The sequence below is a fragment of the Coloeus monedula genome (genome assembly GCF_965178545.1).
Source record: "Coloeus monedula genome assembly, chromosome: 3".
Classification (NCBI taxonomy): Eukaryota; Metazoa; Chordata; class Aves; order Passeriformes; family Corvidae; genus Coloeus; species Coloeus monedula.
In genome coordinates this window covers 54718805-54790893 of record NC_138783.1, presented here as the reverse complement: position 1 = coordinate 54790893, position 72089 = coordinate 54718805, and the positions used below count along the sequence as shown (strand labels likewise).

The 72089-nt window shown below is 37.1% G+C and overlaps 1 long non-coding RNA gene across 1 annotated transcript; it reads left to right on the top strand.

Annotated features, from left to right (window-relative positions):
* Positions 1–26674: 26674 nt before the first annotated feature.
* LOC309570581 lies at positions 26675–50560 on the top strand. Its single transcript, XR_014226254.1, has 7 exons — positions 26675–26809; positions 29975–30265; positions 31514–31588; positions 34159–34229; positions 36935–37161; positions 37276–37357; positions 50390–50560. It is a non-coding gene; the product is annotated as an uncharacterized lncRNA (long non-coding RNA).
* The last annotated feature ends 21529 nt before the right edge of the window (positions 50561–72089 follow it).

The window sequence follows — 72089 nt, the reverse complement described above, 5'->3', positions numbered from 1 at the left end:
GCTTGAGTTTGTGTGATATCAGCAATGTTTCTCAATGTCTGCTGGTGGGGGTACAGGAGAGTAAAGAAGATGTAGCCAGGCTCTTCTCAGTTGTGTCCAGAGACAGGACAAGAGGCAACAGGTAAGAAATGAACTGCACGAAATTCTAGCTGAACAGGACAGGCTGCAGAGTCTCCATCCTTGAGTATATTCAAAATTGACAGGACACAGCCCTAAAGAAACAGCTTTGCCTGACCCTGTTTGAACTAGAGATCTCCCTTATGACATCAGCTACTCTTACTTTGGGATTGCTTTTCAGGACCAAAATCCATGAAGTAGCTAAGGGTACTAATAGGCTTGCCCTCTTCTCTGTGGAATATGATGAGATGATTTCCTGTATGACAGCAAAAGCTACTACTTAACAGTCTGCATTCCCTTCTGGATCTGAAGTGCAGAGCACTCCAATGAATGTTAGGAATGATCTGAGGAGTGCAAGCCCCTTTCCCCAAGCCTGACTCATTCTCTTTGCCTCAAGCCAGATCCCCTCTGTCACGCTGCTGCTTCTTCCAATTTCAATAAACAAACAAACACCCAAATCTTTGCCCAATGTATTTCAATCCTTCTCATTTTCCAGTTCATCAGATCTGTCCTTTCCGTATCTCTTCTCAGCTCCAACCTTTTAACATCACATTTTTAGACATGCTCTTCACACTTGAGTTGTCTTCACTCATATACAGCTATTAGCCTCAGCTTATTTTCAAGCAGGCCTATCTTTTCTTTCCCTTTTATGTGAATTCAGCATCTTTTTCCCATACAGTTCCTATGCCGAGCAGAAAACAAGCACCTGAACCGAAAACAGTGAGCCTTCCTTTCTTACATCAGGCACAGTCCTTTAGGACCCCAGAGCTGCAACACCGAGTTTGATCCAGCCACAGCCTATGGCACCACCCATTACAAGCAAACCTCTGGAAAATATAACTGATAATATTAAGCCACCTGTGAACTGTGCGAGAAATGTAACATCCTTTTCAAAGGTTTAGGAACTGAATCATTTGAGTAGGCTTTCATAAGCACTTGAAGTAGTTTTCTTAATTCAGACAGGAACTTTGGTTCCTCAGTTGAACTCTGGTTCTGCAAATGCTCAAACTGTGTTTTCACCATGTCACTGAACTATTCTAAGCCGCTAGGGCCACCAAACAAGGCGGTCCAACCTTTGCCCTTCTGCTTCTTCCTGCTCCCTGCTATTTCCTGCCCTTGTGCCAGTGATCGGAGTTTGCATGGTGAACCAGAAGGAAGCACAGTCTGTTTCACTCTTCGCACAAAGGCCAACACGAGCACAATGAAGTAGTCGGGAACAAACGGTTTGGCCACTGGACTTTGACAAAGACATGCAAACAGGCTTACTTGTATGTTCTCAAGTCTCTGATCAGCTTTTTAGATTCACATCTACTCATAGAAGTCCCTGGGAAAAATCCTGGGTACATTAAAATACTAGCTCTACAAGAGCAACTGGATGCTGCAGGCACCAGTCTGCAGCATGCTGAAAAAAAATCAGTGACCTTTAAGGGAAGTGGCATAATGGAAGAATAACACCTTTTTCTTTTATAATTCCCAGATTTTGATTTTTCCATGCATTTCTAAGTCTTCAAATGGCTGAAATGTATGTGCGGGTCTTTAATATTAGGCAGTCACAAACACGCAAATACAACACAGTGCTACTTGAAGAAACTCAATTAGAAAGCTAGCCAACTTTGAACCAAATAGGATATTTTTTCTAAGTAGTCAGCCTCATCTTGATCATGTATCTTAAGAGACCTGTAGTAGGTAAATGTGCACACAGAAGTCTTCTTTAAGAAAAGCTGTAGGCTGTCTAATTCTGCACAGCTTTGCTACTGAGAACTGCTCAGGACTCAACTAAATCAGAAATTTTAGCCATTAGTTACTTTACCAGTTCAAATCCATAGTAGTAGTTGACAAAGAGAGTGTGATTTTTACCAGTCTGAAATATGATCAAATAATGCAAACTTATGAATTATAACAACTTGGATTAATATTCACCTATATCATGTTTGTACCTATGCAACTGCACCAGTAGCAGGCCTGTGAATGCTAAAATCAAAACAAAATCTCCAGTGCAGATAAGCTTTTCTCCTCCTTTTAAAACATCTATATGACATATTAACTTGACTCTGTGAAAGCTTATTTGAATAAGGTATGTGTCTTTTAAATGGTAAAATACAACAGGGCTAATAAAATTAGATTAGCAAGTGATACTGAGTCATGATAGTGAAGAAAATAAAATCTTAAAAGGAAACACACTTTCATATCTGTATCTAAAATTAGTGACATTTACATAACCATTAGTCTACATTTGACTCACCACACAGTTCTTGCATGCAGCTTTTAAAAGGAAAGGAGCCCAAGTAATTTCCATTCTCACTGCAGCAATTTAAATCATCTCAATGAAAGATTCTCCTGCAAGAGAAAGATCTAAGTGGAAGATGAGAAAAATATTAGTAAATTCATAGTCAGATACACAGTTTAAACTTCTAACCATAAAACTGTTACCTGTCTGTAGCCCAGTGGTTTAAGAAATGAAGTGTTTAATAAGTTTTGTTACGAAAATTGGAAGGCACTTTTTCTTTATGAGTTCTCTTTGCTAAAAGCATGACCAAAACTTCCCAGTTCCACTAACTTAAAAAAGGTAGTAAAAATGAACACAGTTTTAAGAGCTTTAATAAAGACATACTGACAATTAAAGTAACATAATTTTTATAGTTTTTAAATATATAAACAAACACACTTACCAAAGCATTGTTACAGGTGTAGCTTGAGATGGCTCCTTTAAAAAGTTCAGTTTTCACATAAACCAAAGCAAAATTTCTATATATATGTCTATTCTATATTTACTATGAAGTTCTAAATATAGTTTCTGAATAAATGAAAATACAATGAAGTTCTAAATATAGTTTCTGAATAAATGAAAATACAAAAAAAAGCTAAGAAAGTCTTCATATACAAACAATATACAAATTTATAGCAACAAAAAGGCATAGGAAATACATGCAACGTCCTGTTCCACGACTCACGTGCAGAAGTGGCTAGCCTTACTTCAGCAGCACAGTTAATACTGGAGATATTTACAGTCTTAACACCAATATTTACGTGCTGCTAAAGTATGACAGACATCAGCATCACAAGATTGGCTAATTCGTAAGTGGTATGTCTCTTCAGGGTGATGAAATCCTTGTATTTTTGAGGCAGCACAATATGGCCTGCACCTTTTCAAAACCCACAAACCATTATGTGCTGCTACGTTATGCCAAGGTGTCTACCGTGCTTCAAGGAAACAGAAACATACACTGAGACCTGAATGCAGAATTTTCTTATTGAACTTTAGCTTTCATGTAGTAACATCAGTTGTATTAATGAACCACAGAAAGTTTATAAAACATCTGTCTATTGCCAGGCCGACTGTTTATTTACCGTGAAGCTCTAGACTTTATTGTCACCTGTGCATAATACCTTAATGGGACATGAACCACAAACTGGACAACTGTGTGTCTGATTAGAGGAGCTAAAGATTATGCAGATGTTTACTTCAAAAGGAAACAAAGTTCTAACCTAACTTTTGGTCATCTGGAAACTTGGATGTGAAAAAAAAAAACCCCAGCAATTTTCACATGTAAGAGAATAAGAGCTAATTTCAAAATAAGCTTCTGTCTACTACTTTATCAGTTCTCAAGCCATTTATTAGCTCTGCAGCTTACCCCACTGCAATTTTTGGGCAGACAGATTCAAAAGAGTCTTAATTAATTTCAGGGAAAAAAAATATTTTAAAAAAACCACAACAGATTGTTAGCAAGAATAGTAACTTACCTGTTATTATGAGCAGGAGTTCATCTGCCCCCAGCCTAGAATGACCATGCTATTTTACTTGAAGTAGCCAAGAGATCTGGAGTTCACATCCCTGCTAGGTATCATTTTCTTAGACTAAAGAATGCCAGAGATTTAACTGCATGCAGTCCTTTTACTGGTTCCCTAGATAACATGAATTACGGTTTCTTTAAGGTTTTTATACTAAACTATTAAAACAAAGCTACTTATATAGCACGGACCCAAGCACTCCACTCCATTGCAATAAGCCTTCTAGTCACGTCATGATAGACAACTGGAAATTAACAGGGCTATCTGGAAGCACAAAAAGAGATTTGGCAGGCCATGTGGGGGGAAGATTGGGAAGTGTTTCTTTTCTCCCTTCCTATTTTTGTTCCTACAGTAATACAGCAGGACAGTATCTACTAGAAGAGTCCATTGCCACAAGTGTGCCAATTAAAGTGAGATTGCCAGGTAAATGCAGCAACACTTTTTATATAATTTATCCAGGTAGGAATGCTAACTTCAGGAACTGCATTAAAGAGCCATTTCCAGTCTATTTTATACATGCACAGCTATATTTACACTTATCCCCCCACCCCACCTCTTACTACCTATGTTGGTTTTTTAAAATCAGACAGCTAAAATAGGCAATCTAGATTAAATAGGCACAATTTACCCAACTTACCATGGTGAATTAAAGCAGGAGTGCAATGTCAAAATAAACCTAAACTGTAAAGGTATGCTCTGACAGTTGGTCTCCCCTCTGAAGAAGCCAAGAGAGGAAAAAGTAAAGACGAAATCTCCACCATACATATATATATATATATATAAAATGTGGAAGGCAAAGATAAAGACAGATGTGAGCAAAAAGGCTACCCGGCAGTAAGAGATTTACTTCAACTTTTCTGGAAAAAGAATATGAAAATTGTTCTCTATCAAGAGAAAATACTAATTTGTACTTGTAAACTTACCTTAAAAGACTGACAGAAAATTATTAAAATAAGACAGCTGCAACATTTAATATCTTTGGAAGTGCATTTCTCATTTTTACAGTCAGGCCAAATTCTTCATTTGAAACTTCATGTGTTTAACTGATATTATTCTTTCAATTGCCTGGTTCCTTTCAGGTTCTAGCTTAAGTATGGAAGGGTTTTTTCCTGTTGCATAACTAAACCCCTCTAAAATTAAATTATACACACCATGAAATGAAAACTTAGAAGAACTATTTTCTACAGTAAATACATTAGTAAGAAAACTTGCAGGTAATTCCACCCGCCCATACAAAACATGAACACAAAACCTTACATGAATTACAGGATTCTGGGCTGTTTGTTTGTTTGAGTTCTTCCTCTTTTTTTTTTTTTTTTTAATGATTTTGGAGGGTGTTTTGTTGGTTTTTTTTTTTTAAACTTTACTACCAAACGCTCCAAAAGAAGCAAACCACCCCAAAATTCAACACGGGATTATGTTTTCTACTTTGCTATTAAAATAGATTTCATCTGCAAGGAGAATAAGCAAATTATCACATAAAATTGAAGGCAGTGTATGTGAGCAAAGGGGTTGTGGAACAGGAAAAGGATGAAAGGAGGAAGTTCAAGATAAGAACTGTACTGATAGCTAAGCCAGGAATCTACTGAAATCCAGGAGTGTCTGCACAAAGCTGTGTACCATTATGTTTTGGTAATAAAGTCAATGCAGTTGTTACCAAGAGTGCTCCTCCTACCTCCATCCTTGTGTCTTAAGCCTGTGGATGAGAGACAGACAAAGGAGACATCAATAAAAGCTGGGAATCACGTCTGCAGGCAGCTCTATTACATTTCCCAAGTCCCTAAAAGCAAGGGCTCTGCTGAGGAAGAAGGATTCTGAAGATGCAAAACTGAAATTCCACAGAAGCAGGCTCACATACACAAGTCAGGAATGCTCTTTGAAAAAAACTACTGGAACTGTAAAAAAAAAAAAAAAGAGAGAAAGAAAAAGAGAGCATGTGTGCGTGTGTGTATATGTATTTGTGCTTGTTTTAGCAATTGGAGTGTTCCCAAGCAATGAAGGAGCCCTTCCTTGATTTCAGTATTTCTTAGTTGATTTATCAAAGACCAAGGCCAATATAAAATAACATTTTTGGTTTTTATTGTTTATGGTTAAGGGTTTATGGCAACACCAAGCCAAACTCCATCTTTTCTGACCCCATGAAAACCAGGTACAAGTCAATTTCTGGCTACTATGCATACTAATAACCTCCTTAAATGCTACTATAACTCCTAATAAGCTCCTTAAACCTCTGTGTAACATATTATATCCAGAAGGTACCACTAGGCCTACAATCTGACTGACAGGTCAGTGACTTGGAGTAAAACATAGCAAGGCCTTTGTATTAAAGTACTGTATGTTGTCTCTAATACCCAAGAACACAATGTAAAATTAAACATTTACCTTGTGCCTTTTGCTCATACAATAAAAGCACTCTCTTGATACTTCTTGGCCAAAACCTCTTCCTCATCAATAATGTTATACACCATTGCACACAACCATATTCCATTGCTTTTGTTACTTAGTCATTAATGCAAAACACAGATGCAATATGAAAGCAAAGCTATTGCTTCATTGTTCATTGTGACCCTTTCCCAACCTTAAATCACATTAAAATTAGAAAACTGAACGTGAACCTGAAAGACTTAAGTGTTCCACAGTCTAAAGCATTACATTTGTACATACTACTCTCCTCCATAGCCCTGACACCAGCAATTACATGTCCGTATCTCAGTTTTCCCAGGCTAGCTTAGTTTAACTGGAAATGAGACAGGGTTTGCACTGAGGTAGCACAGCGTGAAGTGGGGCATCTTTGACAAGTGTGTCCTGCTCTGTCTAAGTTACTCCTATGTTAGGACATTTTGCAGTGTAGCTTTTTGGACAACTGCTGGTGAATTTGCCAAGCTCTCCTCTCACAGCTCAGTGCCACTAACACACCACTAAATTTGAATAAACACACTGACACAGTTCAACACTTGCTGGAAACACTTTTGGGGTTTTATTGAATTAATCTGGGAAAAAGACAGAATTAATCTTACTGTTCACTACCAAGAAATCTGAACACTTCCATTCTCTAAGATTCTAAGATCTAGAAGTGTATGTAGCTGTATCTTTCTCATGCACTGTTTACACCCCTCCCTCCTAAGTTAAAACAATAGTTTCATTTTATTTTTGTCACATGCTTACTCAACACTGCAGTATTCATACTGCAAACATACTAGATTTTATAACTCTTGTTCATTCTTAAATCTTAGATTTAGAAGTGTATTTTTTTATTCCTGCCTTCTTGTTTCTTTGTTAAGGAACCATCTTTCCATCTAATTCGTGGTGTCAGCAGCCTTGCAAGTGATATGCATGTATTTCTTAAAAGAAGAAAAGATTCCACTGAAATATTTCAGAACATTAACTTTAAAGGTATCAGTGTACTTTCAGCTACTATTCCATTATTATTTGGTTCAGGCATAACCTATGACACTCAGTTAATTCACCCAATTTGAGGTTACTTTCTGGTCAGAGGAAAAAGAATTAAGAGAATAAACTATATGCTTTGATTGCTTTTCTCCCAAAGTAACAGATTTTGAATTCACTTTCAAGACTGCAGTTTTAAAATGAAAAAATAAAATTAAATAAAAGAAAAAAAACCCCTGTCTCTAACCCAGCAATTTTGTGCTAGGGTTGCATGTGTGGTTTTTTTTTTGTTGTTTTTTTTTTTTAAATTAAATGACTCTAACACAGCAATAAATTCACCTCACTTCTCCTCAAAGAGGTGCAGTAATTCAGGACCAAGCTTATACACACTCTCCGTGTGTAATAGGTCCTCCCATACCTTCTAGCAAGCAGATGAATATTTCCAAGACTATTATAAAGTTGTGTAAAAAAAAAAATCACAAATAATGCTTTAAGTAATTCTCTGAACAAATACTGAAGATTTGAACAGAGATATCTAGCACCAATTCAGAGTTTTGATAGCATGAACTTCAACAAAAAAAAAAAAGTGTGTTAACTATTTCCTGCTTATGTCAAGAATACTTCCCATATAACCATGGCAAAAGACTGAGAGAACTTCATTTTTTGCAATGTAAAGTATTAATAACTAAAGTGAAGCAGATGACTGCTGATTACTGAAACTTACTGCTACTAAATTTGGAGAATCTATATCATGTGTCCAGCCATCTCTCTAAGGATCATGAACAAACAGATTTAGACTAGCTGGAGAACTACTGCATAAGATAAACATGAAATAACAAAGCCAGCTAAAAATAAAAACCAGGAAGTAAAACCATTGAGAAATTTGTAAGTATAAAAATACCTGGAAATTTAGAAGTGCAGTTCAGGACTCTGAGCATCAAACTCTGTTTTACACCCTTTTAACCTAATCTAAGACTCCAACTATTGCTTATATTAGCTTGACTCATATATTAATTTGTATGAGGCACACCCCCCCGCCAATTGCACTCAGAAAGACAAACCGAAGTGAAGACAGTTACTTGGTTCTGCAATATTGATGCTTCTATTGGAGTGATGAATAGCAAACAGAATGCAGTGGATTTCCGTGAAAGGCAAGAAACTAAAGGTAGTCAGTTCTGACTTGAGCAAGTACAGTATGTCAATTTTTATAAGCTTGCTAGCTAAAAAAAGCATAACAACGGGAAGTTGACATAGCACACAAAAAATTTATCAATGTATACGTTGGTGTATTATCAGTGTATTTTAGAATCAACTGTAGCTTAAAAATAAAACTGAATAAGACTAACCCCTCCCACCTCTTTTCCCAGCTTCTAAAAAGTGTTTTGTCAGAAGCTGATGCATTAACTAGATTGCTATATGAAACACTTTACAGGGAACTTGTAAAGTGTAACAAGCTCCAAGCTCTAGCAGAGTATGTAAAAGTTGCATTTCAGAAAAGCCCTTCCAGATCCCTCTTGACTGCACTGGTATAGCTTGCACGCAACTTCTAAAAATCTGTCTTCTCTGCACCTTTGGCGAGCACACAGGAAGAAAAACTGTGTGAACACTTTCAATCTGTACCAGCATTCTTTCTGCTTGAAAGGACACATACAAAATTAAGAAAAACGAATTAGCTATTTTTTAAGTTCTACAAAGTAACTTTTACATTTCATTTTAGTAGTAATTAAAATGTTCCTTTCCCCCCAGTTTTATCACAAAAAATATTAAAACTACATATAGTGGTTCTATCAAAAAAAGCCAGATCTGTCTAATAATATAATCTTCAGTTTCTGCATGAGTATTAAAAAAAAAAATTTTCTAACACCTTTCCAGATTAAAAAAATAATTAAAAAAAAGATAAATATTTTCAAGTTCTCCAAAAAACGTAGACTTAGATTTTTACACTATTAGATTCAGAAAAGATTATCCTATTATTATAGCTAAAGTTTACAAAACCTGAAGTATATCAAATCATTACTGATAAAAGAAAATGTGACAATCCCTCTCCAAACAACAATAACTGTCCAATATAAATCAGCTATATAATGTAAAGTTACTTAGATAGGGAAACAGGTTCTCCTCTTAAACATATTAAATTCTCAAAAAACCCTTAAAAACCTGTCAACTATTGGTTTTCAATTACATTCATTAATTTCTGGTTTTCTTAAAAAAAAAATTAGTTTTATTAAGTTCTCAGAAGACTTGCTCATGTAACAGTCACAGACCTCGTGTAAAATTTTGTGCTACCCTAAGTTGGCACAGTCTTTTATGAAAGAAGGCCATGCAAGTATTGCTGTTTAAATCTTCTAACTCTAGAATGTACAGGAAAGCATTTCTTGTCCTCAACAGAATATTCAAGTCGCTTTTCCAGACACCCTGGTGGTCTGTGCACAGGATCAATTTCCAAAGCACTTCTGGGAAAGTGAAAAATCTATTGGTCAGTATTAGCCAGACTGCCTTCCTAGTTGCTGTCTTATCTCAAATTGGTAAATAATTACAAATCATAGGCCAGTAACAGAGCAATATATTTTTTTAAAATTCCCTTATATATAACTAACTATTTACACAATACCAAACCACAAATCTTAAATTGAGATTTTGTTACATCTCAGTATTGTATGGGACTATAATGCCTAAAGATAAAAATCAGGCCCATAGCTCAGAACGAAACCCCACTTGTAAAGGGCTAAATTTGCTGCATGTCTGCTTTCAAAGATTTAAGGTCAGAGTGACAATGCTATAAAATAAGGGTCAAAGCACAAAAAGACCAAGGCCACAGAACAAAGACCTTTTCGTGTCCTGAAAGAAGTTGCTTTTTGTAGGCCTGCCTTCTGGCTCAGGCAATAAATTTGTCTTTTTCTTAACATCATCACTACATGACTTCTATAAAATGCCAGACAACAGCATGACTTATGAAAGGTGAGATTGACCTGTTTGAAGAAATCAACCCAACTGTTAAGGGAATCCATTATTTAATAGCAGAGGAACACCTCCTAGTAACTGCTACTTTTCCAGTCGTTAGCTGTATTTCTACAACTTCATTATTTAATTACTCAATTCAGCAGAAATTTCAAGTGTCCATAACACCTTTGGGTGCAGATTCCTAATCACATTATCTTATTGTTTATTCAGTGGTAGCTGGAGCAGCAATCTTTCCCCCACCTCTCTGTGAAATATTAATAGAATACTGCTAATCTTAATAGATACCATCTAACACACAGATCTGTGTACTCCCTGTCAAAAACATTTCTTGTTTGGTTCCCCACTTTCCATCAGTGAGACCCACTACTCACAGAACTGCGCTAATACAAAATAAAACGGTGCTTTCTAAGGATGACACAGATGGATAAGCAGTGAATTTCATTTTCCCAGGTAGAAAACAAACTTTACTTAGAACATGCTTTTCCAAAACAATAACAATGGTTTTGCCAAATGAGAGGAACTTTATCCACCAGAAGAAAAAAAAAACCAAAACCAAAAAAACAACCCCCCAAAAAAACAAACAAAAAAAGACAAAAGATAAGGATGCTGGGTGCTTCTTATGGCTTTATATTAAGCTAGATTTTCAATATTTCACTAACAAGCTTAAAGTAAAACCAAGCTGAATTAACAAGAAGTTAATATATTAAGAAAAAAGATTTATAATCCAATACTTAAAGTACACAAGTAGTTAAAAAAAGGGGGAAAAAAATATCAAAATTGTACTCTCAAACTAATAAATACACACAAATCTAAAAGGTGTTAGATCTCTGAAAACTAACATCCCAATTTTTTTTTGAAGTAAAAAGTTACTTGACTTGCTCTTTGAGCAATATCAGTATTGCAAGAAGCATCTTTCCATTGTAATCCTAACCTATATGAAAGAACCAGAATTATCTGCATTATCTTTTATAGCAGGTCTAAGGCAAGACATTTTGAAAACTCAGATCTTCCATACTTCAAGTAATTATTTTCCCCTTCAAAACAGATGGCTTCTGTCTTCAAAGTCGCTATTTTAATTTTTTTTTTCAGTCCTACTAACTTACTTAAAAGCTGGAACTGGAGATTTAGATATATGGCATTAGGTTAAAAAAATAGACGAAAAAAACCCCTTACCTTTTGATTCTGGAGATCTACAACAGCCGAGTTTCAGTGCCAACAAAACAGAAGTTTCATGAAACAAATCACTTTGCTTTTGATCTACATTAAGCTATAATACCTGATTCCTATATTAATTATTAAATGTAACATTTAATAAAATTATCTGGGTTTTTTTCTTTCTAAAAATTTAATATAATTGAAAAATACCTTAATATAGGAAAAGCCTAGTGTAACATATGAAAGGCCTACTCCAATCCTCCTACACTTTTTGAAGGAAATGATTACTCCTCATCTCTCAAGAAGCACTGGTGCAAGTATACTGATTTTTCTTGTGGTGAATAGCAGCCCACAAGTTAAAGAACTGATGCAAACTGGCAGATTTCCCCTTCTAATTCTGAGTCATATGCGTCATCTTTTTGTCAAAAGCTGGGAAGAAAAAGAGTCTCTTCCAGCCTGCCACATGAAACCACCTGCTTAAAGACAGAACAGACCAGTATTGCAATACTGGACTGCACATTACTGGTACTTACACATTTGTTCTTGCTTTGTTCAAATCAACAAAATTCTGAAGACAGCTTTAATGTTAATGACAGAACTTATCTCTTTGATTTAGGGCCAAAAATCAAGCTGGTAAAAGGAAAAAAAAAAAAAGAAAAAAAGAGAAGAGTCATATTGGCATGAAAATGTTTATTCTTAAAATGGTAGTGTCTTACCTGCAAAGACTAAGGGTTCAGTTCCTTAAAAACTTACATGCATGCTTGGTTTAATCACCTAGAATCAGACAGATTTTGTAGAAATACATTCTCAAAACCAAGAGTTCATGTGTGTGATTAAGACCTCTGTATCACTGTGCATGACTGCCAACTAATTCCCCCAATGAAAGCAAAAATCTCCTCTAAACCCCAGAGAACCTAACAACTTCTGTAGGTTAAATTTCACATGCTTCTTTTTTTCCCCTGTTGTGCATTTTGAAAATTAAGAACCAAGAAAACTATTTTCTTCTTGGACAGATTGATCAAGGTCAGTCATTGTTGGACTATACATACTGTGTTATGACACAGTATCTCTCCTTCAAAGGCACCAGCACCAGTTAAGGTTGGGCACAACACTGCCAGCAGATTACATATTTTCAAGTTGCACTAGAGTTGCTGATCAGACCTGCAGAAAACAGGTGTAAGTGTTTACTGTAACAATGCCCTGCAGTATTTATATTCATCTGTGGCATTGCCAGAGTGATTGCAAGTAAATATTCTTTGTAAAAAAACAACTTGAAAGCAGCTAAAGCAAATTTTAGACGTTTATAGTAAGTTGTGCAAAAGAATGCAAAGAAAACACAACTTGACAAACTGATCCAGAGTGTAGAAACAAACATGCCATTTTAATCATAGATTAGCTTTTTTATATACAAGCACACAAAATATATAAGATATTATATGCACATAAAGTAAGACAGAAAGACAGGTATAAACACACACTTATATAAAATGCCCTTTGTTTTCAAATATGTACTGTGCCACAAGCATTTACACGGCTGGGTGCATACATTTCAATATAATGAGAAAATCTGCATTGCTAAAATAAGAATACTAGAGTGCTTTTCAAGAACCACGACACCATCATTTGCATTACAGGTTATTATTTACAAGGATTTAAGATGTTCTGTAAATCTATAATGAACATTGTAACAGTGAAAACTGTAATTTATTATGTAATGCACTGTTATATAAATTGTTTAAATTGTGTACAATATACACAGATGATCTCTTCTACTCGGTTAAATATTAAATACAGCACTTTATTGCTCATCTTCAACTGGGTTTTTTTTTGCATTCTATATAATATGTTTTACTTGATAAAATTCTAGACACAAAGTACCTATCTGATACCATATCCTGGTTGTGCGGTGGTTTGTTTTTTGTGTGTGTAGGGGTCTTTTTTAATATTAAATTAAATTCATACTGTCTTCTTAATTTGACTAACTTTGCAGTATCTTGTAAGAAAACATTTTACTCACCATATATTCCATTTTCCTTGGTACTTAACAAAAGACATTTAAGTTTTTCTGTAATGTTACCTTACCGCCCCCCAAACCCTAGTATCTTTCCAAGAGTTTGATGTACGACATGTCAGCAAATAAAAACCAAGCAAAACCCACCACTGAGAAAGTTATGCCTTTTTGACAATGACAAGAGCAAGCAAGGTTAAGACACTGTGGAAGATGTTTCTTAACTTGTGATTCAGCAAAGCATAAGAACTAGCTTAACTTCTTTCTCATTCAGTGAAGCACTCCAAGATATGAAAAGTGAGTTAAATAAGCCATTTAGGAGGGTAATCACAAAGAGCAGCTTTTGCCTGGGGAAGACCCTGGGAAAGTTTCCATTGCCTCCCTCTTTTTCATCTCAGGGCCACAGGCACCCATAACTGTTCTTGGGTAAGCTGCTGCTTTGAATTGCCCTCTAGTGTTAGCCTTCATTAATTCCTACCACAATGGCAAATTCTGCTCAGGTTTTTAATAATGGAAAGTGGGTCAGCAACATAAGTTATATTAAGGTAAAAAAAAATTTTTTTGAACAGTGTTTCAAATTTGTTTTCAGGTCAGAAGACTGTGAGGTTGACAAATTAAGTATTACACACCAAAAATGCAATAAGTTTATGTACCTAAATGGCCAAAAAAAAAAAAAAAAAAAAAATTCCAGGACAACAAATTTAAGAGAAAATTTAGGAATATTCTTGTATTTTACATTTCTGTGAATTTCTTAGGCAGTTTCACAAAAATATCAATTTCTGAAGCAAATACTCAATATTCACAGCCAAATTCACTGTCATTATGGTGGGATCAAAACCTCAACAAAAACAGAAGAGCTGCTGGTGTCAAGAGAACACAGTTTAGCAGTATCAATACCCTGGAAGGAATTATTCTTTCACTGCTAATTCAAGAGTCTCCTCATTACACCCTAAACCTAGATGCAAAACAGGCACCACTAAGATCCAGATTTTAAACCTGGTAATACTAGGAAGAGAAGGCAAGCATTTTCCTCGGATTTTATTTCAAACCTTATTTTATCTGCTCTCGAATTGTTTAGAGAGGTCATGAATTTGGGACTTAAAGAAGTATGGAAAATATGTTATTAACACTCACATGTCAAACAGGCTGTGGATTTCCACATACATAGAATTAAAGACGAGCGTATGACCCTTTGTTTAAAAAATACTCTGGTCATAAAGAACTACTATCCCTCACTCTGCCTGAGAGATGAAAAAATATTTTTAAAATTAGGTGTTAACACAGATGAAGAAAAGTACAGATTTGAGTGCTGCTTTTGTAACTCCTGTGCTTGGCATTAAAAGCATAATTTTCCCTTCTCCTGAGAACCTGGAAAAAATCTTTTGTTTTTAGGGAGCATAGGGACAGGGTAACTAGTGCATAAGCATTCTTTTTAATCAGGAGTTCTTTTTGCCTGTGCAAAATGCTGACAATAAGTGTCACAATATCAAAAGAGAACTCTGTTCTGCAATAAACTTTTCAGTATATTTTCACTTAGAGAAAGACTTTCTTATAAGAGTCATTGCAATGTTTCACAGATGGAGCATCTTCCTTGTCTAATTTTTGAGCTTGACTAAAATATGGACTAACTTGCAATAAGAGAAAGCGAAGTGTTTTCAGAATTACTGAAGTGATAACATTCATAAGACCACAGTATCTACTCATTCTACCAAGAGAAAATTTTACTCCAAAAGAATACAGAAATTAGAAAGCAAATGTTTTCATTTATCAGATCCACTGGAAGTCCTGTTAAATCTAGAAGTGACTTATATGATGTTATATGTATTTTGAAGTAGGAAATCATCAGTTAAAGTTGGGAAGATCATAATCATGTTCATAATTACAGTACTTTCTAAATGTTTAAGTTACTTTCATATGAATACTAAAATCCATTTCCTTCTGTGGGGAGAAAGGGAAGTTTAAAAAAATTTAAAAAAAAAAAATTAATTGGTCTTCATGTCAGCTAGGAAGTGGAAGCATGAGATCCCGAAAATCTTTGACCGAAGGCTTAAAAAAAAAAAAACAAAAAAACAAACCAACAAAAAACCAACAAACCAAACCAAACCATCCACAAAACAAAAAACCCCATAGGACACTCACAGGAAGTAAAAAGCAAGCTCTTAAAATTTAGTGGGTTAAAGAAAAGGTGTAAATACTTCAGAGGTATTTCCACATTACTAAGATTTTTAAGGACCTCACAAATTAAAAACAGATATTCCTAACATCTTGCTTTGACTAAATTATCTTGATAATGTATTTCAATAAAAAGAACTAATTCTCTTATAATACTGCTGTAAAAATTTAGAATAACAAAAACCCCCTTGTTTTCTGAAAGAAGAAAAAGTCCTGCCCCAAACAAACTCAGAAAAAAAAATTACCATGAATATCCATGTATTTGAAATAAATCAAAAATTAACAAAACTAGAAACAGTGGTTTATTCAAACACACTACTCAATTAGTGATTGCATCTTCATACATATTTTTAGTATGCAAACAGCAGCCTAAACCAAGGTGTATTAACAAGTCATCAATACACTATATGAACATTTAACAACTTTGATTACATTTCTCATTCCCCCACTGAAAGCCTCAATGTATGGGTCTACATAAACTCCTCCTTAGACTTCTGTTGAAATTAAAAATAACAGTAAATACAGTAAAATACCTTACTTATATATATTTGCATTTGAGTGAGAAGAATAAGTATTTAAATATCCCAGTTAGCATATTTTAACTATTTTTCCTAAAGAATTTACATGTCATTTGCTTTTCTCTTCCCATTGCCTAGCAAGACCATTTTAACAACAGACAAGGAAAAATGATGTCTAAGTATGCCAGTCTTAAATCCTTCCTACATACGTATTCCATTGAATGTCTGAAGTAATAATAAAAATTAATGTCTATTCAACTCTAATGGTATACAAAACTCCATTTTAAAATAATGTAGGGCTGGATTTAGTTTAAACTAACAAAATCCAGAAAATTCAGTTGCTTCAGATTTAAAATTAAAACATTCATACATAAGATATCAAACAAGGGTTTCAAACTATGGTTGATTTTACAGACGTTGTAGTAACTAGGCATGGGTAGCATTTATAGCTACATATCTCTTTCAGGAAAATTATTTCAGTTGCCTTTGTAAAGCAAGAGAAGTCCTTAAAGAAATCATAAATGAATTGTAAAAGTAATCTGCAACAGTTCCTTTTGGATGAGCAATAAGCATGTAATAATTGTCAGCTTTCAAATTATGATTTAATCAACAAGACTTGTAGAGCCTCAAGTGTTATACCTACAGTAGGAACAATAAACGTGGCCATGCAAAGTTCCACATCTGAAGCACTTCAGTAAAGAAGTCTGCACATTTTTGTCTTTTCAACCTCATTACAAATAGATATTGCAAAACAGTTTATGAAGTCAAGCACCCAGTTTGCAATAGCCACACCAGCAATTTTTAAGGGGCAAGCACTGCAGGCCCTTAATTCAGGCTGAACTTCCAACAAAATCAATGGTTGTTTTGCTAAATAAGATCTACAATAGGAGAGGCTAAGAGTAGGAAAATAAAACGAACACACCCCACCAGCTTTCTTGAAAGTTTCACCTACTCTTTGGATCAAGAAACAGTCATGTTGACTACCAAGTACAAAACAGTTTTAGAAAAAAAAATTTTTAAATTAATATGGGCCAAAATTCAGCACAAAAATGTTCTAGAGCAAATCAACACCATAAGTGGACTCTAATCATAACTGACAACTGCAGCACTCTTAAAAGATATTAGAGCTTGTAAGTGGGTAAGACTCAATTACTACATTACTGCAAAACTCTTTGCACTTTCTAAAAAAGCATTTAGACCTGTCCTAAAGTTCTAAATACTTAAATATATACTAAATTTGTAAAAGGAAATAAAGTGTGCATCTAATGAGAATATGATTCTGCAAATCCTTATTCATGGTAGTGAGTCATTAGAACTACTTGTGTACATTAAAGTTTGCAGGATTAGGCCCTAAATCCCTTTGATTTACAGTTATGAACCAGAAACCACCTTTTTTGCTGAATAAGAATCTATGAGAAATACTCTGAACCTGTGTCAGACCAAGGAACACTCCATCAAACTTTCACCTTTTAAATATCTCACAAGGGAGCCTTAGATACCTTTGCCTTGCAATATAATCCTGATTTTCATTAACAAGAATGTAACTGCTTTTGTACAGGAAAAAAAAAGAACAAACTCAAACTATTCAGTGAAATCCTGAAATCCTTATTTTCCTAAGAAAGCTAGTAGCAAAAAGAAAAAAAAAAAAAAAAGAAAAAAAGGAAAAAAGTAAAAAAAGAAAAAAAAAGAAGAAAAAAAGAAAAAACAGAAATGCAGAACATCCAAACCAGTCTCTGGACAGACCGAAATATTTATTTATTTGGGAGCATATTAGGCATACTACCCAAACACGATTAAGCATTAGTAGAAGTACTTTCACTGTGTGTTTAATCACATAAAGAAAGGATTAAAACTGAAAGAATTACCTACTCACTAATCACAAACTTCAAAGCTTATACAAAGTTACAGTTTACTTCCTATACTTTCTGTATTCAAAGTTTTCTTACTCAACTGATAATTTTCTCTAGGAGGCCTTAACTACCCTAAAATCATAGTACTGTATGAAAAATATATTCAGAACCCATCTGCCTCAAATACTTCTATAACAGGAGGTGTATTACTGGTAAATTCCAGTAATTCTTCAGTTCTACTAGCCATTAGTTACAACAATGAGGAAATATGAATTTTACACCTCACTGGATTTGCTTGGTAGAAATTAGGAGTTACTGGGATAAACTGAAATTTTGGGTTTTCAAAACTTCTCTGATTTTATGGTACAATTACTTCCTACAAAAAAATGTGCTTTTGAAGACAGACAGATTTGATTAAGGATAAAAACTGAATTCCAGCTGAAAGTTGGAATTGCTAAAGTCACAACATGTTCATAAAATTTGTTGTACTGTAATATATACTGCTGAAGATAAAGTCTTACAGATTTTACTACTCCATTTAGTATTTCAATAAATTTACTCAATCCAAGACCAGTTACTATTTTAATTTCAAGTGTCTGTGTAAATGGTTAGTTAAGACTATTCGTATATGAGTAGATAGGTTATGATTACTCTGAATGGATTTCTCAGTTTCAGCCAAATGAGTACTTTTAGTGCAAAGCAGGACTTGCAATATGAGTGTAGCATAATCCACATTAATTCCTCTTAAATATTCAGTGTTTTACTACAAAATACCTATTTACCAACAAATACAGTAAATAAATAAAATTTCTGACTATTTTGGTACAGGTGGAAGGCTCTGAAGACCTGTTTTTTTCTGTTTTCTGCTTCTTTGCTTGTCAGGTAGCTAGCTTATTAATGCTTTTAAAACCAAATTTTACACACTACATGGAAATGCACTCAGCTAGCTCTCTATTCTATTCTTTAACACACCCTGCCAGCAAAAAAATAAAGTTATTGAAAAATAATTTTTTTTATATCATCCATACTTTCTTTTTGGATTAGCAACATTTCAGTTGGACTAATTCCCAAGACAGGAATATGAGAACAATACTATATGGAGAATTTATATCACTCAAATGAATCAAGGCTGTTGCAAACTCAGCTTTTTTATATATATTTTTGGCCACTTCATTTTCTTCTGAGCACAGCTTGTGTGAATACTTTTACTTAAGTGTTTTATAATTTTACAGGGGGAGTGTAAAGAAAAATTACTTTAACAAATAATAAATTCTTGAACAATCCCATCAGAACTGGCTTATTTTGAATGATCTGAATAAGTTATACTACTGTGTACATTTTAAAAAATAAAGAACATATGTAATAAGAGAAATGTTAATATAATATATACCATGCTCATGCTCCATCAACCTTCCAGAGAGTTTTTCAATCACAGGAGTAAGCCGTTCTCCAAAATCAGCTCTCTATTGAAAGGTCAAAACCTGCAATAAAAATGTCATGTATTATAACATATTTCCAACACCCACAGTTTCATGGTTGATCCCCAAACATAGATGTAGGTCATCAGCTTGACCCTCGCATTGTCTATGTTACAGGAAATCCTAATTTTAAAAATACTTTTTTTTTTAAGCCAAACTGACTTGATTAGGAACACCTGTGATATGCCTCTTTATTATCAGAAGCCTCCTGAAACAAATCAGATTAGCATGTTTCTGCTTTCATTCTTCCCGCAGCATTTTAAGATGAAAGGAAGAGGAAGGAAAAGGGGGGGAAAAAAAAAAAAAAAAAAAAAAAAAAAAGGAGCAAGGGGTGTTGTTCTCCCTTCCTACCCACTACCAATCCCTCCCTTTTCCACCCACCCTCAAACAAGCAAACAGGTAAGTTTTTTTAGTAAGTAAACTACTTAATGGATGTGTGATTACTACTGCCATATTTCCATATTTCCTAAAATATGCTATTGACTGTTAAGTATTTAAATTCTAGTGTTTCACTTTAAGGAGTTTTAAATTTTTTTGCTCTTCAAGGCAGTACCATTATTGCCTTTATTAAAATCTAGCCTACAAATATTAGCTACTTTAAAACATATAATGGAAAACTAAAGTCATATAATACATTCTGAGAGATAAAACAAAATTTTAAAACTTAAAAAGGGGGGGGGGGGGAGGGGGGAAGGCAGCCCTGATCAGGTAAGAACAAAGTATAACTTGACAGACGCAGTAACTATAGTCAAATAGCTACTGGAGGAAATATTGCATTCACACAGCCAAAATCTTAAATCTACTTTGACTTTATTTGCACTTTTTCACTGTAGACACTATAAGAAGACACATCCTATGCCTAATAAATGAGTAGCTGATGCCTAGATCAGGTCACCTGCTTACAAATATTTCCATAAATTTGTTCTTTATTCTTTAAGAGTATTTGAGAAAATACTACAACCCCCTCACAGCTATGGAATTATAATAAGCACCCTGCTTTAACAAGAAAAAGGAGTTTGTATGTTCGTGTGTTCCACACATCATCTATTTCACCTTTTAAAAAAAAGTTTTTGTTCTTAAACCAAACCCACAAAAAGTTTGGTCCCCCTCTGAGCTTATATTAACATACTTGAAGATTATATTGAAACTGGACTTACATAAAGCTATTTTAAATGAAAATACATGCCTAAGCCCTATTCGATGTGTAATTATCTTTTTCTCAGACCAAATCTTCAAGTGAATTTCAGTTCATGCTAAATAAAATAATTAGTTGTAACCAGATTCAATGTTGAAAAGTTTATTAATAAACTATTTACTCCAAATACACTCACTGCAGTGTCTGAAAACAAACTAAATAGTCACGGAGCAGGGGGGTCCTATTTCTAACAGTGGTTTCCTTTAGACATTAATAACGATCACTGAAAGTCACTCCTATCTTTCAGTTTTGAGCAATATAACAATATCGCCTTCAGGTTTAGAAGACATCTGGGGAAACCGTTAACAAAATAAAAGCTAAATGTACATAATTTACATTTTCTACTGTTGTGTGCATATGGTAATAAATGTGTGTGTGTGAGGTCATCCTTATACACTAGCAACTGTTCATTGTCGAGCTATGGAAAAGTGCTTAGAATTAGATAAAAGTTCAAAAATTTAGTATTCTCTGTAAAGAGACCATTTTTTTGTTTTTAATAATGCACTAAAAATATTATTATATGCAAATATTAGAGTAAAAAATTGATCCACATTAAGTGCTAGCTGGACTAGAGCTCAAGTTGTGCTACCCTCCTCTAACACTCAGACAAATCTTCTGAAGTTCTCACACAGCATTCAAAGCTAAGATCACAACTATTCCTCAATTGTGGTAATATCAAATGTATCCCAAAGTTCTGTTATTAGAATGAGTGTTTTAAAAACTTACAGGAAAGGGTTAAAAAAATAATCAGTACAGACATTGCCTTACACACTTATGGGCAGAAATTTTCATACCTAGCTTGCTCTGAAAATTTCTGAAATTGCCCAGTATCCACAATGAAGACATTTTTCAATAAAGAGATTCCTTTTGAAATCCAACTTATGTATTAATATATCAGTAACCTAAAAATTCGACACACCTCCTGCCAATAATGCACCAAAAAAAAAAAAAAAAAAAAAAATTGCAAAGCAACATTTTCACTGACTAAAAGAGGTTACTGGAAATCTGTGGCTACACCTCTCTACTCTGTCTGATGTTCCCTTTCTATTTGAGGGGCATATCACCTTTTTTTCTATCTTTAAAATACATTACTAATTCTATTAAACAAATAGATGGCTGTGGGAAGAGTCACAGGGGACTAAGTACAAAAATAATTTGGGCAGCCTGTTCAAACAAAATTTTCCAAGTATTACTGATAATAGAAAACAATTTTTTGAGATCAGGTTCCAGTGTTAGATATTAAGTGTTTAGCACTTATAATAATAAATAAGTGAAAAAAAATCAGTGGAGAACACTTATGGGTGTAGATGAAGTTATTTTTAGTTTTAAAAACTTTCTGATAAAAATATCTTTGTTTCTACACAAAAAGCTTACACTTTCATTCCCTAGTTCTTTCACAGACAGTCAAAACTAGTCCAAGATGCACTCTACCCATGACAGTTTGTAATGAATGTGAATTACTCAAATAACTTGCTATGGGCCTTTGGGTGTGGGTGGATGACTACATCTACGAGGCAGAATACCTGCAGCATATTCGTAGAATACAGTGATAAGCTTCTTGATTCTCCCTTACATATTCAGTAGTTAATTCCTCCCCAGTGCAAATAACAGAACCCAGTAAGGTCCTATAAAAGAAATACTAACTGATACATGGCTACTTTTCCTGTAAAGAAAGCTCATGTGCTTTTACATGTGTAAAAGTGTATCAGAAAAGTGGTGATACACCTGTTAGGATGGTTTTTGACACTCAAGATGGATAAGATGTGCACCTTCACACAGTGTTCACAGGCAGGGTATACAGAGCCAGGTAGTTTGTATGCAGTTCCAGTTGTACTTCACTGCAGAATTTGACTTATTAGTCATAAACATAATTAAGGAATTAAAGACTCCAATTTATTTTTCCTTCCATGACATTACATTTTGGATGGAATAGTAATAGGTTCAGAATTCCAGACGTTAAGGATAAAAAAAACCCAAACAACAAACTAAACAGAAAAAGAACCCCATGATACCTTGGTATCGTATATGTAGCCTGCCTTTAAAATGCTACTACAATAAGCTTCCTATGAAGTACTAGCCTAGCACACAAAAAAGTCACACAGATACACAGTCACACTTTCAAATTACTGTTATTTCTGAAAATTAGAAATCCTCAAGAGTTATTACTTCAAGCTTCAGTAGATATATATCTATAAAATGAGAGGGTACCTCTTGGAAACTTTCAGTATAACTTTAGAGCAGAAAAAGAAAAAAAACAAGCCCCAACCAACTGAAGCTTATTTGGATGTTTTTCCTAAGAATCAAGATAAAGGATTAGACTAAAAAGAAACAAAGGAAAAAAAAAAATACACACATCTATGCTACATTTGATACCTAAGCAAGGTTTAATTAAGCGTAGAACTTCAGCTTTCACTTATTGATATAATATAAATATATACATTTACATATTTAAGTTCAATTGATATTTCCTCCAAATGTAACTTTTCCAGGGCCAAGTAATCCCAGTTAATGTTTGACATTTTAACTGAGGTAAAAAATGCAAGCAGCTCTACAAGGGTCTATTTAAGCTACATGATTTTTTCCCCCCTAACTATCTCAAAATAAGGAGTACATCAAATATAAGAACGGAAAACTCACTTAGAAGACACTATATATTCATATCAGATTGCTTACTGCTTTCATTTTAGCCACACCCACCTTTATGTAATTGTAAAATATGAGAACAGTGCAGCTGAGAAATAAAAAAGCTTAAAAGAGCAGTTGTTTCATGTAGTCAAATACGTGCTAAGCACGGATTTTAATTAAAATGAAAAATAGGTATAAATTGCATGCTACTGAACATGACTATCGAATAGTGGGGGAAAACGCACACGCACCTGCACAATACTGAATTATAGGGTTTTTTTTGTAAATTAGCTATGAGTCAGGACAGTTATTTCATTGAAAGTGAAAGTCAGTATTTGTGAGTGCACTTCCACAGCTGAGCAGTGTAAATCTCTTCAAATCCTGATATTTCAAAGTATACACAGCTACAGTGAAACAGCTTTGTGCCCATTCCCATACTGACTGTTAAAACCGTTTCTGAAAACACTCTGAAAGTAATGATGCAGAGCTAAAGAAATGAGTGCTAAATCTCAATAGGATCTTACTAGTATCTCAATTTCAGGGATTAAGCTGAATTCTCTATCAGGGCACAAAAGTATGAATTGCAGAGACAAACCAAGCAGCTATTCCCAGGAAAAAATAACTGAAAATGTGTAATTTATGTACTGGATTAAAAGAATCCAGGGAAACTAAGGATTCGAGACAGAAAAATCTCCTTGAACTGCTGGATTTCTGCATTACACAGAAAATACCTTGAATCACAATCCAGTTGCTATGCTGGAAACGCTAAGTTTTGCATTTCACTTTAAGACTACACGCTCTCAGCCATGTACACAGAAATCTTTTGTACAGCACTTCTGCACCCCAACTCTTCTCTACGTCCCTCCTACGTCCCTCGGTTAACTCGTTATTTTCGGTGGCCGGGGTGCTAAGCGCAAGGCGGCCGCTTCTGGCTTTGAACGCCGCGGAGGGATGCGCGGGGGGGTAGCGGGGGGACGGGGGGGGGCAGTGTGGGGGGAGGAAGAGGAGCGGGGAAAGGCTGTGACCCGGTCCAACCTCCCAGCCCCAGCCTCGCGTCCCCGCAGGCAACCAGGGGGGGCAGCAGCCGGTCCAGCCTCCGCTGAACGGGAGCCTTAACAGGGGGCCCGATGCTGCATTCGCTGCGCATCCTGCGCGCCCGCCAGCTCGACGGCAGCCCCGGGCGCCCGCCGCTCACACGGCATCGGGGAAAATATCCATACGCTTTCCTGCCTCCGGAAAAAAAATTTTAAAATAATAATGAATAATAATAAAAAAAGGTCGGGCTGCCGAAAGTGAAGAGGGAAGTAAGAAGAGGAATAAAAAGTAACGCTTAGAAATTGTGGCTGGGAAGGAGCCCTCTGGCCTGGCAGCGCCTGAGCTCCCTCCCTGCCCCGCCGCACGGTGCTGTCCCCGCCGGCGCTCCCGCCACAAAAAAGATGCCTTGTGAGCTTGTGTGCGCAACTCCGAAACGCGAGCGCCCACGCCAGAGCCGGCCCCGAGGGGGTTAAACGGCGTCGTGGAGAAAAAGGCACCGTGTCACATATTATGTGTGCATGTGTGTGTGTGTGCGGCGGGGGAATCGCCCAGCGCTCAGGCTGCGAGAGAGATCGCGGCGCCTATCACAATAAGCACGATCGCATTCATACAGCTACGAGAGACCGAGTGCTGCTGGCCACCGAGAAATGACATAGAAACAACCACCAAAAAATAGCTAAGCCAATGACAAATAGCGACCCGGGTGACAGAGACAGAGAATTTTGTAGGCGGAGAAGAGGAGGTGAATGGCCAGCTCAGATCACAGTATTAGGCTGGGCTATCTATGGGGAGGGTATTTACTCGGTTTTGGGGTGTGTGGGAGGAGAGGAAAGACACCTACAAATAGCTGGCACGATTCAAATGGTCTCGGATTATGTTTCCCCCCCTCTAGTCCAGGAAGGAAACTCGCGTTTTAACGCTACGAGGGGGAAAAAATAGCTCTGTGCAATAGGGGATGAAGAGCACTTTGGTCATTCGTTAATACCCAAAGGGACAGAGATGATAAATGTGACAGCATGTGGCAGCACGACCGTCACCCGGGTTCCTGCAAAAGGCGGCTCCGTATCGCGACACGGGAAATCAAGCGATTGAGTGGGAGGTGGAGAAAGCGCTTAAACGGAGAAGTTAATCTGCTAACATGGAGAGGAAACAAACGGAGAAAAAAAACCCCGAAGGTTATCCTCTATATTTTTTGGGGGGTGGGAGGGTGCGGGGGGACAAGAGAAAGGGAAGAGAAAGAGAGAAGGGGCATTAATCCCGTTTACGAAAACACGGGGAGAGAGGAAGGAGGAGGCGGGGGGTGGGGGGGTTGGGGGCGGCGGGCGAGAAAGGGAGATGTGCATGTAAGTGTGGAAGTCATCCTGGCTGCTGCTGCAGAGCCGGGAAGCAGGAACCTCGGTGTCCCGGGCGCTGCCCCGAAATTTCCACGGCGGAGGGGGGGAAAGGCGGGAGGGAGGGATCCGCTGGGGCGGGGGGGAGGGGGGGTGGGGGGTGGTAGGGAGCAGAGATGAGGGGAAGCCTGTCCTGTCATGTCCCGGGAGTGCGGGGCACCGGGACCCTCTGGAGCTCCGGCTGTCCCGCGGCTCCCGCCCGCCCCCGCGCTGCTCTCCCCGGGCCGGGTGTAAGGGCCGCTCCCGGGATCCCCGCCTGGGCGCGGTGGCGCCCCGAGGGAGCAAGCGGGGTTACCTGACGAAGGAGACGACCGCTCCCGCCCGCTGAAGCTGAGAGAAGCGAGTGACAGATCCGCGCAGGACCTGCGATCGGCTCCCGGAGCCTCCCGTCCGCTGCCCACCGGGCTCCTGAGGTGACTTTTCCCGGCGGCGGGGTGCAGGTTGCCCCCGTTTTCCAAAGACGCTCTTCCCCCGCCCGCCCGCCCAGCTCCTTCTGCCCCAGCCGCGCCCGCTCCCTTCGGATCTTACCGCCTGTGCCGGCGGCGGCGGCAGCGGCGGCACCCGTTCCGAAGCGCGACGGTGAGGGTGGAAGCAGGGTAGCGGAGAGGAAGGGAGGTGAGTTTCGCGGAGCGGGAGGGCGGGCGGCCCCCGCGCCTCCCCCGCGGCGGCGGCAGCAGCGATGCGATCGGGCATCACTCGAAAATGGCGCCGAAAGAGCGGAGGGCTCTTCATTCAAATTCGTTAGCGCCAGCCCCGCCGCCCCGGGGCATGCCGGGAACGGGGGGGGGCGCGCGGGGGCTGAGGCGGCAGCGCCGCACGGACACGGCGCTCGCTGTCAATGCCGCCCCTCCCCCCCCGCTCCCGCCGCCCGCGCGCGCGCTCCACGCCCTCCCCTGTCAGCGCGCGCTCCCGACCCAACCGCCGCTAATGGGGAAAGGGGGGGTTGGGGGGGAAGAGAGGGAAGGAGGGAGTGAGAGAGAGAGAGGGAGAGAAATGTCACCCGGAGCCCGGGCCCGCGGGGGAGAGGTGGCGCGTTAGAGATGTGTGTGGGAGAGAGGGAGCAAGAGAGAGAGAGGGAGAAAGAGAGCGGGGGAGCGAGACCTCCGCTGGCCCCGCGAACTTGTCAAGGTAAAGGCGCCGGTGGAAGGGAGGGGGGTGGATAGGGGGGCACGATAGCGGATTTTGGGAAGGTAGGGAAAGGAAGCCCGGCTGGGGGAGGGGGATGTGCGCCAAGAGGACCTGAGGAAAATATGAACAGCGCCTCCACCCGTGCCCCCCCCACCCCCCCCCCCCGCGCCTCCAAGGACCCCTGCGGCTCCCGCTGCGCTCAGGTTGCAGCCTGACCCCCCTTGTCCCCCCATAGCCGCGCACTCCGCCGCAGCCAGAGGAGGGGTCGGAGCGCTCGGCGCTTGCCCGCAGCGCGCGGGCCTGATCCCGATCCCGCCTGGTAGCCGCCGCTCCCCATCCCCCTCCTGCCGCCGCACCGGCTCCGGGCGGCAGCGCCCCGGGGGCGCCCCCCTGGCCGCCCCCCGGCCGGGCTCGCGAGCAGCTCCCGAGCGGTGGAGCGGAGCTGTGTGGGCTCATCTCGGGGCAGAGCGGGCCCGGAATGCACTACACTGGTCATCGCAAAGAAAAAAAACCCAAAAAACAAAAAAAAAACCAAAAAAAACCCCAAACCAACAAAAAAAAAACCCCACACCAAAAAAAAAAAAAAAAAAAAAAGAAAAACGGCAAAAAGCCCACTCGGAGGAACTTGACGGAGCGAGGTTCAACTCGGGCAGCGCTCCCGCCTCGGCTGCGCGCAAAGCGCTCGGAGAGAACGCGAACTTTCATTTTCACGCCGCATCCTACCCTCCGCCCCAAGCTGTGATCGTAAGGTACCTGATGGCCGGGTTGGTGCTCCCACCCGCGTTTCAGTGATGGGGAAGCCGAGATGGAGGTTAGCGAGCTGCCGAAAGCCGCGCGGGGAAGGCAGGCTGCAGTGCCGCCCGAGCCTCTCGCTGTCTGCACTTGACTTGTGCCTGCTGAAGGGTCCTTCCCTGGGAGCTCCGCGGACCCTGCCTCGGCTGGGAGACCCAGCGCATCCCTGCCAGCCGCTCCTCGGACTTTCTAGCTTCAGTGTTTTGGGGTTTTTTCCTAATCTGATGCGCTTTTAGAAATGGAAAGGAAAGCAGAGGCCTCAGACCTGCAAACTGTTGTTCCCATGACTTTGGGGAAGGTTTTTCAAAAGTACATAATGAGAGTCCGGGAGCTCTGTTCCCACTGACTTTCAAAATCTTCACGTCTGTGAGCAAGTCCTCTTGAACTCGCTTGGACTGCTGGCAGACGAGCGCTAGCAGGCTCAGGGCCTAATGCTTTTCATGATTCCACTGCTCCCTGCTAGAGCTGCACTGATAAAATATAAGCAGAACAAGTTTTGAAAGGGAGAGGTAATTTCTATTTCTCTCGCTCTCCTTTTTTTTTTCTTTCTTTTTTTTTTTTTTTTTTTAACCAACTGCTGCATTTCGAAACACCAAGCTTTTGGGCTCAAAAAGCTTAGACCATCATGGCTACGAAAAGTAATGCTGCTCAGAAAGTATGTAATTCTGGAGCTCCTTAGGAAAAAAGTAGTGCAAGGCAATAAGTAAGTAATCACATAGCTAATATTATGCATTTGTGTTATTATATTTTCCTCTGAATTGAAGTTTGGTACTACTAAAAAAACTGATTTCTAGTTTTTTTAAACCAGGTTCTCAGTGAAAATGAGCCGGATGACAAAACTTCAGATCGTAAAGCCATTCTGTTAAAAAGGAGGAAATATAAATGATTTGCACTATATTTTTTGCTCTTCTTTTATTAAAATTAGTCTGAGCAAAATTTTCAATAAGTGTGCCTTTCAACTGAAAAGAATGATAGCACATGTTTTCTAATTTTTTTTCCTGAAGGCTATGTGCCTGTGAAAAGAAAACTTTGGAGTAGAAATAGCAGTGAAAACAGTAAAGAAAATTATAAAATTATAATATTGCTGATACCACTTCTCTGTACTTAGATTATGTATAGTTTTTCCCTAAAATACTTCTAGTTATTATTTTTCACCCATTTTTCCAATCCAAACGTAAAAATAAGATATAGAAGATAGTGTGTCAATATTCTGTGATGCACTGTTTCTATGATCCATGGTATTCTCTAATATGAATAGGACACTCTTGTCCTTGCAGTTATCATTCCTAAGATTTCATTAAGATTTTTAATGAAAGTAAAATCTTTACATCCCCTAATATCTAGTACTTGCTCTCAGGTTCCGTTCTTAATACATATAGGCCCCAGTTCTGCACAGACTGAAATGTATGTTATTATGTGTAAGCACACTGAGTAGTTCTCTTCATTATTTTGCTCTTGTGTTTCGGACTTACAAAGCTAATAGTGACATTACACAATCATTATTCTCAGAATTACTTAGGACTGCATAAAGCTTAAACCTAATATAATAGTCTTAGTTCACACCTTCTAACCATATCTCTTAACTTAAATAATGCACAATTATAATAATTTGTGGACCAGAATGGGTAAATATTTAACTGAGAATTAGAACAAGTGAGAAAGGCAACTGCTGTAGTGTAAAAACCCATTTAAGAGGAGATGGCTATTGCATTCTTTAGCTGTAGCATCTGGGAGAGGATGATCAGTTTGTTTCCCCAGTGACTAACCAAGCCAAAAAGTCACAGCAGGAGCACAGCTGAGGACAGAAGGAAAAGAAAGGGATTTTGAGCCTCACCAAAAATGATGTCAGTTCTTTAGGTCAGATTTCCATTCCAAACAACTTGGACTCATCAGAGTGGTATATGTCTAATCTGCTGTGGTAGTAGGTATGAGGTTAAGCTGCAGTTTCTATAATGGAATCCTTTCTTTATGCAGTTCTCATTACAGCACTATCTGAACACCTCCTCATAGTGCCTGTCCTGCCTTACAGGTTCTTCTCCACAGAGAATGCCATTAGATTGTCAGAGAATCTCCTGATATGGTAATAAGTGATGTGACCAGCATTTGTCATATTACCTGTTCTCTTGTTGCCAAGGGAAGGAGCATGTGTAATTGAATGTTTTCAGTTTATTGTATCTGTCTTCTCTTCCATACACCTTATGTCTTTATGTTAGTGAGGTAAGGCTGAAGTAATGGGTTTTGTTCTTCAAGCAAGGTGCAGTTAGATTCCTGATGGCCTTTAGCTCTTAGGCAATTTCATTCCTTAGACTTTCACCAGCCTTGAGAAAGTTCTGTCTCTAGAAATGACAACTTTTTTTCCCACTTCTTGCACAGGTTCTCTTATGTCAGACGAATGAAACTGTTGATAACTGGATCCAGTCTAGAGACCTAGAAGACACTTCTTTAGGAATCCTGGATTTATGCCCTGGAGGATCCTGAGACCCCGAATTTGTGAATTGAAAGTCTAGAGAAAATCAGTATAAAGAAGGGCTTATAATAACCTGCGTTGCTGAGATGACATCCCCCCAGCTTTCTGTACTTGGAGTGTCCTATATGCAGCAGACTTCGTGCTTGAATATACTGGATTGCTTAGATCCAATTGAGAGGTGGCAAAACCAAAGCAAGGTACTTGTCTGCTGAAATGACACAGAAGCTCATAGCTAAGGATGTTTAGAAAGCTGGAGGCTGTCTTCTGGCTCAGGCGTGCATTACTTTACAAATTACCTTGCTCTGTGTTTTTAAGATTTATTTTACAACTATGAGGATTAGAGGAATTTGTTGTAATGAAAACTGGCGTTGTGTCATTACTGTGTAGCTTTTTAGTTAGATTCTTTGACTTGCCTGGGTTCTTGCATGTTATTCCATTTCATCTGCACCAGTTCCTGGGTAAGTTAGACCAATTGGGGGGCACTAAGGTATACCCACATAATTATAATAATTGCACACCTACATATTGTTTTGGTATTCAGTGTTTGTATTGTATATGGACATACAGCCAGTGGAAATTTGAATTTTTTTCCTACTTATTTTTCTAATTTGAGCCCTGCCTTGTCCCTGGTGCTCATCCAGCCTTCTAGATCCTTGTTATAGGTTCATCTAAGCCACCCTTCAGGCCTCCCCTGTAAATTTCGTATCACTTGAAGTTTAAAGTTTCAGTTTAATAACCAAGTAACTGTAGTTGGGCATCCTCCTTTATGTGTGTTTTACCTTCTGCTGTAGCCATTCAGTCTCTAATGTACCCTGACAAATACAGGATTTGGAACTCATTGCTTTTGCAATTTTAGTCTGCTAGCAATGATAGAGGTTGTAATCTAGAAAGGACTAAAGTGGACAGCATTTACTATTGTACAATGAAAAGAAAGTTTTGAATTTGCCAGAATAAACCTGATCTAAGGATATTTCTGTGGACTGTAAGGACTGCAAGAAGTATGTGCTGGCTTAGCATGTGCAAATACTTTATTAGATTTCCTATGAACTTCCACATGAAAAATAAAACTAGCTTTTTTTCTTTTACCTCCTGATTTATCAATAGCAAACCTTCCATTTAGATTTTTTTTGGAGCCACTAAAATGCTCAATGTAGCATGAAGACTAGTGGTGTAGTCATCGAAAGGTTGGATTTCTATATTTTGTTAACATCTTGTAGTATTGACTCCAACATATCTGTAGGCCTGACTCATAGTAACAAATGTATCCCTGAGGATTTAAGAAAGGATTTGGTATTAAACTTAGGTTCTGTGGTAAAGTTTGGCTTAAATGGTCTACTGTAACTTCTAAACGTTTTAATATTTTTGTGGATTTAATGGTTGTGAAAAGTTCTGGCTTGGTATCTGTGAAAACTGAAGTCCATTCTTTTTTCATGGATTAATTACAGCAGAACAGTTGCCAAATGATCTTCTCCACAGCACCCATGAACTTCAGCCTTGAACGAAAGAAGACTCATCAAATGGTGAGAAAAGAGTGTGGTTATCATTACTATTAAGTTAGGGATTCTCTATTATTTTTTCCTGTTTAGCACTAATTCTGTTATTTTATAGGTATTGAAGTTAGATTTTTGTCGGGTAATTTCTGGGACCATAACCTAATTTCTCCTTCACAGTCTGTATTTCAGCTGGTAATTTTTCAAGCTTTGCTTTATTCCTTGCTGTCCTCAACTTCAAAAATAATTGTTAGTTATACACTGAATTCATTAGCTAATTTCTTTATTACTTTCTTTAACCTTAGTCCTGTGCATGTGCTTAACTCTGTTCACATGAATAGTTTTATCAGTAGCACTACTTAGAAGAGTGAAGTTCAGGATATGTGAAACTGTTTGAAAGACTGAAGCTTAAATTTGGCAGATATGTGTGCCTGCAACTAAATGAAATGCTACTGCAATGAATGCAGGAGTGGGGGATCTGGAAGTGCTTTTGGCTAGTTATTAATTTGTTTGCTCTTTTACTGTACAATTTTTTTCTTTTAAGACTGATGCAAGTTGTTAATTTGCTTCTCTAGTTTCCTAATTTCTGAGGAATTTTCAACTCTGAGCTTCACACCATTTATAAAATTTTAGTAGTGCTCATAATTCTCCTGAGAAGAACAAAATGTTATTTTGTTTAGCCATTTTGTGAAAATGTGACTGAATATACAGAGGAACTAATTCTCTCTTTAACTCACTGCCTTAATCAGGTCTTTAATCTTACTCATAAGAATCATTAGGTAATGATTTTTATATGTGCAGATTTATTAAGCATAGATCTTAAAAACAAGGAGTTTCCTTTCTTTTACAGCTATAAATAAAGGATGTAATATTGGTAGCAGGGGCTTGCGTGTGTAAGAATATAGTTGTTAAGTGTTGATGTTGGCTTCCTGGTTATTTAGGTAGGTGACAGTTTAAAATAATGATGCACAGAATGATCCATAATTCAGGAGATGGATCACAGTGAGCAGAAGTTCAGAGAATGCTGAGAGATGCCCCAGACCTTTTTTGGTATCTCAACAAATAGCTCAATTTCTGTTTTCCTTTAGTAACTGTATTGTAGAGTAAGGAGTAAAAGGGACAGAACCCTATTTTGGTGTGTGATTTCCACAGTTTATCTTCTTGGAATATGGGATATTAACCCTGTCCTAGCTGTTTACCAAACTGGGTTTGGAAGCACAAATGTGTTTAAATAGCCAGGAGAGATGCCGAGCCCTTTACGCCAATATCTGAACTACACCCTGTGTTAAGAATTACTTTAGTGCTGTTATCAACCACTAAACTTGTTTAAACTTTGCCAGGGTTCTTTACCATTTCATGTTTTAAAAACAAGGTTTAATACTTAAACCAGAAAGAAGCAGCAGTTTTCAGGCACAGTGCATTGAGATGTAACCCAGAGGTCATTTATTTTTAATACAGATTCAACAATCTGTTGCTTTGTTCTTTCTCAGCCATTTTTTCTTTAGTTTTCTTTTAGAGAGCTGATTCTTGAATTAACTTGGAGCACTTAACTGTTTGCGTTCTCTTCATCAAACAGTTAGTCTTGCACTTAAGTAAAAATACTTGTATGAGTATGGGAGAGAAGAGTCTGATTCCATGCTAGTCCCTTGCATCTTGTATTTGACTTTGCCTGTCTGGTAACCAGTGGGCTGGATCCCGACTAGCACCAATGTGTGAGTCTGAGTGTTACTAGGTTAAGGAGCTCGGGTTCAGTTTTGAATGTGTTTTTGATACTACAGACCTAGTGAAAGATAACAATAGGATGTAAATTGATTTTCAAATTTAAGCACGTCTTTAGTTGTTCAGCTGAGCAGAGTTTAGATACTCCAAATGCTTAAAGTTAAATGGTTTTAAGGTTTTTTTAAGGCATTTTTTGAATTGATGTAATTCTTTTACTTAACAGAAGGAGAGGTAGGCCAATGTCGAACAGTTTTGAAAAGCTTGTTTTCATTACCCTGCTAAGAATATAACTTTGTTTCTTTTGTTCTGTCCCCTTTTGGTTGAATCACTTTCACTTCCCTGACTCTTTTTATACCTGTTGTGTCCTGCTAACCTTTCCTCTAATGTCCAGTTTTCTATTAACTTTTCCACACTGATTATTCTTTGTCTCTCTTCTTTTTTACTGGAGTTTTAGAGAGGTCATTATACTTTTTCAATTTCTTTCCTTCCTTCATCAGTTCCTGGAATCCAGCCACAAATAAAGCCCTCTGATTTCAAGTATGCCTTTTTAGTGAGAAATACACAAGTTAAAAATTTAGTGCTGTATCAATAGAAAGGGTAAAGAGGGCATTGTGGATGCTATTTATAGAAAAGGAACCAGGTTTTACATATAATAAAAAACTATTCCCTAATTTGGGGTATTGGGATCCAAGACAGTAAGATCAGGATTTTAAGGTGATGCTTTAAAAAATCACTATGCTTATTCTTAAAAAAAAAAAAAAAAAAAAGTAAAGAAAACCAACCCAACCAAAAACCCCACAAAAGTCCAGGTTTATTGAATAGAATGAGTAGACTTGATGTGGCTGTTTTATTGAACTGTGTATCACTGAACTTTTCTTAAGCCTTAGGAAAGACAGTATGGAGTTGGAAGAGAAGCAAGGATCTCCATGAAGAGCAGTCAGTTATAGTTGTGGTAAGTTAAAAAACAAATATAATACTGTATTTCTGTTAAATTTTCACCTTTATGAAGCGACTTGTATTTAGGGCCCTGTTCACCTTGGTGAAATGAAGCCAGTGTTATTGAAACAGTCTCTATATTCTCTGGATTCATTTATGCTATCACCATGTAATGATTTTGTTCTGTTGTATCTGACTTTGTGGTGTAATTCCGGAATGAAAACAATAAGTGACATAAAAATCATTATTTTCACAGTGATTATGCTACGGTGTTTTCATGTCTAGTTTCTGAGCAAAACAAGATATATAGGATCGTGTTATCGCCTAATAACTTTAGAATCCACTGCTTGATTTCAGCTGCATTTGATATAGAGGTAGAGGTCACAAAGTCAAGTTTCTGCAATTTGAATGAAATTTAGCAGCTGTGAGTAGAGAAGGGACTCAAATTAGTGCCCTGGGGTAGAAGAAATTGCAGCACGGACTCAGAAATTTTCTGTTCTGTTCAACCTGTTGCCTTGCAGGTCGGCATGCTTGGTTGGTCTGCCAGTCAATGTGTGGCTCAGATCTAGCCACAATGTGAGCTGCCTCTTGTTCTCCTAAACATCAGAAGCTGAAATTCAGAAAAATCTGTTTAGAAGGGAGTGGGGAAACAGCCAAGCTAGCTTTGGCACAAGTGTGTTGGTGGCACCTATAAGTGTGCTGATAGGTAACTAGACTTAATTACTTCTGCTAGTCATGAAAAAAACTTGGTTTTGCCAGGGCCTTCTAGTCTCCCAAACCACTTGTGAATCATTGCATGATATGGTATTTTCTGTACCTGGATTAGAAACATGTTTCTCTAGTCCATGTCAGAGAAGGGAACTGCTGAGACAGCTTCAGTATTTCATTTCTTTGGTTGTTTGGATGTTAGGTCTGAGCTATTCCTTAGGCTGTCAGAATTGTAAAATTGTGTTTTCAGCTCTCTCTAGAAACTGACTGTAGTTTAGAATGCAGCTATGTGTCCCTGACCCATCCTACAACCTTCTCTCTTGGAACAGTGCAGAAAATATGCATTGTATTCCAATTAACTTCCTTTGTGAAGAAAGATGTGGAGCTGGAAACAGGGACAGAAAACAATATTAGGATCAGGCTGCATCAAGTTACCACACTGCATTGCCACTTGGGAAATGCTAGATCTGTAGCTGTTTGATTTTGTCACCAAAATTGTACTGAAATTTTGTCTGTCCATTCATCTCAGTCAGTGAGAAATGGGCAGGTTACACTTGCCAGAGGTGCTGCGTCCCTCACTGTACAGGCTCAGGTAGGCACACTAACTTGGCATATGTCTGATATTTTAAAATTTTCTGCGTAATGTTAGACAAGGGTCAAGACACGACACTCTTTCAACAGAATTTAGTGCTGGAGCATATTCATTAGAAACAGTTGAATTTCTCAGAATAACAGAAGCCTAAGAGTCATGCATATGAAATGTAAAATTTGAAAGAAGTAACATGAGGAGAAACACTTCCAGTTCAGTATCATAAGGTAACTGTCTTGAAATGTCAACTTTTTTGTTTGTCCTCCTGCCCAGCTGAAAACCATCAATCTGGCAGCAAGGAACAAAAACTTGTGATACTCTTTTCCATTTTCTGTTAATTTTCATGTTTGGTTTTTTTTTTTTTTTTTCACAAAGTCAAAGCCAAGAAGAGAACAATTAGTCATCACCAAAAAAACCCCCAAACAAGCTGCATTCCGTTTTATGAAACTTTTGGCTTGTCTATTAGATTCTCAAATCCTTTCATTTGGTCCCAGCTTTTTTGTTTGTTTGTTTGTTTGTTAAGTATTGTTGTTTCTGCAGAGCTATATGTATCAAAGGAATGAAGAAAAATTTTTTGCATATTTCTAGGATCTATTGGTTCTTAAAACCTTTATCACCTGTAGTGATAGTGTCACCAGTTAAATATTACTTAATGGAACCTATGGCTAACCTGCTTTTAAATGGTTATAATATATAAAAATATTGTAACTTGTAACATTTTCCTTTTAAAGATCAACACAGATATGTTTTTAATAAGAAGAGTAAGGTCAAATAATGGATGTTAAGTTTTGTGTGAACAGCAAAGTGGTGGTGTATTCTTGTTTAACACTATATTGTGTGCTTCCTGTGTTTTAAATGGTGTTCATGAAGTCCTTAAATTTAGCAAAGAATTTTCAAAAGGACTTTTTGTTTTAAAAACCTGCCACTTTTTAGTCTAAAGATAACTAATTCTAAACTGCTTTTTATTATGTATTTTTGAAGGCTTTGGTCTTGGATGCTACTATATGTGGTCAGATGCTTTCACAGTCATGAAGACATCAATAAATTCACGGGCCTGTGCTGTGTCCCTACAATGGGTGTTGTGGGACAGATTTTATGAAGGTTGAAGCATTAAAAAGTGACATGCACAACAGACCAAAGAAACTAGGATTATTAGTCTTTAGAAAATGATAATTAAAAAATTAAATTTCAAGTAACATCAATAAAAGCTTCCATAATGTGCTGTCACTACATGTAACATTCATAAGCAATTTTAAGCCAACATTCTTTAAAGAAGGAGCTAAAAATTCCTATAAATACTATGCAACTTAAAGATGTATGAAACTCCTTTATTATGTGCTAAATGCTGTAATAAAACAGGCTATCAGTAGGTTTTGCTGCATGTTACTAATTTTATTTTTTTTTTAATCTTGGTATTTTTGCAGGTGTGTGGAGGAACAGGTCCTGTTCTCGCTGTTGTTACTCCCACATAGGCAGACTCTGTAATTGATTATGTGTGGGTAGGGCCCTATTGAAATTCAGGAGATTCTGCAGTTGTGCGGGGTTCTTTTTGTGAAAGTTCAGTTGCAAGATCAGGACCCTACTGTGACTCCTTACTGTGCATTCTGTCACTGTCTCATTGATTGTACGGGAACCTGCCTATTGGGATAATGTAAGTCCTGCTTTTCCCCCACATGTACTTTAGATGTGAATTAATCATAAAGCATTTCTAATTAGAAAATTAGTATAATTTACATGCATTCTTTTAATTATGTTTTTTTGGCAGTACCAAATACTATATTCCTCAAAACTTCTTAATGGCACTGAGGCTTTGTGGATAATTGGTCACATGATGAGAAAATTCATCTGTAAGTACATCGAAATGATTGACTTTTTCAATAGTTAGTCTTTACTGACATTGGCAAACTAATAGTGATAAAAATGTGAATCAAGAGGTTTGACTTATGTCAAATTGCTTCAGTTCTTTTTAGAAAATATGTACAGCATACCCATTAAGGATTTTATTATTCTTAGGTAATTCACCATGGGACCCTGAAGTTTTTCCTTACTGCAATTAAGTAGGGAGTTCTAAGTTGTTTGTTTTCTTTATTTTCAGTATAGTGTGTCTCTGACTTGCTCTCTGTTTTGACTGATAAACTTCTTGAAATTTATAGATCTATAAGAACTTTTTATACCACTAATATTTGTGTAGATTTGTGTAGATTGCAAACTGATTTACTAATGTAATTGTCTTGCTGGGTTGAATATTGAAATGTTAATAAATATACATATATTATATTTCTGTCAGTGTACCTTGGCTAAATTAAACTGAGCTGAGTTTGATTATACATACTGATTAGCTATAGTCTTAGGCAGGAACTACATATTATCCGTATCATATGTTGGTGGATTCACCCAAAAATAACTATAAATATCTATGCTTGGGTTAAAGAGGAAGTTCTTTTCCTGTAGCTATGGGTACAGTCATTGCTTTGACTCCTATTTTTATGTACAAATGAGCAAAAACTACATGTAGGTGTTTTCCCTGTATAACAAAAGGGGTATTGTAAACTCTGTGCCCTTTTTTATGATGTTGTATTTCCTTTCTGGTATTTAAATTCAAGGATGTTTTCAACTGTGTCTTAGTATCAAAAAAATGGAAGCACTGGAAATGTTACTGAATTTGTGGATAATTGTCAAGGGGCTCTAAAGGTCTAGAAGAATTGTGTGTAAGGACAGTTAGAGACTCTTCCTCATGAAGCAAGGACACAGATAATAATTGATGAGTAAAGGTTAAGGAGCACAGGATTATTTTTGTTGCTTGGCACAAGAAAGGTGAAATGAAAGTAATTTGAAGAAAGAGCAAGACCGAAAAAAATATCAGACTCAGATCAGAAGCAGACTAGAGAGTTCAGTTAGAAAAACACAAAAACAAACAAAACCCCCAAAACCCTTAATAATGGGTTTGAATAATATACCTGAAAGGAGAACTAAGTGGATAGCTACTGGTATTTTTCATTGCACTGAATATATAATAGATTTAAGTTTAAAACTTTCAGTAAAAGTTTTCTCAAAGTTTTTGGTTTTCTTCTGTTGGAGAGGAGTATAAGAACTTTGAAGTGTTGAAGAAGACTCAGTGACTACTTGTGAATTACAGTATGAATTGGGGATTCAAGATGACAGTTACAACTAAGAACAGAAGACAATGGGTTGCTAAAGAAAATTAGTACCAAGCAGAAGCCATAATTTCTTATTCAAACACAAAACTTAATGATTTTGAAATGTATCACCTTCAACAGTGCTCAAACCACAATTTTATTATGTTCATTATGGGATGGGTATTTTCGGAGTTCTAGTTAAAAAACCTGAACAGTGATTCTTTTGAGATTTTGCAATATAAAATGAAATTGACACCTTTTCAGTATGAAATGAAATTATTTGAGAACACTGGATGTTTCATTTTGCATTAAAAAATTCTTGATAAATGTATTTTTTTTTATAATGTTTAGACCTATATGTTTGCTGTTAATCCTATCTGCCATATATATTTTTACTTGCAGTAAGTTGGGTAAAAGAAAGAAAAGCAGAGAGAGATTAGGTGATTGCAAAAAAACCTCCTAAACACAGCCTTCTAGCTGTGTCTCTAGATCAGAAATGCTTCAGAATAGATCTAGTTTCAGAAGAGAAAAGGAAGGAAAGTGACATGCCGGTGAGTGGAGTATGTGGAATCCTCTGCATGTTTCATCTGTATCTGATTTTTTCTCTGGTCACCACTGAGAGGCAGATCACCTGGGTGTGACTGCTTCCTCTTCCCGTGGTGGCAACTTTCCAGTACTTTGAGGGAGATAATGTTGGGGCATAGCTCTGCTCTATTCTGTATTTGTAGCAGTGTTGCTACAAATACTTGGAAGAGAAGGAACTCTGAATTGCGCCCTGCTGTAACCAGCTCTCCAGTACTCACTGCTGCTTACCCCTGTTGTTGAGTACCTGATCTGATTGTTTCTTCTGTTTAACTCATGCTGTGATGCTATAAATGACTGAAACCAAGACAAAAGCAGGAAAACCGATATGAAGAGAAGGAGATGATGTTTTGGAATGTAGGGAGTGGGCATTTGCTGCATAGCTACACATTATCTGGGCTTGAGAATACCTCAAGAGCTGAAATGCCAAACTACAGCAACAGAGTAAGTTTCCTTCTGTGCACTGAGAAGGAAGAGCAAAGGAATGTGCCTGAACATTCAGCATGTTAGTTGTTGCAAGTCTCTGAGATCTTTTCCTCTACTGCTGTTTGTACTTTGCTTGTACCGTGACTGTCCAGAATGCAGCATGTCTTTACTTGTGTCCAATGAGGCACTCCTCACATTGTAACATCATGAACATTGTTTTTCTTCAACCCTTGAAAGTCAAAACATGGTAGCATAGGTAGATGTAACAAGTTAGTAATAAATGTGACACAAAATAATTTTCTCATTTCACAGTATCTATAGGAAAAACAATGTTTTATGCATTTCATATACCTCCTCTTTTCCAACCCTAAACAGATTTAATGCATGAAAATTTTCTTCAGCAATGCCCTCAGTTCTTTATTTCCAGTTAAAACTGTTGGGTTTTGTTAGCAGGTGTTTTTGTATTTAGGTTGATGCCCTCACAAAACCTCTCTGGATCCTTTATGAATGATACTATCATGCTGTCATTTGTTTTGTCATCAAATCTAGTGTAAACCTGTGTTTTGGGAATCTTTGTCCTACCCTTAAAGGATGATCATTCTTCTCTGTCAGCAGGTTTTTCATGGATCAAGTCTTTATTAGAAAATCTTTTACTTTGCTTTGACAAAACGCAGCATTGCCTTGCTCATTAGCTAGGCAAAGTGCTGCTCTACTGTAAATACCATTTTCCAAACCTACTCCTTTGGTATTTTGAATTTCCTGCTTCATTTAAAAGCAAAAACGATAAGCTATCTGTCTTTATTTTCAAGGCTCATCAAGACTACTTCTACCTGATACCTCTCCTTCAGTATCAAGAGGGTGACTCTGGTTTTGATCAACATTTGATGCCAGCTTCCATCATTCAGTCATTAAATTTTCAGACCACACTGAATATTTTCTCCTCAGCTGCCTCTCATGGATTGGTTGACTTCTTCACAAACAGAATTGTTCACTATCTTCCCTTTAATTTTTTCTTAAAAGTTTTATGTACTGTGAAGCTTTAAGCAATCCAACTAGACAACAGTTATATTGCAGGCATATTAATGCCAATGCATATCACAGTAGTACTGTGTCATTGCATTTGGGCTCTGCCATAATCCCTCTGTTGTCTCTTTATGTAGAATTTAAGCATATCTATATTTTGTCATGTTTTGTTCATGGCCCGGTGTAATACAAAGTGGCCCAGGGTGAGGCCTTCCAAGATTTATGGTAGTACAGATAAATAATAATGAATATACACTGGATGCTGCAGTGTAGCTGATGGATTCTGGTGTGCCTAATGCCATGTCATATTTAATGCGGAAAGAAGGTGCTCCAACCAGAGTTGCAGCCAACAGAAAAAATGCTAGCCCCAAAGGCCACCTCAGCTGCCAAACTCAAGTCCGTAGCTACTGGCATTGTGTCCTGAAAGCATCACTCTCTTCTCCACAGCAGTAAGAACAGATTCTCCCTTCTCGTGTAAGGAAGTAAATGCAAATATCACAAAGTTCTGTAGTGTGTGCAGAAGGACTTTCTATACTTTTGTAGCATCCTTCATGTATTCCATTCCTGACACAGCATCTCTTGGTACAGAAATCTTGAATAACAACAACTGTGCCATTCATCAGACCTTTTTTCAAATGCCATTTGATCTCTGTTGGGAAGGAACCTACACTAGTTTTTATTTGGTATCTTGGCACATTGATATCTCATAGTGCTCTGCTGCCATTGTGCCTTGAAAGTAATGAGTCTTCAGAGAAGTGGTAAGGATGAATTCAATCAGGAATTCCCCAGGTATGTCACCCTCTTTCTGTAAGTGGGTCTGCATGTAACCCTTTACTTTCTTTTAAAGACACTGAAATACCAGTGTGTAGATCATACAGAGAGGATGGAATGTTGAGTGCCTGGCTGATTACAGATGGTAGATTGGACTGTGCAGACAAATGGCGCAGTATGTACCAAAGAAAATATAGTCCAATGGTTTAATTTTATCAGAATAAACCACAAAATGTAGTTCTAGATGGTTCCATGGCTGAATAGGAGAACTTTAGTAAGAGCTCTGGGCTAGTTGGTGGGATGGAGGCAGTTGCTGTGAAAGCCATTACAGAAAGAAATTTAACTCATTTCGCTGGCAAGGTTTATGACAGGGAGATTAGGGACATCCCCAAATAGGAGTTGATTTTTATAGAGAATAGCTCAGATTTGATATATCAAGAAAAAAATTTTTAACAAATTGATTGAATAAACATTAATACATTACCTAATAACTTGCTGTTCATTTAGTAGTCCTAGAAAAATTTAGAAATTATATTGCTGAACAAACCATGGACTGTGTTGTGTAATCTGATACTTTAATTAGCTTTGATAACAGAGGACTGAAAAGTAACAAATGTGACCCTAGTTTTAAAAAGGGTTTTAGGGGTGGTCGTGGACTAAAGGACTAAAAAGTCAGACTACCATGACAGACAAACTGCCAGTGATTGTGATAAAGCATACAATTAATAGGAACGTGGATAGGTGTAATAGCAACCATCATGGCTTTTGTACAAGTAGTTTTGAATTAGAGCTTTGCTAGTTATTTGAAGGAAACATTTCCAGATGCACAGGAAAAAGTGACCCAAAACTTTTTAAAAAGTTCTGTAATTGAAGACTGTTAACAAAATGAAGTATGGAGTCACTTAAAATTCTTTGTGGATTAGTAAAGGGTTTTAGAAGATAAGGAACAGTATAGTGACTAATGGGTGGTTTTAACACTGCCCCCTCTCAGAGGTTTGTGCTGGCACCTTTGCTGGTCCACCTGTTCCTAAATAGCCTGAAAAAGTGTGGTTGTAAAGATTGCAGATGATAAAGGGAAAATATTCACAGTTGGAGTCAGACCTAATGTTGACCCTGAAGAGCTGCAGAAGGATCTCACAGCAGGACCTGTGGTGATCCAGGAGCCATGGCTGTCACAGTGGCCAGATATTGCTGCCCCCACTGTTCAGCCATATCCATCATCAGAGAGAGGCAGTGGCTGTTGGATTACAGCAGCCATCAGCCCGTAAATGGTGAGCTCAGCAGGCTGTGACCAGTCTTGCCACTCAGGAAGGCAGGGCCTTGCAGCTGTTCTTTTTAACATCAGGGGCTGCAAAATGAAGAGAAGATTCTTTCTCCCTGTTTTTTAGAGGTTCATAACCCCAACAAGCTTAAAGTACATGTTTTGAACTTGGAGTTCCTGCCTGCTACAGGGTTGAAATGTCACTGTTAATGTGATGGGTAATATCTTGCTGCTGTGAGAAGCCAGGGTTCTCAAGCCACCTTACTGGTTTTTGCATGGATTTTTAGCAGCTTGTGTTAATTTCTTAAAATCATTCTGGATCTGTAAATAATAGTTTGTCATCCTCATTGATTGATGATAATTTTTTAAACATTAATCAAATGTATATTTTCTTAAATCTGTAGATTTTTTTATTGTTCCTTTTTCTGGCAGTAGCAATATTGTGGATGGGCAGATCAGTTTTACTTCTATTGTTCATAAACCTGTGGACAATTGAAAATGCCAGTTTGCTGCTACTTCAGAAGCTAAAAGCAGTCACAGGCCCTAAAATTAATCCTGGGGGAAATCAGATAATGAAGCAGCAATGCTTCACACAGCAACCAGAAGGTGTGGAGGGAAGGATGGAGTACCTTTGCATTGTACCTTTGCAACAGCTGGAGTGGTTTCTAAGCTGTTGTCTGCAAACCCCTAGTGGACTCCAAGGTGATGGTGGATTGAACAGCTGTTTGGCTAAACCATAAGAGTGTTTCCAATTAAAAGTTTGATCAGATGGGTGTGTGGTGGCTTTTGAAAATTGCTGAGGGCTGATAATGATCTGTTGCTCAAAAAAAAGTGGGAACTGATGTTCTGGAGTGTATGAAAAAGTAGAGAGCACTCCCTACCTTCCAAGCTTTAGGTAAGTTACGTGCCTCTCCACAGCAAGCAACAGCAAGAGGTGCCCAGAAGGGAGCCAGGAAGAGCAGTCTGGCAGCATTAATCCTTCTGACCCTATCACACCTTCCCCAGTAACAGAAATATGAGGTTCTTAATTGTTGTGTTGTCCTTGAGTATCCCTAAAATTCGTCACTAGTCCTACTTTTCATATATATTCCCGACTAGTAGATCTAGTTTTCTGAGAAGTAAGTATAATTTTTCAAGTCTAGGGTCCTCATCTGACAAAGACTAAACTTGTCAACTCCTCTAGATTACAATATATATCCTTCTTTGAATTAAAGCCTGATTTCTCATTGCCAGAAAAACAGATTTTAAAATTTTCTATTCTGTCATTATTAATGGGCATAAACTTTCCTTACAATTATGAACATGTCTTATTACCTGTGTATTACTTTTTCAAAAATCCCAGTTGTATTTCATCAACTTCTTTTAATTTATTTCCCTGAATGAAAATTTTACATTGTAAAAAGCTTCTTTGTCCTCATATCACGTCTCTTACTACTTTTTTCTTACTATTGAAAATTTTCCAGCATCATAAAATATTTCTATTATCAGTGCTTTTAGTTGCCCTTGACATAGTTTACTTCCCATTGTCCTGAGTACCATACAAGCACATCCATAAATAATTTGTAGAGAGACTAGCTTTTCCAACCTTCTGTGCATATTTATGTTAGGCATTGCAGTGTTGCCCAATTTGAGGTACACCAAGTTATAAGCCATATTCAAGTGGTATAAATATGTTTATCTTAAAGAAATAATTTGTCTGATCTAAAATCATTGTAGTGTATTTAATGAAATTTAAACAAAATACTAGAAACAAATACTGACAATAGTTTTTTAAAAGGATAAAAGCAAGTTGGTAGGTGCTCTGTTTAACCTTTTTGTGTTCCATTTCTCTTACTCATGTCTTTTGATACATATGTGGAGAATGAGGAGGGTTGTGCTTGTTTTTGTGTTATCTTGCTAAATACCTGTTGCTAGCTTACATGATTCTGATGTTGTCTTTGCTCAGGCTTGAGCTACAAGCTGAATAAGAAATTGAGTGGAATCTTTGCCTTGTATCAGAAAGCAACTTGTAAGGAAGGAGAGAGTGACTTCTGCTATAGTGTGGAAAAAGGTGATTTCCTGACTTTACCTGTGATTGACAGGAGGGAGGGATTTATGACTCTAGGCAAAGCATATGAGTACAGAAGCAGTGATGGGGTGTATTGTTAGGTCTGAGGGTAAGTGTACGTGAATGAAGAATTTGGAATAGGTATCAGAGAAGGGGTTTCAATAAGAGTTGGAAAGATCACAGTTGGATAAATACACTGGGGTCAGCTGAAAGTCACTTTACTAGAGAACATGGCTACAGATCTCTATCTGACTCTAGCTCACTCCACACTTGTCCTAGCTACACCCTTACCTGTCTTCTGGAACCTCAGCTTCTTCTTCAGTAATGCATTATCCTTTTAAGTCAAAAACCTACTTTCCTGCTTACTCCAGTAACAATTACATGCAGAGGTACAAATGGTCCTATAAATCTTTGACATCTAAAGCTTGTCTTCTGTCCCACTATACTTTCTTCAGCCTCCTGTCTCTGGAGTTCTGCACTGCAGATGCAGTCAGACAAATGAATCACAGAATAGAATCATTTAGTTTGGAAAAGGCCCTTAAGATCGTCAAGTTAACTATAAACGTAACAGTAAAAGTCCACCACTAAACTGTGTCCCTAAGTGCTGTATCTACATGTCTTTTAAATGCCCTGGACAGCCTGTTCTAGTGCTTAACAACCCTCTCATTGAAGAAATGTTTCCTAATATCCAATCTAAATGTCCTCTGGAACAACTTGAGTCCGTTTCCTCTTGTCCTGTCACCGGTTACCTCGGAGGAGAGACCGACCCCCACCTGGCCATACCCTCTTTCTGGCAGTTACAGAGAGAGATAAGTTCCCTTCTGAGCCTCTTTTTCTCCAGGCTGAGCAACCTCAGCTCCCTCAGCTGCTCCTCACAGGACTTGTGCTCCAGACCTTTCACCATCTCCGTTGCCCTTCTCTGGTGCTCCAGCACTTGAATGTCCTTGTAGCGAGGAGTCCCAGACTGAACACAGTTATTGGCAGCATGGCCTCACCAGTGAATACAAAAGGATTCAAATGAGGTGCTGTGGAAAGCTGGCTGCACAATAGTATTGCTTCTCCTTTGCAACATGCAGTTTGCATCTTCTCCAAGTGGGACTTGTCCCATCATTTGAAATCTGCTGAGTGTAGATGAATTAATTTATTCCTTTTCCCCCTTCCTGTAGCACTCATAAGAATGTGATGGAGTTTTTTCCACATGATGAGTTACGACTTTTAGATAATGTTTGTCTTACTAAACAGCAGAAAAAAAGTCTTGGATTTCTAAAGCTTGGTCCCTTTGATTTGCATTTTTCTGTGATCTATGATCTTCCTAAAAATAAATTAATTCAGTGGATTCTTACACCTACTGATGATAAATTGAAGCTTATGGACAGTGGGATTGCTTTTCTTAATTATTATTTTGCACATCCCTAAAAAGTTGTTCCTAAATACTAAAGAGTCTGTGGAAAGACTGAAAGCAATGTCATAGGACATCCCCTTAAATGAAAGGGGTTTTATAAAATGCAGTGGGATTTTCTTGGCACATATCTTTTCATAAGTCTGAAGCTTTTATTTTACAGTTTTCCTTCTTAATATTGATTATGATTGCATACTTATGTTTATGACTAAACTTAGCTAACAAGATACATGATTTCTGCTCAAATTTGGAACTCAGTAATTAATAATCCTGTCAGCACATGACTATACAAATAGATTATGTACCAGGGTCACCATAACAATAGTAAAAAAGCATACTTTTGGGGGCTGGGGGGGTTGGTTGGTTTGGGTTTTTTTCTAAGAGGGTAAGTTATTTTAATAGAAAACAATTTTGTGCTTCTCTCTTGGTCAGATTTCTATACTGGCTATAGAGATCGTTCTTTTAGTTAGTCAATATTGGTCCCTAAAAATTGGCTTTACTTTTGTTGTTTGTCATGTGTCATTTTATCTTTAAAGACTGCAGGAGTTCATGATTCCTGAGAAGTAACACCTTGAAGTTCTGGCACTATCTTCTACAAAGTAACTTACACTGAGCTGGCTTCCTGTTACTGTGTCAATGAAACATCAAATGTTGATACTATGTGTGAAACAACATTTGATATTATGGCTATTAAGCTACTTGAAAAAATACTGTGAAGGTGGATTTTGTGTTTACAAGACCTGGCATTTAAAAATGTATGTCATGGATGCAGGTAATAAATGTTGGTTATGAATTGTTACAGGATAGAAAATACTTATCTTTGTGTACAATATTCTAGTCTTAGCGCTAGCTATTTTTATCTCCTAAATATCTTATAATAAGGTGGTTATAAATATTTAAAGACATGAATAACTTCATTTGTTGAAGCATTGTGTGCACCATTTAGAATGGCTGCTAAAGGAGAGAAGTGGACATGCCTTTCTCATAACAGCTAAACATGAAAATAAGGTATCAGAGGTAATGATATAGTTCAAATCAGTAAAAATCATTGTTTTGCTGTATGAGCATAGCTCTTTACAGAATGATGATCTCATTTTAAGGTTACAGATATCTAAATAGATTCACTGCAGAACTTTATTCTAGTGTTTTTATATCTTTGCTGGAAATAAGAGAACACAAACACTTAAATTTTAAGTTATTGATCTTCAGCCATGCTAAAAGCTTTCAGAACTCAGTATTTAACCCCAGGATTGGATCCATAGCCCTTTTTAAATTCTGGAATTTCAGAAACTGTGCAGGTGAGTTGGAAAAAGCAAAGGAAGAAACTGAAATGGGCAGAAGGAAATTATTGTCCTTTACAGAAGGAAAGATAAAAAAAACCTTAATGAGCATAGGAAAAATAATAGGATGAAAGAGAGGAGTCAGGTGAGTATTTACAGTAATATATTTTATACGGTGCTCAGATATGTTATGCTTTGCACTTGCATGGAAAACAGAGTAAGACTTCAGCTTTTTAACTGATGTTCTGAGCTGTACTTTACTCGCTGTGCATTTTTATTTTAGCACAGTCACTTCTAAGGAAGGCTTTAAATTGATTTTCAGGGCCAACCTGAATCACAAAATTCATTATCCCGCTGAAATTATGACTGCCACAATGTTTGTCTTCTCAAGTTAGCTCTTAAAACCCCCACAATTAGACATGAAAAAAGTCAAAACCATTTTAAAAATATATATTTCTGTTAATTCTAGTCACTAGCATTTGAGAAAAGGCACAAGCAGGCACGCAATAACAGTTAAGTGTCAGAATTTCTGTGTAAAACTTAATTGTAATAGTACTGAAATTGAAAATAGAAACTGCTAATTAACTGTTACTCAGCAAGACTAGGCGAAGTCAATCAATTCATAACCGAATGTAGCTGTAGAACAATGGTTTACTTACATTGGTATTCATTACAGGTTAGACATCAGTGTGGATTTCATCCATAAGCTGTAATAAAATAAAATAAATTAGGAAATGGCAAAAAAAAAGTTTCATTCAGGAATTTGTTCATGGACGTGCTTAGTTTCTGCATGATTCCCGTAAGTGTATATAGCATTATAGCAAGAGTATATGTTTAGGGAAATCCCATACTTTTTAAACTGAGCAGTTAGCAAATATTCATAGAGTGACTATAACTGATCTTCATGAATTACCATGCAAAAACCCCATTTAACTACAGAGATAAGGATCCCACATTTTCTTACATTCACTCAGTGGTGAGTGTTCACCTGAGCAACACTTCCCTGTAACTGAACCCTGAGCTGATGTGTGGCAGAGTAACATCCCCTCTAAAACTGCCCCGTTGCTGAAGAGGACGGAGAGTGAAAATGGGTGGAGCAGGGAGAACTCTTATGGTGCCAGTTCACAATTAATTTTGGAATGGTAACATCTACTTTTTGGAATGCAGTGTATTAATTTCTGCTGATAGAGATAGGTCAGCATAGGAACTATGCTATAAATTGCTGTGTGATAGGGTTCCCATTCCTGTGCCATGTCTGTGTCACTGGGCGGCAGTTTTTAAGGGCACCCAGTAAAGATATGAATACTGAAAAACTAACGTAACTGTGCTCTTCATGTTTGTGCTAAAAGGAAAATGAAATTAAATGGAGATAAAACTTTTAGAAGTTCTAAATAAGAGACTTCTTGGTCCATTTTATAGTTAGCCCTTGCTGTTATGTTGTTTTGCAATGATGTTACACTATTTCATGTTGCATGATTCTAGAGTAGTTTAGATCATGTAAATTGTTCAGTGCAAAATCCCATTTCAGGTATATTTATATTTCAAAGATGTCTTTTTAATTGCATTGTAACTGACAACTCTGTGTTGTCCTCATGTAATAGGCATGATATCATGACATCAAGATGCCTGTATTCTAAAATAATTATTAGTGGAAGACCACTGCATGCGTAGGTCTCCAAATGGGTATGAATTGTGCAGTCCCAGGACTATGTCTCTCAGATTTTCTGTATTAACAAGGAAGTGCCAACAATGAACTGTCCCTTTGGTGTATTTCAGCCCTCAGATCACTTCCCAGGAGGAAAGCTCACTTTCCCATCCCCTTCTGTGATCATTTATGCTTTGGTAATGCTGTTCTGTAAGCACACAGTCTTGGTTTTGCATCTGGGCTGGCAAGCTGGTGAAGGTGGTATGAAGAGGTTTTTTCCACAGACCGGCTCCACACTGAAGTTTCCTGCACAGAGACTGGGCTATATACCAACTTTAAAAGCAGCCCTTCACCCATGACTCTTTTATTTAATTGTAGTTCATTTAAAATAACAATTAAAATATGTGTCCATGACCATGACATTGGATTTCAGCATTTTTTCACAGCAGTACTTACTGTACTTACTGTATTTAGTAACAAATTACTGAAATATCAGCAGTGCCATTTTAAGTATCAGTTAAATGTGATATTTAATGAATTATGTCTTAATGTTTGGAACAGAGAATTCTAGTGATGTTAAGCTTAAATTTTTGTTTACAGCAGATAAACTTAAAGCCAAGTAGTACATAATTAGTTGTAACAGAAGAGCAAACTCCTTTTATTTGGGTCAGGCTTTGTTTTTGTGCTCAGTGTAGTGCACACAAGTACTGTTCAGTAGTAAAAAATATTATGCAGCACTAACCTATTACATGTTCTGTGCAGATGAAAGTAATCAGTAAATTTTCTTTGTTCAGATTAAAGGAAGTTGAAAATATGCTGAATCTTTTATTATTTTAATCCAGACATTGTTATCCATAAATATTCAGCTTGAAGATAAGATGCTAGGTTCATAAATACCTAGTGAACTTCACCAAATTAATTACATTTCAAATATGTGATTCAGAGTCTAAGATTCAGACCTTAGGATGGGATGAATTGCCCTCTGGGGGTGCCCATTTTGTTTTGCTGACTTCTCAGGAATCCTGCTCTGAATTGACTAGTTCAAACTAAAAGTTAAGTGACTGGCCTGACACCTTAATCGAGAAATAACTGGGCATTTCATACCATAGTAGATCTTTTCTTTAGACCTCTCTAAGGATGGCTGCCTTATTCCTCACCTTTTGTGTCAGTGTTCTTGTACTGTTTCTAATATGAATAAACACGACTGTTGCTGTTGCCATTTCCTGTGTATTGTTTATTCCTGTCCTTTTCAATCTTGTTATCTTATCTTTCCCTGTTTTTTTTTCCTTTTTTTCTGACTCCTTATAGATGCCATCCTTTCTGAAGCTTTTCACTTGCTACCTCTCTGACAATCCTACTTTCCATGTTGAAAGTATTGTCTTAACTTCTGATGTGGAAGACTGCTGACCCTTCCTTTGATGCTGATACCAGTACTTTCTTGACTGATAGTGCTGTAACGAAGACATAGAAAAAGAAGAATATGGCACTCATGAATTTTTTTATGGTTTGAATAGTCAAAAAATATTGTTCTTCTGCCTTCATATAAAATGTGTTGGTTTCCCAATGTAATTGTAACTTAAAGATGTTTGTAGAAATGTTAAATCAAATGTGAAGAGTATAAAATCCATATTAAAGACATATAAGTTTAATAAAACACAGCATTAGTCTTTATTTTAACAACTGAGTCCTACATGGCTCACTTGCAAAAAGTGGGGTAGACTTACAAAGTTGTTTACTGGTAAAGTCCGACTTACTAAAAGGTGAAATTTCTTTTTCTGTACAGTAATTATTAAAAGGTCAAATTATTTTCTTTCTCCCTCTGCTAATATTTTCTTGATCTATAGCTGTTAAATATCTCTCCTTCTCTAGAGTTCTCTGTCTTCTCCCTTTTTTTTTTTTTTTTGTTTGTTCCTTTTGTTAACCTAAGTTTCTGGTTCCTTTCTACACTGGTCTCTCCTAACTCTTTTGGTCCAATACTGATCCCTTTTTTCTCATATGTTTGCATCCATTTGCCTAGAATATTGTCTTGAGCATGATCATATATACTCAAGAATTTACTTCTTAATGCTGGATGGATCTGCTATTTTAGGACTTCCAGTAGAGCAGAGAAGAAACTTAACAATTCATGACAGCATTTTAGGGTTTTTTATGATGCATGTGCCTTCAGAGGATCAAAATACCTTGCTTCCTACATCAATGGAATGGTAACTAAAGACAGAGATAAACATTCCTGTATTAATAAAAACTTATGGTACATGTTCAGTATAGGAATGCTAACTTAAGAAGAGAATCTGAATGAAACCATACTGTGTTCATAAATGGTATGGCTAAAATTTTCAGTTTGGTTTGCATATAAAGAAAAATGCTATTGGAAAGAGTGCTTTGTATTGATAGCAATATAAGGAGAGAGAATTTTTTGAAAAAGACAGCTAGAAGGTAAACATGCATAAAATCAGGAGAGTTCTTGAAAATCATGCTCTGCTATAGCAGAAACACTGAATAACAATGGTTTTTATTGGGTAGATACCTATGTATTTTATTAGGTATACTAAATGTTCTTTAGATAATCTAAATTATTTGGTTTGCAGTAGAAGGAATGCCATGATGAAACATAAACAGTGATGTTCAGAACTTTCTCTTTATATTTGTAAAATATTACTCTTCTGATACCAACAGTAATTTGCAATAATAATGGCACTAATAATAGCAATGTACTAGAAAATGACTGGAGGTGTGAGTGAGAATGTCATTTATGGTGCCTAAAAGTTTTTAACTAATGTAGTTACCTGCAGGACTGTGCAAAATTTTGAGGCCATTAACAAAGCACCTTTGGCAGATGTGTCTACTGGGCATGAGGATGACATTACAGAAAATGATTAGAAAGCAGAGGAAATTCAGAATCTCTAAAATGGTTACACCAATGAGGAGTTTGTGTTGAACAGTAGAAGCAGTAAGTTTTTTGCTAAAATGAAGTTGCATTGGCTGCAACTAATTTTATAAAGAGAAACTTTATTAAAATAATCCGTAGAAAAGAATATTAAAAACTACGTAAAATGTGATGGGGCTTTCTGCAGTATATGCGCAAATGATGCACATTGACAACATACAGTAAAGTCACTAATGGTTGCTGAAGATTTGTCCTGTTAACAATACAATACAGTACAGATCCTGAAATAATCTGTGACTTAATACTCGTATTCATTTTACAGAAGAGTTGTTATGGAATAAGGCCTTGCTCATCATGAGAAATAATACAATTCTAACAATGGCATATTATTGTTAGAAGGAAGTACCTCAAACTGACTTAGCACAGTTTTAGAAAACTAGTTTTGAGAGTACTGTATTGGTGTAGCTTAAGTTACAAAATGATTGCTTTTTTGATATATTACTAATCTAAAATTTGGACTTGTAGTTTGATGATAAAATTATTTTTACACTCAACTTTGTGTATTTTTGACTTGCAATTTTTGAGTGATAAAATCTCAGCTTAAAAAATCAGTTTAAATGTCTTTATTTTTACATATATTAGGAACAGCAAGGAAAGCATAGCTGGAAATGCTAACAAAACGGGAAAGATACTTCAGCAAATGAGTAAGTGTAACCATAGGGAAACATTTGCCAGAGGAGAATAAAGCTGAGTGAATTGCTACGTTGAGATGTGAAAATATACTTAATCTGTGACGTCCTGCAGGAAATAATAGTGAAAAAATAGGTTTTTCTGTTCATAAACACAGCTTAGGTACAGGTGGTTTTGAGAGGTGCAATACCACTACAAATTCCAAGAATTGTTCTTTGATTGCATTACAAACAAGACTGGCCAAGACATAAGTAGAATATAACTATCTGTAGCTGTATAAGGAATATAAGGTGAGGGAAACATAATTTATAAAACAACCGCCCTGCTTGCAGATTCTGCAGATCACATGGCCAGCAGACACAGAAATGATTTCACAAATGAAAATGGAAGATGCAAAATCCGTGAAGATGGTGTTGAAGGTTTGATTTATTTGACTTTCTCTTAGTTTATGAGGGTCTCTATGATTATCATATATATAAATACAGACATATTATATTCATGTTACACATACATATATTGCTATATATATGGAAATGTATGAAGAGCTGTAAAAGGGGAATTTGAGTTACAAGAAGTGCTTAAACATAGGCTACAGGATTTTTGTATAGTGCTTAGAACAACTGGAAGAAGTAATGAGAGTTAATTCAGTACTGGATCTGATAATGATCAGGAAAAAAGGAGATACTAGATCTAAAATTAAGACCTTATGAATGTACAATACTTCCGGTTTAGTAAAAAGAGCAGAAAAAGTGTAAGCATACTGTGAAAATCATTGACAGAAAGATAATGAGTTTGAAGAGTAATAGCAAAAAGCTGGTTCAGAGTACCATTGCAATAAAATAAGAGAGATTCCACTGTAAAATAATATTCAGTGAAATATAAAGTTGGAGAAAGGGAAATGAACTGGAAAGGAGAACTTTAAACTTGCCATCATGCAAAGAAAGAACAGAAAGAGAGCTCAGACCATGTGATGCTATCTAAGAAAGCCTAATTGTCCACTTAATTAGTACAGTTTTGCTAATATATTCTGAAAGTATGCGAAACTCTTAAAGAAACACAAGAAAGCAGATTTTTTTCAAGTTTCTTGAGCAGTTAATTCTTTTCTTTTTTTCCCCATAGAATAATACTGAACAAAAGGAAGTCTTAGGACCACTGTCTACGAATTGGATCATTTATTTGAAAAGATATTGAAGAAATAGCTAACAAAAATGGTAATTGAGAATATAGAAAAAAATCTGAAAATATGAAGGGCACCAGATTCTGTACCCCTGTTCTGCTCACTGGAGGTAGCAGAAGGTAGCCAATATCCATTTTTACTCACAGGCTGAGAATTTGCATGCCCTGGGGAAGTCACAGTCAGCCTAATGCTGGTCTGTCCTTCTCCCATACCAACAGCTCATGTCCTCTGTGCAGGTTTGGGAATGGCATCATGTGAAGGTATCTCTCTACCAGTTTTTGGCTGCATTTAATTTCTTAGATCACGTCTGTACTAGAAAAGAAAAGGCACCACCACCCACTCAGGAGCCGGTAGCAAACTACAGCTCACATTTGCCTGGCTAACCCATCTGCTCTCCTGATCCAGGGTAGCCTCATTTGTACTGCCTATAAGAGTCCCTAACCCATGCTATTCCTCAAATCCTGGAGTATTTTACCTGTGTGCTTGTTGGCCTCAGCCAAAAGCATATCAAAGAGCAGGCTAACAGTTAAATGGTGTGGGTTATCACATGGTAGAGCTCAAGTAAGTGCCTGAGCCCTCTTTAGCTCAGTAACGCAGATATAACCTTAGGAACTGCATCCAGTTGGCAGTAATAACAACTGTACTTGCTTGATCTAAATCAAAAATGCAATGGCATGAAACACCAATAATCTTAGAAACTACTATTTCTTTACCAGAAATGTTAATTAATATATTACATTGGATATAATATGTGACAATTAAAAGGGAAGAAATCATAGAAAATCTGAAAAATTGTCAAATTAAGAAAGTCAGAGGACAATAGAAGGGAAAACTACTTATCTGATGTGGAAGTATTTTAAAATGGAAACTGGAAAGCCAGTTAGATGACTGAATATGCTTTTCAAGATAAGCAAGGTTACAATAAAGAAATCAGTGTAGGACCATTTGGGTAAATAGATTTAGTTCTTTATTAAAATGCAGTTTGGGTCCCATCTATGTGGACCTCCTTGTAGGATAAAAGCCTGAAATATGCTTGTGGTGTTTTATTCTGAGACTTTTGAGAAGGACCTGATGCTGAAGTGGGCATGCTTCAATAGCAAATAGTCACCTCATTACTCACATGGTGGGGTAAGGGCTCTACTGAATATTTATACAGTTTTCAAAAAAAAGGATATGCAGTAATGTCTTGGAATTAGCGCAATCTCTGTATTACTTGGACAGGTGTTCAGTATGTGATATAATTACTATTAGGTTCCAGGTCACATTTTGACCTGTGAGGTCACCAGTTATTTTCATGATAATTTCTAGTTTTGCAGGTTATAGAAAACTATGTGCAGGAAAAACTGCACAAAAAGGGAAAATGAAATTACTTTCATAGACTACTTTGTGACCTGGGATTAACTGCTTAAGTCTGAAGACAGAAAATAAAAAAAGGAGAGGAAAATGTGGCACATCAGACAATGCTGGAACACGATCCATTAGCATTCAGCTGGGTATTGTTTTTTAAGTCACTTAGAGGTAAACAGAGGAAGTAAACTGCTCAAATGAAAACAAATACAGATTCTGAAAGCGGTCAGCTACTCTGGTGAGTACTGAGAACATAAAGGACATAAATGAAAGAAATTGTAGGATGCTATAGGTCAAAGGAAAATAGCCAAGATTTTGAGAAGTAAGATTAGGGGTAGGGATTTGGAAACAGTTCTTAATGTGAAATTATTCTAAATGGAACACTGGTAAGAAAATAGACCATCATAACAACTATTCAGCATAACTTTGCCTGTAGACTTAGTATTTGGAGAAGTTGTTCTGCAGAAATGCAGGCAGCTTTTCTGGAGGAACAAACTGGCTCTTCTGGCTTTACCATATTGCCATCGGCTGGATGTGCAACACAGTAGGGAATTGCATTAGGAAAAATCCCTTTTGTAGTATGAATGTATGATTCTGGTTTTGCCAATAATAGAAACTATGTTAAAAGAAGGGAGTATCAATGAACAATATAAGAAACTGGAATTAGATGCACATAGAGAATAACATAAAGCAAATCTGTCACATATATTACATAACTAGCTGAATAAAAAGAAGTTTTCTTTCTTATTTTGACCTCGTATTTTGGAAATGCAGGTGAATTATATAAAATTACAATACTGTGATGCCCTTGAGTATAGTTTTAGCAAATTACGTGAAACAGCCAAACAAAATATTTGAAGTTATCCACTTCTCCCTGTAGTACATTATATATGCTAAACTTAATGTCTGAACTGCCAGAACTGGTAGTTCCTGTTTCAAGGAAAAGAGTTGCTTCAAGACTTCTGCAAAAAGAGATTCTGAAAAATCTTATAGCAGATAGGACAGGGCTGCTAGAGAAGTCTTCATAGACTGTTTGTCTCTTCATTGTGATTACATTCCATGCCCACCACTCCTGCTTAAATAATCACTTGTTGAGGAATTGCCTGTCTATGTTTCCTGAGGAAGTGGGGGGACATAGTTTTTAGGAGCTGCTGGAAGCTAAATTGAAGTATGGAAGGAGGAGATAACTGCATTCAGAAGTTTGGCTGAAGGGTAGAGGCTTTTCTGGAGATTGAGATTGGTGGCTCTGAGCAGGAGTGTAGTGCTAGGAGGAATCCTTCAGCCTATTTGCTCATTCAGCCTATTGAGTGCACACCTAGGTATCATGGATGTTTTGCACATGGATAGATTAACTACATTACAAAGAACAACTAGTACATTTCAGAAATTCATTATGAAAGTACCCTATGAATAAACTATATGAATAATAAAAAGGAAAACCGAACTGTAGAAACCACTTCTGAGACGAACTTTCATACATGATTATGGTATAGTTGCATAGTCTGCACAAGTGAAGTAGAACAAAGAAGTGGAAAATCTGGGCTAAATGTCATAGACCGGTCTGCAGTTTATCACTTCTTCTCCCCCCTCCCCCCCCCGCCCCCAGGACCTTCTTTCCAAGGAAAAAATTTGAAGATTCCTGGAATAAACTATCTGTGGTTTAAAAAAAGTAAAGAGACTGGCTTCTCTGAAGCCAAGCATTTGGGAATAAATATGAATAGAGATAGTTGCTGCAGAATTGATCTGTTATTATCTTAAATCTTTTGTCTTACTTTCCTTTCTTCTTCACTCAGGCAAAACTCATTGAAAATAATGCAAAACATGACATATATTTTTACCACGAACTAGTAGTTGTGTAATCATCAAAAAGAGATTCCTAGTGTACTTCAACTATCAACATCCTTCTAACTCTGTTTCAGCAGACATTACCTATTTTGAGACAAGAGAGAGAGATAGGGGCTGTGAGTCAAATCTTCCTTCAATTATGCTTGATTCTTAAAGAAAAATTACGATTTATGCCTGTCTGTCCATGCATCCATCCGTCTGCTTATTTATTAAGAATATTATAATTCTTGTTTTAGCGGTTAACTGTAAAACTAAGAAGATATACAAAATCCCCAGTTTATCCAGTTTTTTGAAGTAAAAGAAAAAAAAAATAAAAGTGACTTACTCTGTATTCAAAGAAAATTGCCATTACTGATTTCCAAAAAATGTTACCGAAGAGATGTAGGGATGTATTTTGTTTCAAGAGTCTGTGGGGCCTGCTGCTCCACAGTTCCATAAAATTTCAAATAACATGAATACTACCTAGTTCTACAGATGAAGCAAGATCAAAGAATACACATGCAAAATGGCCAGGATAAAAATCAGTGAATAAAGTTATTTGATCCCTGTGTTAAAATAAAGTCTAAAAACCAAAAATTATTTCAATTTTCATGTGAAGGGGAATCCATAGGAGAGCACATGAGTGGAAAGGTTTTTGGAAAGCATGATTTTTAAGGCATGTTTCAAAAAAGTTGTATTTGTTTAGTCTAGAGAAGAGAAGACTGGGGAAAATAATAGGACATTTGAAGGTTATTGTGAAGAAGATGGTCACCAATGATCTTTTGTACCGAGTTGTGGAAGGACAAGAAAAAATTTTCTTAATTTGCAGTCAAAAAGAACAGGCTACATATTTGGAAAACCCTTTTAAGTACAAGGATAGTTAAAGACTGGGACCAAGTTATCTGGTGATGCTGCAGCATCTTCCTCACTGACAATTTAGAACAGATTAGACAAAATGTTTCTGTCATCATAATGCTCTTATATCTATTTTCTTTCATAAGTGTTGGCTCCACACAATAAATAACCCAGAATACCAAGTTGCAACTTGAAAAATAAATTTGGAATGTGGAGATAAAATTGTATAGTCTGAACACAAGAGAAATCATCACAAATACAGGTATCTTTTTTTTTCCTAATAGATGTATTCTTGAATTTTGTATGCCTTTGTATATTTTATTTTTCACTTAATTGTAAAGTTTATATAATTTCTATTTACAGATCGTCAGTGAGGATAAAGCATGTTACCTGTTCATGCAAGTAGTGCTACTATTCTGCTTGCACTGCTTGGTTCTCTGCTCAGGAAGGTGATTTCATCATTGCCAATGCCCTTTTTTCTTGTCTTCTAATTCTCTCTAGCACATGCTCTTCAGGTATGTAGGTATTACAGGGAAATATTCTGAATTCAAAACACATGTAGTTTCTTTTAAGTCACATATAGATAACTAGGGTTTACTATCTGACAGCATATCTGAAAAAGTCTGATTCCTAAACAAAACCAGAACTTTGATGGTGAATTTTACTTTCTGTGGTTAACAGACTGTTTTTACAGTGATAAATAAAGTCTGTTAGTAATAAAAATGAAACCTAGTATCTATGCTGCGATAATGGAGCCCTAAAGTGAAATTAGTTAGTGATATTAGAAAGTATCACTTGTATTTCTACTCCAAACCTCAAGTTATTTTATTTCCCTGTAATCAAAAACAATATTAAAGAAAATGTATGGTTCATGTTACCAACAGTCATGGCCTTGATTAAAATGGGAATAATCCATGTATATGCTTTTGTTAGAGCATAAAATATGTAACATAAGAGCAAGAATATTGAAGGAATGAAGATCATTTGACTATTCAGAATACTGACAGAATTCAGTCTATTCAGAATACTGGCTAGCATGTCTGTTCTATCTTAGAAATTCAGCTTGAAGGATGATGAGAAAACTATTAATAATTATTACTCTGTTGTATCTGTTAGCTGCTTGAGGACTTATGTGTTTATATCAAATAGTAATTAAAGTCTTCAAATTAAAGTGTTCATCTTCCAGTGGTTTTTCTTGTATTGGGTCTGCAACAGGAAAGGCTGTGAACATTTGCAAATGGACATTTTATTCTACCCTGTTCCCTCAAATTGTGTTAGAAAAGTTTCAATTATTAGAAGCAGCCGTATTAAAAATGTGAATATTGTACAGAGAATCAAGTAGCTTTCACTCAGTTAACATCTCAGAGAGGAAATAAGAAAAGTAGCACCCTTTCACTTTTGTGGCTCATTGTATCTTGTTATCTTGATAAGGAACCAAGGGGTTCCAGTATGACTTTTTTGTTTAATACTGCACTTGAACCATTTAGATTTACCTGGCTTTGGTTTATGGTTTGTTTGTTGGGTTTTTTGTTGTTTCTTTTTAAAGTAGGAGGCATCTGCTTATGCTATTTGAGAATTAACTTAGACCACCAAAGTCTTAAAATCTTTGTAATACAAGCCAATCTGAAGAAAGATTGTTGTCAACTTGAATAGACTTATTCAAGAATATGACTCACATAACACTGCATCTTTATATTAATACAGTTTATATAGAAGAAAAACAGTATAGGTCAGAGAAGTTTTTAGAAGAACACGTCTAGCAAATAACTTTAGAATGCTTAACTTACACTTTTTTACATGGATAGGAAAATATAATTCCTGGATAGAAGTGAATACTGCTTTTAAAAAGCCTCTGAAAGTGGTGTGACTTGACTTCTCATGTAAATCAGAAAAGTAATTTCTGATCCAAGGTGTTTCTTGAAGAGAGAATAATGGTTTTAAATTGCAAAATGCCTTAATCAATTGAAGAAATGGAGAAGAAAAAAACCAACAAACTAAAGCTCCTTTTAATTACAATTGAAACCTATAGTTGTCTGGTTTTACTTGTGAGAACTTGCTTCTCAACATGTATATCAATTTACTAACTTTTGTAATGAAACATTCACTTTTACAGTTTGAAGTTGCAAATGCAAACAATATTTTTTAAGCTTTCCTAAGTAATATTTTATTGAACAATTTTTTTTAAAAAAAAAGCTGACTAAAGAAAGTACTTATTTAACCAGAGGGGATTTATTAGGATGACAAATTCAGTTTTCCTGCATGAGGCCCAGCACAACTACTACAGAAATCAGTCCCCAGCAAGTTGACTGTATCTGTTTTGGATAGTATTGTACTCAGAAATATACACAGTTAATAATATATAGATGGATCTAACCCCCATTTTGAAAGGTGTTAATGAAATTATAATTTAATACTTTTGAAAATATTACTTGCAGATTACATAAGGACATCCAAAACCAATAATTAAAGGGTGGTTAGGAAGAAAAAATATATGCAGTTTAATTTAGGTAAACAGCCACATACAAAGAAACTGGAATGATATAATACTTATTTAAGTTGGCAGAAGAATATATGATTGGAGGTAGAATTGGGAGAATATGGTGTGCAGTTATTCTATGTTAGCAGATTTAATAATGTAATGTAATCCCCTTATTTAACATAACCGCAGTTGGACTGAACGAAGTAGTACAAACTGTACATCACAAAGATATAGGTTAGAGAGTGTTAATATTTAGGAGTGTGAATGGTTGGCCAGTTTTGAGAAATAAATAAGAATATGTCAGAATTTTAAAAAAATTTATATTTGGAGAGCTAGAAATTGCATTTCTATGCAGTTTTGGGCTCTCCAGACTAGTAGTGTGAGGTACAACAACAGCATAAAGAGATAGTTAATGCAGTTTTTGTGTGTGTTAATTTGTATAGCCCAGTTTTCCATCTAAGCTGGCCAAAGCATGGAGAGTTATTTTAATTGCCCAGTTTTTATAAAGAACATGAGTAACTTTTCTGGGATGCTCTTAGATGCTTCTTTGAGTGGTTGTGTAGACGTGTTTCATTGCTGGTGTGCATGTACCCCATGAGTGCAAGGACAAATTATTTGAACAACAAGGTCCATTAAATGGTATCAGCAGATACTTGAAGTAACCTTATGTCCACTGACCTCGGGGCATTAAGCAGCCACGTGAATACAAACATGGGTGATTTCATTATTTCCATCATACCACAGAGATGGAAATAATGCAGTACATGTACGGTGTAATTTACTTTAGTTGTAATAGTGTAATTAATTTCATACAATAAATTAAGTCCCCTTATGACAATTAGCAAAATACAGTTTGAGTTAACATACTAGATGTACCTCTTTGTATATGGATAAAGGAGTCATAGGTTACTGGTGTTTAAGATTTTCCCTAGTGTGACTCTTCAGAGAGCAACATATCCCATAGTATGGGATATGTTCTAAGAGTAAAAATACAGCAGGGAAGGGAGGGAGGGCGGGGAGAAGACTTCCCTTAAAAGGAGATCACGTTATTTCTAAAGTAAAGCTGTAGTTATGATTTAAGACAATGTCTCTTGTTCAGTGTCCTAAAAGCTGCGATTCTGATCTTCTGGTACATATCCATTAGCAGGGTCCACTTGTATTGGCAGGGAAATCTGACGGAGGTGAGAGGAGCGTGATTCTCAGTACAAGTTGCTGCCATACATGTAGAAGGGATAAAAAATTTATCAGCAATATGACATATCTTTGGTTCATGTATTTTAAAGTTCAGGTCCTGAAAAGACTAATTTTATTACTTGCGTACTCTCTGCAGGGACCTTGATAGTGGCTGGCTTTGTGTTAAGTGTCTTATGTACTTATAGCCCCAATAGTAGTGATCGTATTTCGGTACCGGTACCATGTCATACACAGTGCTGAGTGACTTGTTGGCCTCATGGCTTTGCTCTCTCTTACTCTCTAACAAGCTGTCCAGCTTATTAGAAACAATAAACACCAGAAGCAGGGTGCCTTCTATGACTGATTGCAGAAGCAAATGTACCATTCCAAATCAGTGACAGAGCCTTCTGTCTGTACAGGAAGGGTGAGGAGGCTAGCAGTTCAGTGTCAACTATCAGTGCCTCAGCAATTTAATTTGCTATTTCAAATTCAGATCGGAGTAGTGTCCATAATCTCCTAACCAATCACTAATCCTCAGGGATTTTGAACTGCCAGCCTGCAAGATGTCTATTTTTACATAGGGATCCATGCAGCAGAGGAAAGACATTAGATTCCTCATAGGAACTCTGGATTACCTTACAGAGTGCTACCCTTGAGTCTTTGTCATGAATCAAGCAGGAATTTTCTGTTGACTTAGTGTTCACCCTGCCTTCTCCCAGAAAAAGTAGCCATCACCACAGCCTGCTTCAGAAGATAAAGCATTTGAGGTGTAGTACCACAAAAGATCGTTGTTTCAGTTCACACAGGTCTAAAACTATAAGATCAACAATTCTCAGACTTACAAAAACAATCTCAATTTAAAACATTTGGTATGGTTTTACTGTTATACATCCTATTATCAAGAGCTTTTTACTTCCCAGAGGAGAGATTGTAGACAGCAACAGGTCAATTAAATCAGCCTCTAGGTCATCTTTCCAGATCAGTAAAAATATCTCAGCATTTACAGTCTCTCTCAAAACGTTTTGTAATTAATCTACATTCTGAAAGCACAGCCTTGCAATGACCTGGTGCTTGTTGCATCAGATGTCTGTCGTACCCAAAGAAGTCCTCTCCTCATCAAACTTTGAATGAAAAATACTCATTACAGTGTCGCCTTCATATGTTGCAGTACAAAGGGTCTGGGTGACAGGTCTATTCAGAGACAGGGATTTGCTCACATTCAAAATCTTTGTGTTGTTCAGGAGATGCCTTCTCTTCATATAAATATTTCAGAGTCAGTATTCTCTGCCTTGAACAATAAATAAGTTTGGGGTTGTTTTTCAGGGACTTCCCAAACAAGTGCCAATAGTCAATGTGATAATTAATCATGTATTTTTGTCAACAAGCCAGTGAGGGGAAAGACCATCCTCAGGAACTTTTATGTGACACGCAGCTCTAAGTTAAGCCAGTCAGAAGCAGGAAACATTTGGGATTAGAGCTGATAACATTAGAGCCTTGAGCCTTTCCAACCTTCAACATATCTAGCCATCATAGCAGGGAGTCAATAGCACTGACTTGTCTTCCAGAGTCACATTTTTCAAATGGGGACTTCTAAATGTGTGCTTGTTCATAACAGATACAAATAGGTGTCCTGTTCTAACTAAAGGGATGCTGAGAGCTCCTGATGAAATGTTTTGTTTACCTGTTTATAACATGGGCTTTGTGTGCCTTTTTTTTTAATCTTTGTATCTTGTGAAACTTTCAGTACATTCTCTTTACCTGCTTAGCCAGACATACTCTTCTGAAATACTAATGAGATCCTGCAGCCAAACCCGGTATGAGTATAGCTGATAGACAGGGCGTTGCCTGGGTGAAATCTGCTGACAGAAACTATTTTGCAACAGTACAGATCATTTTGTGTCAAATAGAGTTACTTTAACTAGAGTTACTCACAAACCCGAATGAAAGACTTTCTGTTTGAGTATCCTGGCATGGCCAGTCTCCCTTAATCTCCTCTACTTCAGTAGTACAGGACTGTTTAATAACTTTGACACTAAGTGGAGTTTACATAATTTCTCTGAAAGTGCATTTTTCTGCAATAGCTCCTTATCTTCTTCTGTACAGCGATACAATATACCTCAACTTGTGGTAAGATTTAGGAAAGGATTTTGTTTATATTTTTACTTAACAGTGGAGACCTGTCTTACCTGTCTGTATAATTTTTTACTAATAGAAATTGTGCTTTTCTGTCTGCCTGAGAAATATTTGTGTGTCTTGTAAAACACATGACAGGGAAAATGGGAGTGTACTGCATGAGTTATGAATCTCCTACTGAAATAATAGGAAACTCTCACAAGCTTCCGCTGTTTTTATTATGATGGTAACTGTGCCCACTTGAGGTCTACTCTAGAAACAATGCCCGCCTCCTTTAGAGGAGGCTTGAACTACTTTAGCTTCAGTTTTCTTCTTCAGATTTTAGATAAAGTTTACATTGCTTCCTTGGGCTTTAGTTATTAGCAAGTAGTTCTCTTGGAATGGGGTTGGTTTCTGTGGATTGGCAGATTTTCTTCTCTTTATTTCCACTCCCTACTATTCTTTCAGATTCTGCTTGCAGAAAGACCAGCAGGGTTTTAAGAGCACAATATGCATGACTGCATCTTTTCCTCTAATGCATCTTCCCTAACAGTGGAAAAGAATGGCTCTCTCAGAATGTGCTCATCTAAGCTTCCAGTTCCCCAGGATCTTGGAAGGACTTCTTTGCAATAGCAGCTTCAGCATCTGCCACAGATAGCAGGCAGACTGGTGGTTGATTGGCAGAGCTAAGAAGAAATAGATTTCCAGCCCTGGGGCGATGCAGTCTTCTTCAGAGACTGTAACTACAGCACCCCTCTAACAAACAGCAAAATTTGCTTTTTCAAAACAGCAATAAATAAATAAATTTTTTAAAGTCACAAACAAGAAGGATGGACAGGGATCAACTTTTCACCTTCTCTATTAATAAAAAAATAAGGGTGCATCAGACACTAGCAGTAGGCATGTTCAAAGCAAATAATACAATAAATTATATTAATTTATATGTTCATGGGTATTATACTCACAACATTCTTTGACTAAAGACAGTATGGATTAAAGAAGTTCACAACAATTTAAGGAGAGACTGCACAAGGCCCTGGAAGAGCTATCTAGTGAAGGTCAGTGACTGGACAAACCACATCAGGTTCAGGAAACTGTCCAAGCTAAAACAAAGTTGGATGCTGGAATCTATGGGCATTATCAAATGTGCTTGTCCTGGTCTTGCTGTTCACTGAGAGAATACTTGGATAAGAATTGGCTTATGTCAGCTGTTGGAGATAGGTAAATGGGCCAAGTGGATGCCTGGCCTGAACCAGTCTGACCTTTCTAGTATTCTTAAAACAACGTTTGTTTATGATTCATAACCTCCTCACAGTCTTTGCAAAAGTGAAACAAACTACTTTCAGGACTTTCCCCTCTTTAAATTCAATCACCTAGAGTCAACCTTTGCCATTCTCATTCCTTTTACTGCACTCTCAGCTTTGCTAACTTCAATGTCTGTAATATTTCAAAGATTTTATAACATATGTTAATGAAATGCCTCTACCTCTCCTCTTTTTTTGCTCATGTAATCTTGCCCTTACTTAAATCAAACTTTATTCATCTTTATCTCTCTAGAAACTTGTTGCTACCATTGTAATTTTGAGTAGTGACTTTTCTTGTTCCTTATACTGGCCTTCAGATTCTTATTACAGAGAGGAAATCTTTGATTTGAGGAAATATGCCAAAGAAAAGAGCAAGAAAATTAATAGAAAATCCATGGGATAGTGTTGTTTCCATCACAGTAGTTTTGAAGGAGGAGGAATTTCATTCTGATCCTTCTTAAGTGAATAGATCAGATCCACAGATCTGTGATACCAAATCTGTAAGTCATATTCCAAAGTGCAGCAAGCCAGGATCACAGCCTTAGGAAAGTCTCAGAAATAAGTTTCCTTCTCTTCCTTTAAACTTGGGAAGTTGTCATGACAGTAGGTTTATCCTTATAAGTCACTTTGCAAGGACAAGGAAGTTTAATGGGAAGTCTCTATTTTTAGCAGAGATTAAGATGGTCAGTTCTTGTGTTCACTTCCCTGGCTAGCCCAAAGTCCATCCAGTTTTCAGTAGGTAGGCATAGGTGCAGCTCTAGCTTGATGAGGAGGAGAATGGATTCAGGAACAGGGAAGGATCTAGAGCTCTTCATAGCATCCTTTCACCCTTTCCCTCCTGCTGCTGGTAAATCTGCACTTGAACAGCCAGTGCATTAAAGACAAAGCCTATCCTGTTTGGCTTCTTACTTCTAATGCCTCAGGTGCTGAGAAATGAAAGCAAAACTCTGTGCCTCTTTAGCTTTGTATGTACACCAGCAGACCCATTCTGGTTTGAACATACCACTATCTAAATGGCTATAAGAGAAAGGAGGGAATTACTGTTTTCTGTTACTTGTGTGGCCTCCTGAAACGATTAATATGTGTTTAATGAGTTCTCTATGTATGCTTTCTTTAAATTGAAAGTTTATTTTTTTAACAAGACCACTTAAAATTAATTATGAAAGTAGGGCAGCCAGTATTAAGGTTAAATTTACTGTAGTGTTTTAAAATAACACAATAAAAATATCATGCCACACATTTTTTTTATGCCAAAGTTTTAGATAAAGTCAAACAACAGAAGGGCTGGAAGTCACTGGCAGAGCATTTGGAATTATAACCTACAGAATGTGGTACCAGCTTCTGATAACTTTTCTTTTTCTCTTTTAATGTATTAATCTACTTTATATTAATGACTAGTATGTTCAAAATTGAAAAATCCACTGGGAGATGAAAAAGCAGGTAATTTCATTTTTTCTCATTAGGCCCATGAATGAAAGCTGTAAGAGGATGAGATGTACTAGTTGTAAAGTCTTTAAGGTCATGCTAACCAGAAACAATCACTTAAGTTCACCAACTTGCAGTGATTCATCCTTGTTGAATAAATCAATTTTCAATGTGGTATGTTCTGATAACTTTTTTTTCTTACATGTTATGTACATTTATAGCTATTTAATTTAACAAAAAAAAAAAAAAAAAAGATGGGTTCTTTTGCTACATTTTAATTGAATTCCATTTTCCATCCACAAGCACACTTTTTAAAATTATAATTGGAAGACAAAGTCATGGTAAAGAGAAGCCCATTAAATTTTCTATCATGAAATGTAAAAATTAAGAATAAGAAGTTTGTTATATAGATGATTAAATAAAAATTGTGCAGGCATGAAATCACAATCTAGATAGCAAAAAGAACCATGTTTTATAAAAAGGATATATTTAATTTAATAAGGGTCTTTAAAATGAAAGAATAAAAAGGAAGGACCAAAATAGGCTGCGTAAGACAAGGCTTTTCTCTTTTCTGCTTTAAAAGGGAACTAGAATTGATAATTGAACTCAAGAGACACAAACCAATTCACCCAGTCTGCTGATAACATGCACTTGTAGTTCTGGGTCCTAAACAAACACAATATGGGCCTTGCAAGTGCTTTAGAAAGCCCTGGTTAATAATCAGTTGTCCAGGAGTCCCCTCTGACCCGCGCAGGCCCTCCTTCCCTCAGAACAAAACCCCAGCAGCTGTTCCCTGTTTGAGCCATCCCGAGGCAGAAGCTGAGCCCTTGTCACCACTGCCTCCCTCAGCTCTCTGGCTGTGTGCAGTGAGGGAAACCTGCATCTGCAACTTGGGTTCAGAGCAAATTGAAGAAAGCTGGGCAGCTGAGTTACTGAGACCTGCCTCTCTGCAAGGTAGAAGGAGATGACCTAGGGTTAGATGACCCTGACTATCAAGTGTGTTGCCTTGACAAATAGTAATTGCTTGACAATTGCTCTAGGCTTGGAAAACATACGTTATCATGTTCATGCTGTATCCACTGATATAGATTGTTTTCGTTACACATCCTGGATATTTCTAACTCCACTGAACCTACTGATGTGTGAAAACATAGATAAGTTCAAACTAGAGGGCTGAAACTTGAAAGTCTCTCCTTTATCCGAATTACTCCTTTTGGCTAGCAGATGTCTGTCTTTAGCTCAAGAATAAGTCTATGTCCAGTATCTACAGTGGTCTTTGGAATGGTTGTTTTTTTGGTTTGTGGTTTTGTTTGTTGTTGGTTTTTTTTTTTTTTTTGAATGCTCTCTTTGTTAGAGCTGGAGGAGTTTCAATGAAAGAATATCTCAGTTTTGTGCTTGGTGAATGCTATGGTCATAACTATTTCCCTGTATAGGTTTTAGCGTTAAGGCTGTTGGACACTTTAAAGAGCAATCCACACTCATGGCTCAGTATTTAAGGCATATGCAGGAGTTCAGCATTAATTACATATTTTATACTCTGTAAGAAGAAGTTAATTTTTTTGGTCTGGACAGAACTTCCTTTTGAACTACTGTCTACAGTTACAGTTTCCTCCCCTTTCAGCAGAGGGCTCATAAACATGAGCCTCTTCCAGTTGAAAACAATCTTAATTTATTTGAAATACACTATTCCTTTTTCTGAAAAGTTGCTGAGTCTCTCCCTGAAATAATCTTATCTTTTTATGTTTTTCCTTATTCCTTAACACATCTGCTTAAGTATTGAGAAAGTTCTCAATACAAGAAAGGTTGTAGAGAAACACACAAGATTATAGGAAATTTTTGTGGCGTATAGATTGCTAAAATAAAAGAAAGGAAAGGTATGAAGCATGCAACGTACAGCACTCACAGGGGCTCAAGTGGTTAGGGAGGTGTATTAGAGGAAAGGCAGCAGGAGTCTGTCAGGGGTCAGTACATGGTCACTCCTGACCTCAGGGGCATAGAGATGTAGAATCCTTGTGACATGATTTGCAAGAGAATGTGTAGGCTTTGATTCACTCGTTTACACAGCATCAGAAAGTAAATAGGAGACTGCTTTCTTATTTGATGAAGACTTCAGTCATCCAGATCAGCATCTTCCATTAAACTTCTTATTTTTCCTTACATTTTCATCTGCCTCTTACATATCTTCAGCAGGCTCTCCCTCCAGAATGATGACTCTTGTGCATGAGAAAAGGATAGTTTGGCTATTACTTGTAAATTTGTCGTCATATGACACAACATGTCATTATTTTCATTCTTGCTTTCAAATGAAATATCTCCCAGTCTGCATGTTGAAATTGTGCATTATTAACAACTACAATTGTTGTACACAGCTTTTTATCTATAGACCTCAAACTTCTTTTAAGCCTGGAATGAGATTTTGTTCCTTTAAAACTCTCAGAGCTCAGGTAATAGTGGCTGAGGCAAGATTAAACAGGATTTATTCCTTCTCACTGTTAGGCCACTTGACATAGCTCTTCTAGCCTCTGAGTGCCACTGGCTCAGCCCAGCATTTTTGCAGTGCTTTGTGCAGACTCTTTCTCCCAGTGTGAAACTTGCCCAAGGTGAAACTTCCAACAGGAGGCAGCTTATGGCTTCCTTCCACAGTTCCCGCAGGAGGATCCCTGGGTGAGATATGAGGCTTTTAGTGCCCTGTCCCAGGCAGCTCTTCATATCTAATGTGAAGAGTGGAAGACTGGTGAGAATTTCAATCACCATGATTTTGGGTTTCTTTTTTTTATGTGGAGATATGATATGGCATGAGAACTCCTCTGAAGAGAGATCTTCATAGTTGGATTAGCCTTTCAACATTCATTAGGCATTGCTAGCTAGGCACCTTGCCTTGGGAACTGTGAATTTTATATTTTGAAAAAGAGAAATGCACAGGTAAACAAAATGTTGCTAAACACTAATTTCAGATCTTAGGTTATTTTCAACTTTTATAACCCTGGTATGTGTAGCATTGGCACATCCTGTAAGCATTATTTTATCTCTCAGATTCAGTGAGATGTAGGACAGTTTTAACTGTCCCTGTCTTAGAATGGAAAAGCCATTGGTGAAATTCTGTGTCAAGGGCAGGATTATGGCCCTTGTTTAAACTCCTGTTCCAAACTTTGGACTAAACATCATCCATCTTCCACTTTGGTATAGATTTAACATTGGCAGTGTGATTTAACTTAAAGCATCTGTAGGAACAGTAACCAGCAATCTGCTCAGACGGTAGGATGAAAGAGCAATTATATTCTTTAATGTGTTAATCAATCCTGTTTATTTAAGCATATTCAGGAAATTATGGTAAGTTTCTTAACTTCTCTTTTATTTTATTTACAGGTCTACTTTACCTGTAGTGCTGAGCTGTTGTGATAGTTTGATTTTTATGATTTGCGTCAAGCGTGAAGCTTTCAAAGCCATGTGTCAAAGGTAAGTTATTTCAATAATCTTGTTGTTTGTTGTTTTTTTCCTCCAAATTTGTCCAAACCAGCACATTTGTAATTGTCCCTAAAAATATTGTATGTTTAAGGGAGAAGTTTTCATCATTTTAGTGAAGACTCAGCTCTGTTGAGAAGTCACAGTCTTGAGTAAAGGATGTTATGAAGCAGTAGGAGCTCCTGCAGGGAACTCTGAGAGAGATTTTCTCCCACTGTTTGCCAATATACTGAGGAAGTGTGTGTACTGCACCAGCTTTTAAAATAGTGCAACCTGATCCTTTCTTTACGGCTCAGAGGGTGGGGGTGGGGAGCAAAGGTGAAAGAACAGTAGCCCATATCCTCCTTCTCATTTTGGGTCTGGTTTTCTCTATGGAGCGAAGAGAGCATTAATTGTGCATGACTATTATGAGAAAGGACCCTTCACTTTCACCCTTCACATCTCTTGTGACATAGGCCAGGTTTAATCTAGTCTGTGTTAGGAGAAACTAAGTACACTTTGCAGTGTCATAATGAGATTCCCCCTCATTTTCATTTTCCCTCAATGGTATGTAAATCATTGCTTGTAAGGGATAAAAATCCGTAGGAGTTACGAAACTGAAGTGATTGCACTAATGTGGAACTCCTTCCAGTTAGCCTGCAGTGTTTATCGCTCTCCTTAGTGTCATAAAACTAAGATGAAATACGCTTCAAATCAAAAGAGACCATCTAATTTTTCTCTGTCTAACTAATAAAAGTAAAATTGGCAAACTAAGGTAAATTGCTAAACAAATCTTTGAAAACAAGGATGGCCAATGTGTAAGTCAGGAAATTGTTTTGTTAAGAGCTTCACTTGTGTGTAGGGTTTTAAAAGTTATCCAGATATAGGAGTTTATAGATTTAACTTAGAAAGGCTATCAAAACTAATATTTAGTCAGTAGTTGTGACAGCCAATCAGTACACCATCATACAGTGGAATCTTTGTGAAATTTATTGTTTTATAAAAAAGGATGTTCATGCAATACTGCACTCAGACAGAAATGAGGATACTAAGGGTCCTTAAACAGTACAGTGGTCTCAGTATTCTGTTTTTCTAGCTAGTGCTGCCTAGTTTTCAACATATTTATTTTTTACTTCTTTGTGGAGTCTAAAGGCATATTTCTCATCTGATGAACTACTACTGATTTCCTAGTTTCCATTCATCTTTTACAAAGTATTTATTTGTATCTGTAATCCATGCTAAGAACACTTTTTTAGTCTGTGCTAGGTGTATGTCGTGTACACATTATGTACCTATTTTGAAGTGATGCCCTCACTAGCTAATATAATCTATACACGTGGTATTCAGAATGCTAACTCTATGTGTAGAAAATACTTATGAAAACTACTACAGTACTTTAAAATATTCATAAGAATGTATTACTTTTTATGAAGCATTAATGCCAATCTTGAAAACTCTTCTGTTAGACATCCATCAATATAGCTAGAGGGTAAGACCCAGAATCTAAAAGTAGGTTCAAGAGAAGGAACTGAGGAAAGCAATAGTGCTTGTTTCCAGACATTAGAAATGAAACCTGCATAATGGTTTATCCGAGAATGCTATCAGTCTTCAGTTAGACGTATCATGCCATCACTGGCTAGCAGCTGGAAGGAAGAGAGAGTTTTCCTTTCTTAACCACTTACCATAAAACACCAGTTACTATAAAAGGATAGCTGGAGCTGTTCTGCTTTCTTCCTGTGCCTCAGGCTCCATTTTTAAAAACTTTTTTTCTCCCCCTGTATATCTTATCCATTGTAAATAACTATGGCACTTTCCTGCTGTTAGTAGTATTGTTGTACGGCCACAACAACATAAAATAGACATTTTGGATAATATAAGAGCTGGGTAGAGGCTTCTAAAAAGCAGTAACTGGACTTGCAGTCTTGTTAGTTATGCATGGCTGCTGCTGGTTAAAGTGCTACTGTGCAAAAGCTGAAACACTGGAACTGCCTGCTTGCAGAACCAGGAAGACTGTGCTGTCTGAATCAGTCAAATTTCCAAATGTAAGTTAATAACACCCTTTACAAATGAAAAGATAGAAATGTGTCTAGAGTTTTAAACGAAAGCTGTGGAAATCCATAGCATAGGCCTTTATGGTGATCAGAGAAAACTGCTTGTTATCATTAGGAATTATAGGGCTGTATTAAAAAAAACCAAAAACCTGGGATCTTATGTACAGAATTAGACTACAAAAAAATTAAAAAGTATCAGGCACCAAATGGTACAGACAGACTGGTCACATATACAGTAATACA